This window comes from Mauremys mutica, chromosome 25 (genome assembly GCF_020497125.1).
Source record: "Mauremys mutica isolate MM-2020 ecotype Southern chromosome 25, ASM2049712v1, whole genome shotgun sequence".
Taxonomy (NCBI): domain Eukaryota; kingdom Metazoa; phylum Chordata; order Testudines; family Geoemydidae; genus Mauremys; species Mauremys mutica.
The window spans coordinates 7,486,937-7,543,166 of NC_059096.1; the positions used below are offsets into that span (position 1 = coordinate 7,486,937).

At 59.2% G+C, this 56,230-nt stretch overlaps 1 protein-coding gene across 7 annotated transcripts; it reads right to left on the reverse strand.

Annotated features, from left to right (window-relative positions):
- Positions 1-12,574: 12,574 nt before the first annotated feature.
- Positions 12,575-54,731, reverse strand: MPP2 (MAGUK p55 scaffold protein 2). Of its 7 annotated transcripts, none has more exons than XM_044999596.1 (13): positions 54,689-54,731; positions 48,230-48,337; positions 37,210-37,310; positions 34,902-35,054; positions 33,298-33,447; positions 31,705-31,932; positions 23,927-24,058; positions 23,226-23,331; positions 22,842-22,910; positions 22,530-22,691; positions 20,944-21,146; positions 20,282-20,410; positions 12,575-18,654 (listed from the first exon to the last, which is right to left on the reverse strand). In XM_044999596.1, exons 2-13 carry the CDS (start codon positions 48,258-48,260, stop codon positions 18,478-18,480), a joined length of 1,641 nt encoding a protein of 546 aa, XP_044855531.1. In that variant the 5' UTR covers positions 48,261-48,337; positions 54,689-54,731; the 3' UTR covers positions 12,575-18,477. The 7 variants fall into 7 exon arrangements, with proteins under 7 accessions (XP_044855531.1, XP_044855529.1, XP_044855530.1 ...); XM_044999594.1 differs by having other exon boundaries at positions 37,192-37,310; XM_044999595.1 differs by lacking the exon at positions 54,689-54,731 and adding an exon at positions 49,342-49,690 and having other exon boundaries at positions 37,192-37,310.
- Between the last annotated feature and the right edge of the window lie 1,499 nt (positions 54,732-56,230).

Genomic DNA, 56,230 nt, shown 5'->3' on the forward strand with positions numbered 1-56,230 from the left:
TGGGGACCACGTCAGAGCAGCCACCCCAACAAAGGGCAGCCTCCACCACCCCAGTGAGGACAAAAGACCACATAGAGGCTCCTTGGCTGCCTCAGTTTACCAGGACTGACCTGCTACCGACCTCTGACACTTGGGGCCTGGCCTGGGATGGATCAAGACTCCCAGGTAAGCCCCACGACCCGCCCCTCCAGACACAGGAGCAGCCTGGCGACAAGCAGCCCAGCTGCCGAGACCCGGTCACTCCGCCCCCTCTGCCAGGACCTGGCCCGAGGGGGCCACGGGCTGACCCGTGCAGCCGCATGGCTGTGCGGATGAAGATGCACATGCAGATGCTGCCCGGGGGGCTGCGGCGAATCCAGCAGCACGGAAGGGCCGGGGCGGAGGGCCAGTGACCAAGGTGGGCACCATGCTGGGAATGCGGGGAGGCCGGGCCCATCGCCAGGGGATGCAGGCAAAGGGCTCCCAACGGGGAGTCCTGGGGGCGCAGGACCGAGCCCCAGGAGACGAGGCCCAACAGCTGATGGGGAACCACCTAAATTCCCTGGCAAGGGCCTGCTCGCTCCTCAGCTGCGCGCGGATGGTTGCGCCGGGGGATACTGGCTCCCTGGGGACCTCGCTCCAGAAAGGACAATTCGTCCAGTGCTGGCCACCCCGTGACTTACCCTCCCCGAACCCGGCTGCAGCTAGTGGCTGGGAATGGGCCCCGCGCCCCCGCCCGGGAATGGGCCCCGCGACCCCGCCCGGGAATGGGCCCCGCGGCCCCCGCCCCGGGAATGGGCCCCGCGACCCCGCCCCGGGAATGGGCCCCGCGGCCCCGCCCCGGGAATGGGCTGTGACGGAGCTGTTCTGGCGGGACCCAACTGAGAGTGCCAAATCAGGACCAATTGCTCAAACAGGGCAGTCACAGCCCTAGGCTGGGGTTTTTCCACCTCTAAGGCAAACCAAACCAGCCAGACAAAAAGGACTTTGGTCTCACCCCACTGGCTAACCACAAGTCACACAAGCAATTTCCTTAGACACTCCAGTCTCCCAGTATCACCACCAGTGCACTCGTCCTGGGGATAAATGGTTATGAAAACCAACACCCCAATAAAAGAAAAAGGTTCCCTCGATCCCAAAGGACCAAGCCCCAGACCCAGGTCAATATACAGATCAGATCTTACCCACAAATCACGCTGTTGCCAATCCTTTAGAATCTAAAATCTAAAGGTTTATTTACAAAGGGAAAAAGGTAGAGAAGAGAGGTAGAATTGGTTAAATGGAATCAATTACATACAGTAATGGCAAAGTTCTTAGTTCAGGCTTGCAGCAGTGATGGCATAAACTGCAGGTTCAAATTGAGTCTCTGGAAAACATCCCCCACTGGGATGGGTCCTTCAGTCCTTTGTGCAGAGCTTCAGTTTGTAGCAAAGTCCCTCCAGAGGTCAGAAGCAGGATTGAAGACAAGATGGAGATGAGGCATTAGGCTTATATAGACTTTTCCAGGTGTAAGAATCCCTTTGTCTTCACTGTGGAATTTTACAGCAAAAATATGGAGTCTGGAGTCACATGGGCCAGTCCCTGCATACTTTGCTGAGTCACAAGGCGTGTCTGCCTTCTCTCCATGGGTCCATTGTGTCCTTAATGGTCCTTAATGGGCCATCAAATAGGCTAGGCAGAGCTAACACCAGCTTGTCTGGGAGGCTTCCCCCAGAAGCACAGCACAAACTTGAAATACTGACAGCATGGAGCCAACATTCATAACTTCAACTAAAAATGATACAGACATACAGACAGCATAATTATAACCAGCAACCCATAACCTGGTCTTAGACACCTTATATGACCCCCTTTATTTAGGATTTGGTGCCACTACAGGACCTTGGTTGCAACCCATGTTCTATATGGTCCCCATTTATATCAATAACGTCACACCCCCAACGCAAAATTGATGCAGGAAGACAAAACATCGCTGACTGCATCCCAAGAGCCCCCTTTCCTTGGGTCTGTCTCACTACAGCTAGTGTTGGGCTAGAGGCCGCACCAGTGTATAACCGAAATGGTTTATCAAAGTCATGTTCAATAACATGAATGGATCTCTTTACAAACTTAAGGTATAACTTGGTTAGCTTTTGCAGCATGGTTCCTGTATGTTTCATGTGATCTTGCCAAGAGCTAAAGAAAACAGCTACTTTATCCATACCAGCCTTGGCCAATGTTTTGAACCCAATTAACATTAAACCAATGTAGATATTGATGTTGTTCATAGTACAGGACTCTTGGCATTTAGCCATGAAAGCAATATGGTAGTGTGCCTCAGTTTCCCCTTTCATACAGCACATCAGGTCTGGAATGTATTTTGCCCTGTGAAAAGTTCCAACATTGTTTACATGCATTAACTGTGAAACATCAGTATAGCAAGGCCCTTTAACATAAAGTGTGTTTTCATGTATTCCTTTCAACATGTTTAAGGGATTTTCCAAAAGATTAGGCACATTGTACATTGTTACAGTCCTTGGCAATAGCAACACATTAGTTACAAAAATTAGCATCAGCAATAACAACAAATTCATTGCAAGTGTCCATTTACAATCATATTTGTCATGCCCCACCCTTGGCTCAATACCATTGGAGATTGGGCATTTTAGGGTTAACCTGTGGCTTCCCTTTGCAAAATTCAGTCTTCTCTTTCCTTCTTGTCCTGCAGGATGAAACCCTGATTTCTCTTGCTTAACAGAGATCACCGGCTGATGGGGTGGGCCCTCTGTGCTGACAGCTATTAGCAAGTCTTTCTTCTCCCTGCCAGCCAAGTAATTCGCATCAACACAGACACTAGCTTTTAACTTCTTAGCTGCTATGGGTTCCACGGCTGGACTTTGTTTTACAGAGATACCACACAAATCCAAAGAGTCTGAGGGTGAGAGCTGGCTTGCTCTCCCCTGCCTCCTCAAGCATTCAGCCATAAAACTGTTCTGCTTTGAAAAACCAGTAACTGAATCTGTCCTCAGATCCTGAAGCACAGACTGCTCACTTACCGATTCAGCATGGAGACATTCCTGCCCCAACAGCATTGTCTCCCCAACAAGCTGGCTACACACAGCCAGGTGGTTATAGGGCTGCTCAACTTCCTTAACAGCTTCTACTCCACCTGAGACCTTTTTAAAGCCGCCCACACTGGATCTTTCAAAAGGAAAGTCAGTGGATCCATTCACAACAGAAAATTTCTGGCTGTTAAGAACTGAAACTTCCCTGATTAAATCACTTTTACACCCTTCAGTTGCAGTAAACTGCTTGCACAGGCTACCATGAGGATTCCTTTCCCTAGGAGCTCCTCTAAGCAGCAATTCACCCCTCACAGAAATTCTGCCCTTCCCCTCTTCACCTAGGGCTTGCTCTAAAGGAACACTTCCCTGAGCAACCACAGATGCTACAGACTTTCTAGATAACAGGTCAGAAGCAGTCTCCTTCCCTTGGCCATGAACAAGTTCAGGAATCTTTTCCTTCTTGCTACAAGTTGTCAAACTGTCAGTCGGTAACACAATTAAATCACCTTTATGCTCTCCTTGTGCCCTGGCTGGGGTATCACCCTGATCAGACAAAGTTGCTGCACCCTTTTCCAACCACACATTAGCAACTGGCAAACCACAAGCACCAGAATTGTCTGTTCTCTGGGATTTTGCTAAGACACTAACTGGATGCAACCTAGTCACAGTGCCATTCTCCCCAGCAGACCCAAACTCAGGACCATTCCCTTCCTGGGCTTTAGCTGTATTTACAACCAACTTCGAGACAACTGAATCACCCTCAACCATTACAGGCTGACAGGCACCTTCTGTCTGCTCCACAGACACAGAAGAGCCGGAGACACATTCTCCTTTACCAGACATACAGCTTGGGATTTTACTTCCCTTGTCCCAGCACACAGGGCTGTTCACAGACAACTGCTTGGAGACTGGAGTAGCTTCCTTTATAGGCAAGTCAACACTCCTGACAGACACAGGCACATTCCCTCCACTGTCACATTTCTCCACACAGGAAACAGGTAAGGGATATGGACACTCATCTTCCACTATCCCTCCCTTCCCAAATTGCTGATTAGACAAAGCCATCAGCTCACAAGGCTGCCTAGTCTCCTGCAAACTTTCCCTACCAGGCACATTGCCTCTCCCAACAGATAAGCTGCTGCTCTTTTCACTACACTGAGCTACTTTTAGCAAATCACAGTTACCCATTTCAGGTTTACTTCTACAAGCTGCACTAGCCACCAATCCATTACCCATTACAAATTTACCCTCTCCTTCCTCAGTTAGGGATTTAACCTGACCATCTACTTTAATCTGCTCCTGAGAAACATTTTCCCCACCAATGAGATCTTTCTGCTCTTGATCTAACTCCAGATTCACTTCTGAGACATCAGACAGACATTCAGAAACTTCATTCCCAGACAAACTGCTTTCTTGTACAGACAAACAGATATTTCTCCCCAGGTTAGAACTCCCATCTCCCCAGCCATAGCAAAACTGGTTAAACACAGAAAACTGCCAAGAGTAACCCCATATATCAACCCAGTTATAAACTGGATTTTCCAGAGGATACAGTCTCTGCCGTTCTTCCACTGCTTTTTTGACTTGGAGCTGGAGTCTAGCAGTTTCTTGTTGCATCTTGTGAGTCTCCTGCTGCACCTTGCGAGTCTCCTCCTCAGCAGCCAGCAGCTCCAGACGCCCCTTACGAGCTTTTTCTTCTCTCTTAGCAGCCTCTTTCGCTCTCTCAGCTGCCTCTCTCTTTCTCTCAGCTGCCTCTTTCTCCAGCTGGGCCAAGACTTGCTTCTCTTCCATTCGAATTTTTGCCAGTTCTTGCGCATAATCAAATTGCAGGCTGTCTCTCTGTCTCATGGTCACTGATCTTTAACCAACCAAACTCTCAATCCCAAAGTTAAAATTTGGATAGCGTGGGGTTCTGACCCAAAGCTTAATTGACCTGGTTCTGTGGATCCAAGCACGACTACGCCACTGTGACGGAGCTGTTCTGGCGGGACCCAACTGAGAGTGCCAAATCAGGACCAATTGCTCAAACAGGGCAGTCACAGCCCTAGGCTGGGGTTTTTCCACCTCTAAGGCAAACCAAACCAGCCAGACAAAAAGGACTTTGGTCTCACCCCACTGGCTAACCACAAGTCACACAAGCAATTTCCTTAGACACTCCAGTCTCCCAGTATCACCACCAGTGCACTCGTCCTGGGGATAAATGGTTATGAAAACCAACACCCCAATAAAAGAAAAAGGTTCCCTCGATCCCAAAGGACCAAGCCCCAGACCCAGGTCAATATACAGATCAGATCTTACCCACAAATCACGCTGTTGCCAATCCTTTAGAATCTAAAATCTAAAGGTTTATTTACAAAGGGAAAAAGGTAGAGAAGAGAGGTAGAATTGGTTAAATGGAATCAATTACATACAGTAATGGCAAAGTTCTTAGTTCAGGCTTGCAGCAGTGATGGCATAAACTGCAGGTTCAAATTGAGTCTCTGGAAAACATCCCCCACTGGGATGGGTCCTTCAGTCCTTTGTGCAGAGCTTCAGTTTGTAGCAAAGTCCCTCCAGAGGTCAGAAGCAGGATTGAAGACAAGATGGAGATGAGGCATTAGGCTTATATAGACTTTTCCAGGTGTAAGAATCCCTTTGTCTTCACTGTGGAATTTTACAGCAAAAATATGGAGTCTGGAGTCACATGGGCCAGTCCCTGCATACTTTGCTGAGTCACAAGGCGTGTCTGCCTTCTCTCCATGGGTCCATTGTGTCCTTAATGGTCCTTAATGGGCCATCAAATAGGCTAGGCAGAGCTAACACCAGCTTGTCTGGGAGGCTTCCCCCAGAAGCACAGCACAAACTTGAAATACTGACAGCATGGAGCCAACATTCATAACTTCAACTAAAAATGATACAGACATACAGACAGCATAATTATAACCAGCAACCCATAACCTGGTCTTAGACACCTTATATGACCCCCTTTATTTAGGATTTGGTGCCACTACAGGACCTTGGTTGCAACCCATGTTCTATATGGTCCCCATTTATATCAATAACGTCACATGGGCCCCGCGCCCCCCGCCCCGGGAATGGGCCCCCCGCCCCCGCCCCGGAAATGGGCCCCGCGCCCCCCACCCCGGAAATGGGCCCCGCGCCCCCAGCCTGGGAATGCCTGCGGAGCTCCAGGACGCTTTGCCCATCATGGGGGGGAATGTTTGTCTCTGGGCTTAACCCTGAGTCTCCCCGCAAGGGAGTTGGTGCGTAGTCAGGGGGCTGGGCCGGGGCAGCCCCTTCAGTAAACCCCTCGGGGGTCCCCACCTGACACTGCTCCAGACTGAGCTACAGGGGACACTGGAGCAAGTGTGAAAGCCCTGAACCAATCCGGGATTCGAGCTGTCCCATCCCCCCACCTCACCCCGATCCTGCGCCGGGGGACAAAGGTCGGGCTGGGTTTTCCTTTAGCAACCAGCTTCAGTCCAGTCTCAGGCTTAACCCAGGGACCCTGGGCAGGGCCGGCCCTAGCCATTTGGGTGCCCTACGCAGCCCCCCCAGGCCGCCCCCCCCCAGCCAGGTCTGGGAAGCAGGAGCTGTGGGGGGGGGGCACTTTTGGGGGCCCCACAGGCCCAGAGTGGCCCGGGGGATTAGCCGGGGGCTGGGAGCAGCCTGCTCCACTTCCCTCGCCCCAGTCCCAGCTGTGTCGCTTGGGCTGCCAGTGAGTGTGGGGTCACTGGGGGCGGGGCAGGGGCGGAGCAGGGGGGGAGGGTAAGAGGCAGGGCCCGGGGTCCCACAGCCCCAGGGACTGCCCTGCCCCTTGCAGTGGGGGCCGGCCGAGGGATAGGGCTGGTCGCGGGAGCTGGTGCTGCCGCGTATGCAGCACGCAGCTGCCTAGGGCACCATGAAATGTGGGGCAATTTGATGCCCCACATTTCATGGTGCCCTACGCAGCTGCGGATGCCTGAGGATGGCCCTGGCTCTGGGGGTTATTTGCTCCCGCAGGATAGGCAGCAGCCTCGAGAGAGAGGGAGAGACAGCCAGAAAGCCCAGGGGAGGGGGAATCCCCACGCCACCAAACCGGGCTCTGCCTCAGTATCCCTAGATGGCAGGGGAATGGGCAGAGAGATGGCAGGAAACCCCACCCCAAGGTCCCAGGGCGGATCTCCGGCGTGAGGGCTGGCTGCTGCAGAGACCAGCATGCTGAGAGCCAGAGAGCAGCATCGGAGAGAGACGGAGCTGGGGTTGCACTGGTTGACTGGTACCAATCAGAGGGCTTGTTCGTGGGTGAACCCCTGCCGCCCCCAAGGCGGGAGGACGGATCTGCACCCCCAGGCAAGAGCTGATGTGGCCCCCGCCTGCTAGCCAGGGACACCCCCCCCCCGCCACGCAGGGGTGAAAGTAATTTACAGGATAAATCCTGAGGGGGCGTGGCCTCATCCGGAAGAGGCGTGGCCTCAAGATTTAAAGGCCCTGGGGCACCGGCTGTGGCTGGGAGCTCCAGGGCCTTTAAATCAACCCAGGGCTCCCAGCTGCAGAGATGGCTGAGAGCCCCAGGGCTCAGGGGCAAATTAAAGGGCCTGGAGCTCCCATGATTGTGGGGAACCCCGAGCCTTGCCGGGCTGGGGTCGGGATTTAAAGGGCCCAGAGCTCCTGCCACTGCTGGGGAGCCCCAAACCCTTTAAATCCCGGCCCCAGCCCCGCCACCGGAGCCGCGGGCGGGATTTAAAGGGCTCTGGGCTCCCCACCGGGAGCCCTTTAAATCCCCGGCGTGGAAGCCGGTACCGGATTACTTTCACCTCTGCCCCCCCGGGACACAAGCCCCAGACCGACCCAAAGAGAGAGGATTTGATTCGCACTGACCCCAAGGCCCCCTTGCATTGCTGGAAGGACCCTCGGCGTGGCCTCTCTCTCCGCGCCGGGGTCCGACTCTGAACCAGGACGGGGCCCAGAGCCAGCCAGGAGCAGGAGCCAACACACAACTCCAGCACGGGAGCGGAGGGAGATGGGAAAAGCCCAGATTAAACCTGAAAACACAGGCCCAGAAGGGCTCGTTCCATCTGCCGCGGCGGACGAGGGGGATTATCGTGCTGCTGGAGAACGACAAAATAGGTGGCCGGGCTGAGTCAAAGCCACAGCGCCGGGGGCAGAGAGGGAGCAGATGGAAACAAAGATTCAAAATTAAAGAGGGATCGGGGCAGGGAGGAGGGGAGCGAGGGCGGGGCACCCGCAGGACTGTCCGGACGGGCCGTTGGCCCAGACACTGCGAGCAGGGCCGGCTCCAGAGCCCAGCGGGGCAAGCACCCGCCTGGGGCGGCCCTTTCCCGGGGGGGCGGCAGGCTGGGCCGGTGGACCTGCCGCAGTCATGCCTGCGGGAGGTCCACCGGAGCCCCGGGAGCAGCGGACCTGCCGCAGGCATGACTGCGGAGGGGACGCTCGGCCGGCGGCTCCAGTGGACCTCCCGCAGGCATGACTGCGGACGGTTCGCTGGTCCCGCGGCTCGGCTGGACCTCCCGCAGGCACGCCTGCGGCAGCTCCTCAACCGGAGCCGCCGGACCTGCGAACCGCCCGCAGCTGCGGGAGGTCCAGCCGAGCCACGCGACCAGCGGACCCTCTGCAGTCATGACCGCGGGAGGTCCGCTGCTCCCGCGGCTCGGGGGCGCCTCCCGGGCATGACTGCTTGGGGCGGCCCAAAACCTAGAGCCGCCCCTGACTGCGAGGCACGAGGGGAGGGTCTGTCGGCCCTCAAATTAGTCAGTGCCTCGGAGAAGTGACGCGGCCCGGCTGAGGCCAGGCCGTGCCCAGGAGCGCCGGCAGCCTTTCTGGCGCCCTAGGCGGTGGAGGGTCCTGCCCCCAGACTGGCGCCCCCGACAGAGGCGGCGGAAGGTCCCGCCCTCGAAATACCGCCGACGACCGAACATCCGGCCACCGTGGTCGCCGCCCCCCAAATGTTAGTGCAGTCGCCTAATGGGTTGCGCCGGCCCTGGGCATGCCTCGTCGCTCAGCTTGGCTGCCTTGGGCCAGGCTTAGGGGACGTCGGAGGCCGTCCCCGTGCGAATCTGGTGTCCTGGGCCAGCTCCTGCTTCCGTGGCTGGGCAGGTTTCAAATGAAGCCTCTGGCTCTGGGGAGCGGGTCGGTTACCTGAGTAATACGGACTCACACAACTAGCACCTTTCAGCCCCGGGGGACTCGCCGGATTTTACCCGTGGGAGTAGTGAATCCATTCAAACACATGCTCTGGGGGAAACTGAGGCACGGCGAGGGGGAGTGATTTGCCCGAGGTCACAGAGGGGGGCAGCAGGGAATGGAACCCAGGAGTCCTGATTCCTAGTCCCCCACTTTGTGAGCGCTTTGCAGCAGGACCACCTTGTGGTTCTGGGCACTTTGTCACCCACCCACCCGTGCCGGTCCCGCACACAACAAGGGCGAGTGGGCGGCGATGGTGTTGCCCCACATACGGGGGGACAGTCCCTCCTGGGCTGAGACTGCGCCCACCAGACGCCAGCTCTGGGCAAAGACTGCGGCACCCCAGAGCGGGGGTGCGGTGCGAGAAACGATCCCTCCCCCCCCCCCCCCGGTGCGATCGGGCCAGACCAGCGCAGACGCGAGGTGTTTCAGAAGCAGGATCCTATTATCTAGATTTACTCATAACTTTGAATATTTGTTTCCTGTTATGAGGGACACAAATTTTATCCAAAGAGAAATGGGAGCGGCCCCTTTAAGAAAAGACAGGGTGGGGGCACGGTGAGTGAGCTCTTGCGGGGGTCTGAAGCAGGCAGAAGGGGGACTGCTGCCAGAAAAGGCCGGGTTAGGGATGGATCTCAGCCTGCAAGAAGCTCCTAAGGACAGGTTTCGCTTCCCCACGCGAACAACGTTCTCCTTGCAAAACTGGGTCTTGTGATGAAAGGGTGACAAATGTGGGGATTTGTTCTGGGCCCCAGGCTGCAAAACGGAGCTTGCAAATTCTCCCAGGATCTCCTCACTGTGCCTGAGTTGCTGTGCGTGGCACAGGCCGATCCAACAAATCTGAGGGGCACGGGCCAGGGAGGTTCAATCAGGGGGATCCATTTAGAAAAGGAACGTGTCAGGTGAGTGTGAAGGGGGAGGTACTGTCCCTGATGCTCCATCTCAATGATCAAAGTCAGGATCTGATTCAGAAAGGGAAGGTGGCAAGCCTGACCCAGAAAAGGCTAACCAGGAAAAAAAAGCCCGCGCAGGAACGGAAAGCAGCTTTCTTAGCTTGTCGGAAGATGGAGCAGGTAACGCGGCAGCGACAGAAGGCAAGAGAGTGATTTGGAACCATTGAACACGAGGGGAATGAGGGGGGACAGCCTGGGATCCAGCAGAACCTGCCATCCGGGCTTAGGAACGATTTCAGAACAACACACCAGACTGGTAAGTCCGTGCAACAGGCCAGGTTCAGTTCCAGACGTCTGGTAAGCAAACTGATCATGGATTAAAGAGGGGTTATCCCGGGCCGGCAATTCTAGAAGGCGGGCTCCGTGTGCTCAGCCCAGGGCGAAACCTCCGAAGTTTTACGGAGAGTCAGAGCGATCTCCCATTGCCCCTTGTGTCTACACTGCGAATGCTTTGCTGGTATAACTATGCCGGCAGGGCCCCAACTTTAGACCCAGCATATGCCACCAGAAGGAGTTTTTTCCTGCCAGCATAGCCTCACTGCTTCCCCGAACGACACATTAGCTATGCCTACAGAAGCACGCTTCCGCTGACGCAGCTGTGTCTACACTGGGGTTTTGCCGGCACAGCATGCGGTTTTATCACACCCCTCCCCAACCAACCAGTGTAGCGTACACATGCCCCAAGGCAGACACTAGGGACACATTACCGACAAAAGTGCCCCCAATCTCTATCAAACATTAACAAAGGCAGTTCAAGAACTCAGCGAGGGACACCACTGGGTTTCCCGGAGCGCAATGGATCTTGATAAAAAAAAAATGGTCTTTGCACCAGAGAAAGCAGAGTCTGCACTAACATACCCATCTGGAGTGGTTCAAAGTCAGTCGATTTGGACCCGAATATCAGAGCTGACCTAAAACGGTACATCTGGGATTTAAATGGAGCTGACTTCGGTTGGGAAAAGCCTGTAGCTTGGAAGTGAAGCACCGGCAAAAATTAAGAGCATCTGAGCGACTGAGGCTGCTACAAAGAAACACCATGAGGTCTGTTGTGGAGGATGGAGGAACTAGCAATCTCCCCGTTACAGAGCATAACTGGATGCCCCTAAATTCACAAGCTTCTCAGGTGGAGCAGGACATTAAAGCAACCAGAGAACTAGCAACTCAGAGCGTTAAGTTCAGGGAATCCCTAAAGTAATCCCCCCCCCCCTCCAGCCACCAGAAAGGACAAATGCAGCGGAATGATCAGCGACGGCGTCAAAACTGCCCCCGGGAAACCTCAGCGGACAGATGCGATCGCTGCTACACCAGGCACGGGGCTGGCAGGTGCCAGGTGCATCAGCCGTCGGGAAACAGGAGAGGGTCACAACCGGGAGGGGCAGGGAGTAAGCAACCCCCAGGGGAGGTCCGAGGAGACGGGCTCCTACTGCCAGCCAGAAGGTGCCGAGGGACAGGTGCCCGAGCTGCCCAGGTGCCACTTAGCGCTCACGCCCTCCCGGCCCTTGGCACTCTCCCTAGTTCACACTTACCCTGCTTCAGAACCTTGTCCCTGACCTTCTGATCGGTGACCAGCGGCCTGGGGGGCGGCAGGGGGCCCCCGGCAAAGGGGTTTCCCCGCCGGCCGAAGAGCCGGGCGCCCAGCACGCCCAAGGCCAGCAGGCAGAGGCAGAGGACGAGGACCAGCGCAGGCCACATTGCTGTGGGCTGCAGAGCTCAGCACAAATCCCGAGCACAGGAGGCCGGCTGGAGTCTATGTGCACTGGGAGCAGCAAGTGGGCGGGGAGCCGGCTTGGCCTCAGTCCCAGCGGATGAGCCAAGGGCTGTTAACCCTTTGCTCAGCCCTGCCTGGGGATGCCAGGCCTAGCTCCGCAACAGCCGGGCAAACTCACGGCGGATCCGGCCTGCCCAGCCAGGGCCTCCGCTGCTCTCGGATAAACTGAGGCACTGCTCCAGACAAACTTACGCACGCCGCCCTGGAGACAGGCTGACCCCCCGACACACACACACACCCCTTTGCTCCTTCAGATACAGTGACACACACACACACACACCCTCCCACCCACACACACACCTCGCCTCCATTCATTCAATTCCACCCAACGGCAAACACACTCTTCCACACGTACACACGCTCATCGGGTACTCACTAGCAAATGGCTCTGCCCAATAACAACCTGCCCCTCTCCGGTGCCTTCCCACTGTAGCTCTCCAGGCCTTTCACAGACACAAATATCCATTCGAACCCTTTCCAGTCTCACCTCCCCAGGAGATCAGCCCGTATTATTAACACCAATGGGGAAACTGAGGCACAGAATGCCCACGTCTCCTCTCACACCAATTTTACAACAGTGTAACTCACTTGGCTTCCTTGGAGGATGCCCCTGAAATGCCTGTGCCAAGGAGGACAAGATGAAAACAACACAGCCATCATGTGTGAGGGGTTTTGTTTTTTTTTAATTTAATAAAAGTAACTGAAAAGTAACAAAAGGAGTTGTTCACTGGCAGGTACATTGGATCAGCTCACACGACCGTAAAAGAAATGTGCAGCTTCAGGGCTCTGAGCATCTAGCAACACAGCTCAGAAAGTAACTAGGAATAGAAAAGTCAGTACAAAAAAGTCGCTGTCATTCATTCAATCGGACGAGAAGGGCCAGACAGGCAGGGGAGGCCGTGGGGACTTAACATTTTAAATTAGGGGCCAGCTCCTCCCCTGGAGTAAAACACCATTGCTGGCAAAGCCCATCACAGCCCACGGCTACAGGGAACGAGTGGTGCCCGGCCTTTCCACGTGGCGCAGCCTGGCAGAAAGCTCCATGGGGCCATGCCCGCCCCGGAGAGAAACGTTCCCACGAGGGCATCTATACCCAAGCCAGGGCCTCGGCCAGCCTGGGCTGGCAGCATTGGGGGCGAGGGGGGCACCTGTGTAACTTCCCCTCCTGCCCTCACCCCATAGCCCTGAAAATGGTCCTTTTGGGGCAGCAATCAGGCCTGATGTCATATGCCTCATGGACTGGTCGCCCCCCTCCCATACCAAACCAGCCACCCTGGCATGGCACCCCCACCAGAAGGGACATTTCAGACCAATGAGCCCTCCCTGTGCCAAGCCCCTCTCGCCAGCCCCCCTCAGCCCCATGGAGAGGCAGCTCCCAGGATCGGGCCCTTTGACCTGCTGGGTGGGAGCGTTTGTGGGTCCTGCTGCAAAAGGAGGCTGCCTGGCGAAGTGAGGGGTGTCTTGCCCCTGCAAACCAGCCTGGCCAAGCGCTGGTCCAGAATCATCACACGCCCCATGGGTCAGGGTCACAGAGGGGACCAGGCCGCAGGGAGGGCAGGTTCAGAGATTCCACCCTAAAGCACGGCCGCTCCAACGACGTGGTGTAAACACGGCACGAACCATCCAAATTCGCCGGCTTCTAACACGCACGCGCACACAGCAACGCCGACCCGACACGGACATCACACCGCTGAGCTCCCTAACAAACACACACGTCTAAGAAACAGACAATTCCAGGGAGGCGAAGGGGAACTACCACCACTCACCAAAAACAAAGAGAAGGGGGGAAAAAATCTTTCCACCTTGCCGTTGCTCAGTATTTACATCGAATCATTATGAACGCGCGTGTGTTTCAAGGAGTCTAACGGAGACGCTCAGAGCCGGGAGCGGACTAGGAAATCGGAGCTCGAACACGTCCATTTCTCTTGCGGGGTGGGGGCAGTGCAGGATCATTCACTATAGTGGATTTTAGTGACACATCCATATTGTACATCGTCTTTAAATCCAGTTACTCCCACTCTTCAGTAGGAAACAGAGCTTGGGACAGAAAAGGGGTTAGGGTAAAAACTTATTCGCCATCCCTGGCAGAGCAAATGTAAAATTAACACGGAGTGAGTCATCATCAGAAGTGACATTCACACACATTAGTGCCCATTTGCCTGCACATGGACTCACGCATGCGCACACACGGAAGGGGAGGAGAGGCCTCAGTGTCGCCAACCTCAACTGTTCAAAAATCATCAGTCCAGCCCCTTCCCCAAAAAATCAGGAGATTGGCTTTAAAGTCGTGAGATTTTAAAAACAATCATTTTTAGTTGCCAAAAGATGTCGGGGCCTTTCAGGGTTGTGTTTCCCCACAAACATGAGGGATAGACACTTACTTGAAAAAAAGCTAAGCGTCTCATAGAATCACCTGACTCCGGGAGCTGGGGATTTGACTAATAAACAAACAGTGTGAAACGTGATAAAATGGCGAGAATTGGCAATTGTTTGACAGACACACATGCACATACACAACCACGCCCCCGTGGGTACAGACACAGAGACACACACACACACAGGGAAACAAACTTACCCCCCTCGGTCCCATTCTCTCATATAACCCCCCCAGTCACCTACAGATGCAAAACAGTCCCTGGGGCAAAAAGTCCCACTGATTCACCCCAAACAAACCAGAACTTTCTGGACCAAAACGACCGAATTGCCCAGCGTGGCAGGTTTCTGCCGGATGCTGAGTCCTTTGGATAATCTAACTGCCAGGCAGTAAAGCCTTCAAACAAAACATTAAACACTAACCAAAAATAACCCCACCAAAACGCTCCGATTTCAGAGCCTGGCGTTTTCTCTTCTTTACATAGATGGCGGGTTTTTAAACACGGGACATAAATCCTCTCCTCCGTTATCGCTACTATCTTACAACGGAAATACACCCTGTGGACCGGGTTCTTGGCAAGAGACCTGGGGTCACTCCCCCAATGGAGGTGGGAACAGAATCAGGGGGTGCATTTTAATAGCAAGGAAGGGCGGTCCATTGAGCCGGGGTAGGGACAGTTTGGAGAGCACCCTCCCAAAGGGGGTCTGCATTGGAATTTGGGGGTTATCACCCCTTCCCAATGGGTGTCTCTCCCTGGCTCCCTCGGCCCCCCCACACCATGACGGCCAGCCGGGGAGACCCTAGCCACAGCTGCTTTTAAAGGGGAACTCCAGCCATTTGAGAAACAAGAACTTAAGGCCCAAATTTTTAGGAGGGGCCCCAAATTTGGGGTGCCTGACTTGCGATCAATACAGTAAGTCTGGGGCACCAGAGTAATGGGGGCCACGGGCAGACCGGGGGGAGGGGAGGTCAGTGAATGCGCCACAGCCGTGGAAACCAGGCCCCAGTCATCCCAAGTCGGGCACCCAAAACTGGAGGCATCCCAGCTCCACGGGCGGCCATGAGGCCTGTGCATGGACTCCCCTGGTCTGGGTTGCCAGGGGCACACGGCAGCCAGCCCGGTTAGAAACAGGAGACGGAGTTTTGCCTTAAGAGAAAACACTCAGCAAATAAAGCCCCTTCTTCATTTAGGTGCCCGAGCCAAGGCCAGGGCTCCCTTTGCCCTGCTGCAGCTGAGACATGAGGTAGTTGTGGAGACACAGAAACCTGCACTCCAGAGTCACTTCCCCACCCCTTTGTGCCTCAGTTTCCCCTCCTGCCACTTGTGTATTGAGAGCGGAAGCCCGTCAGGGCAGGAACTCTCTGTGTATATACAGCAACTCGCACAACGGGGCCCTGATCTTACTCGAGGCCTCTAACGGCTTCAGAAATAATAACGATGTCGTGAGGTTCCCAGGGCCTGCGGAGATGTACCAGCCAGCTGTTAGCTAGCGCTTTGCACCGGTCAATCTCAAAGCGCTTGATCAAGGAGGGCAACATCGTCGCCATTATCTCAAGGGGAAACTGAGGCCCAGGGCTAAAATCGCCTGTGGCAGGTAAGTCAAAGGAGGGCGGGACCAGGTAGCTTTAACATTTGATGGGGTCAGTTAAGTCTGTGTGGGGATTCGGCTAAAGAAATATGCAAGACCAAAGTCATTACCAAGAAAAGAAATAAATAACCCCCCACCCCTCGCCGGGTTACTACCAAACCCGTCTGGTGATCAGATCAGCCCTTCCCGCCTCGGCTCTCACACCCACGCAGGCAGACAAGGCTGTGCACTGTCCACGCACAACCCCTGCCCCCCTCCTGTTTTTACTGATCTTTTTTCTAAGGGTGTTTGAGCAACAAACCCGATCCTAAACCGCAGAGCCGGCTGGCCCCCCGTTTTCAGGATTACCGCCTCCCCTCCCCCTGCATTTTGCTGACGGTCTCGGCGGCACCATTTCAGAAACATCCCAGGACCAGGGCAACGTTGCGCTGGCATAGAGAATGGCAGATGTGCCCATTTCTCTCCTGCAAAGCTTGGGCAAGGGGCAAACAGTGGAGCCTATGGACCTATGAAAAGCTGGAGTGCGCAAACCGAGGTCTAGGGGTGGCAATTACTCCCCTTAGCGGCTAGCTTGTGATGCCCCTGGCTGGCTCCGCCTAGCCAGTCATTATGGTCTTTATTTAATGCCATAAGTATTTTGCTGTCACTTTATAAATCCTAAAACCTACAGCTGGGGGGGTCTATGGTCCAGAACCTGAAAAGTATTTGTGTTACTTACCTCTCTAGGTTCCACCACGTCCCCAAAGTATCTGAGGGCCTCACCTACATTAACAGCTGTATTCTCAGCCCGCTCGTGGGGGGTGGGTATTAACTTGAGCTCATTGGACAGGCGGGGAAACTGAGGCACTGAGCGATTAAGTGACTTGCCCAGGAGGCTGGAGCAGAGCCGGGAATCGAACCCAGACGTCCTGTGTCCTACGCCAGGGATGTAACAACAAGACCCTCCTCGAGGGTTCCTCCTTCAACCATTTGGACCTTAAAGCGATTGATTTTCAGAGACGGCGCAATTCCCCTTCAATAGCCCCACAATCACCTACTCTACGCTGGGGGTAGGGGGGAGAGACAGGGCGGCATTTCGGACCGTCGCTGGGACATCTGCAAACGTTCAGACTGGGAGGGGGGAATAATCCATCCGGCTCGGAGCCGGGGGCTTGGTCTGTAAAGTGAGCTGAATTGCTGGCAGTGAGATAGCTGGGCAGTTGCTTGGTGCTGATCTCCCCAGAAGATTCCTTCTGTGCTTCTGCCCCGGGGCTCTGGGTCCCACTCCGGACGAATCCATCACAGGTTTCCTGCGGGAGCAGGTGAGGCAGGGCATGTGGTGGCTTCGTCTCTTTCAGGTAGGGCATCGGAGCCCTGCTGATTTCTGTACCGGGCTCCGGCTGTCCTGGCATGGGACTGATCTCCCGCGGCACCAAACTTGTCAGTCGTTTCCTCAGAAATTCTCCCCACCCCGGCCAGCCAGCCCCGAAATAACAAATCCGTCTTTGCTGGGGAGCAGCTGTGGATTCACGGCAGGGAATTAGTGAGTTAGTCTCTAAGGTTTATCCAAGAAGCCCACTGAGCCCACCAAGCTCATTTCCCTGGTGGACACGCCTCCTGCCCCGAACCCCCGAGACGGGTTACGGGAGAATCTGACGCTCTAGCCCAGGGAGGTGATGGGCTCCGAACCCCCCCACCACCCTCATCCCCACCCCGCTGGCCCAGTGGGGAACGATGAAGAAAGATGGCCAGGAACGCCTCTGTTCCTGAGCAGGTTGGTCCATATTGAGATTTCCCCTGGCCTAGACCAGTGCAGAGAGACGCCCTGAGCTGCCTCCAGGCTGCAAAGGGGTCTTGCAGGGAGCAGCTGGAGGTGGTGGCAGGCACCTCTCAGCTCAGGCTGGACCAGGAAGGTGGATGCAGCCTGGGCACGGAGCGGGCGGCTGGGTGAGGAAGGGAGAAACGCGCAGGGATGGAGGGAGGGGCCAGCTGGCATCCCCAGATCTGTGCACCTCCTGCAGCATGCTTCACGCTGCCCTCCTCATGCCCACCTCCCTCTGCCGGCTGCCGGGATCTGGCCCCAGGCACAGCCCTGGGGCTGGCTGGAAGGGGGACCCGGTGCCCACTCTGGGCACTAAAGTGGCTCTGCTTGGTATCCTGGGCACCGCCCTGCCTTAGGCTGCTCTCTCAACCCTCCCCATGGCCACCCCAACCCTTCCTGGGAGGAAATGGGGGGGTCACTGCCCCCCAGCCCTGTGTCCGGGGCAGAGAAGGGTCCTCCACTGGGGGTGCCCCTCGGGAATGCCCACGAGAAACTCTCTAACTCTGGCAAAGTTGGTTAAAACTCTGGATGGGGGGTGGGGAGGGGATATTCAACAAGCACCCAGCTCCCTGCCTCGCCGCCCCCTACTGGCAGCTGCAGCTAGCGCCTCGGAGGGACAAGACCTGGCTCGGGCCGCCGCTCCCCCGAAGACAGGCCTGGGACGCAGGCAGGGGAGCTGGGTTCCTTGGCTTTCAGACGTCGTGGTTTGTGCAGGAGGAAGGGCCGAGGGGAGGCGGGTCGGCAGTGCCCTCCGCGTGGGGGCAGGGTGGGGAGGCCTTCGCTCCCAGCATGCCGTCCCCCGTCCTCCTAGTAAACCCAGCTGACGGGGACCCACTGGGGCTCTGCCCGCAGCCTCTCCAGGGCCTCCTGCAGCTGCTGGAATGTCCACTCCAGGTTGTCGTTGACCAGGCTGAGGTCGAAGTAGTGGCCGTAGCCACGCTGGATGCGGCAGCTCTCATCCACCGTCCGCTTCAGATCCGCCTCCTGCCCAGACACAAGCCCGGATGCCGCCCGTTAGCCTTGCCCCAGAGCTCTGGGCACAGGGGAGGCTGGGTAACGAGCACACACCTCCAGGGAGCTCAGGGTCTGAAAGAGCTTTGCAAAGGTAAGCAGAGGTGCAAACGAGGCAGGGCTTGCTTCACCCACCACTGGGATGCAGCCACCTCTGGTGAGGAGCGCAGCAAGCTGTCGCTACAGGGATCCCAGCAGTAAGAGGCATCTAGCTCTGGGGTGGAGCGTGGCAGCCTTTTATACAGAAATCCTAGAGCTGAGATGCAGCTGCCTGTGGGGAGGGGTATGGCAGCCTTTTGAACGGCCACCCAGAAATGCTACTCAGCCCTTTGGGACAGGACGTGAAGACGGATCCTGTACTCAACTGAAGACAGATGGGGGACTGAGGGAGGCCGAATATGATGAATTATAAGCCAGGAAATATTCTTGGGGCAGGGACAACACCAGGCACAATGGGGCCCGCATGCAGAAAGCATCCTTGGCAGGGGTCCCCAACGCGGTGCCCACGGGCGCCATGGTGCCCGCGGGGGCATCTAAATGTGCCCACGTCCTGATCGGCGGTCAAGCATCCACCGAAATATGGCAGCATTTTGGCGGCGACGCCTCTCAATGACGCCGCTTGCCGCTGACAAGCGGTGTCATCGAGAGGCGTCACCACCGAAATTCGGCGGCATTTTGGCGGATGCTCAGCTGCCGCCACGGCAGCCTTTTGAACGGGAAGCGCTGAGCACCCGCCTCTAAAGGGGCCATGACGGCCACCAGGAAGAACCAGCGGGGAGGAGCAAGCCCCGATCCCAGTGCATGTCGCACACGTGCTTGTGGACAGAGCCACGTGAATACCTGGGCACGATCCGTGGAACCCAAGCCTGCCCCAGCTCAGCCATCCTGGGTCATGTGGGCCAAGGACAGAGGTGAAAGTAAGCTGGTCCGGTCCGGCGTACCAGCAAAAACCAGTACACAGCCAACCATACCGGCAGGGGGCAGCTTCCCCAGGCCAGCGAGTTAAAGGGCCCGGGGCTCCCGGCAGCAGCCTTTAAATCGCCGCCAGAGCCCTGCTGCCGGAGCCCAGGGTAGCGGCGACAGCTGGGAGCCCTGGGGCTCCGGCGGTGATTTAAAGGGCAAGGGGTCAGATTTAAACCGCTGTCAGAGCCCCACTGCCAGAGCCCAGGGGTAACAGCGGCAGCCGGGAGCCCTGGGCCCTTTCAGTCGCCGCCCGAGCCCTGGGGCTCCCAGGCGCCGCTGCAATTACCACTACCATGGGGCTCCGGCGGTGATTTAAAGGGCCCAGGGCTCCCAGCCACCACTACCCCAGCCAGAGCCCCGGGCCCTTTAAATCTCGATTTAAAGGGCCCAGGATTTAAAGGCCCCGCCTCTTCTGGTTGAGGCCCCACCCCCTTCCGATTGAGGCCCCGCCCCCCTGCTCAGGACCCCAGCATACCAGGGAGTCCTTTAAGTTACTTTCACCCCTGGCCAAGGACATGGCGTGGGCCCGGTGATCGGGGAAGGCCCTGCGACCCCAATGTCTCATGGCACCGTGTGAGGGAAGGGGGGCTGGACCCCCTGCTCTCGTGGCACCGTGGGGGGGCTGGCGTGGCCTCACCGTGAGCTGCTTCGTGGCCACGCCACTCTCCAGCGCCGCCTTGTTCATGGCTCGGAGCGTCTCGTAGTCCGGGGCTTCGATGAAGACCACGTAGGGGACGAATTCGGCCGTTCTCAGCACCTTCACCGCCTGGATAACACAGAGCCAGGCTGTCAGTGCAGACCTAGGACCAGGGGACGGGCATGAACGGGGACCATGCAGCCGGGGGGGGGGGGGCTGGGAATGGGACCCAGAGCTTTTTCCCGCTGCACAGTCCTGGTGGGTAGCGACCAATAGCTGTTCCAGCTATGGCCATGGGGAGACAGTGTTTCCCGATGGTTAGGGCACTGGGCTGGGAACCAGGAGACCTGGGTTCTACTCCTGGATCTGTCACTGACCTGCTCTGTGCCTCAGTTTCCCCACCCACCGTTTGTCTTGTCAGTTGCATTTCAGGGCAGGGACCCTTTCCCTGCTGGTGGGCACCGCCCACTAGGTGTGTGACCGGGCTCAGCAGAGAGGTCGGGTACTCCGTGGGCCCCGGACCGCGCTCCCCTCCCAGTCAGGGCTGGGACAGGTGGCTGGGGTGGGTACAGGGGAAGCCTGCCTCGCCTTAGCCCGAGCCCTAACCTCCCCTCCAGGATAACGAGGGGCTTCCCAGCGGGGCCTGTCCCCGTGGCGCGAACCTGCGGGTTCACATCCAGGATGCACATCTTGCCGGACTCCACCACCTCGTGGATGGAGTCGATCTTGGTGCCGTAGAGGTTCCCCTCGTACTCCCCGTGCTCCAGGTAGCGGCCAGCCTTGATGTCCGTCTCCATCTCCCCCCGCGACACGAAGCAGTAGACCTGGCCGTTCCTCTCGTGGTCCTTGGGCTTCCGCGACGTGTCTGCCAAGGAGCACGGGAATAACATGGTGCGTCCGCGGCAAGCGCGAGTTACTGAATGACCGGAGAGGGGACCGGGCCAGAACCTCAGACCCAAACAGCCCCCAACTCCGGGAACCCAGAGAGCCAGTGCCACGCTCTGGGACCTTCCCTGTAATGGGCAGAACCAGAAGCCCAGGTCCAGACACCCCCCAACTCTGGGATCAAGCTGGGGGATCAGCTTGAATCAAAAACTTGGGAACCAGTCCCCAGCCCTCGCCGTGCGGCTGGCCCGTCTCCCTACACTGGGCTGAGCCAGAATCTCAAGCCCAAACACCCACAACCTTTGGGAAACAGCTGCCACCTGGCTGAACGGCGTGTCAGTGTCAGAAGCCACCAAGTCCTGCCTTGCGAGCTCAGGGACAGCTCGCTTGATTTCAAAGCGCTTACGGGGAGATTGGCGCGGCCCGTCCCACTGCACCCCCCCGGGGGGTTCTTTGTCGGCTGCAGCCCATCTGGCAGCAGCAGGATCCTGAAATTCCAGGGGCCACATGGGGGCTGGGAGGACAGGGTAGGGGGGTAATAAACCAACCAGCTCTCTCAACAGTTCAGTGTTCGGGATCAGATTCGGTCTGACTCTGGATCCATCCTTATTTAATCACCCACACACCCTGGCTCAATTACATCTCCCCTCACAAAGCCCCCTAGCACAGACCCCCTCCCCTCCCTCCCGCCACTGCCGCAGGGACGTGGATGGAAGGCAGACGAGGTGCAGGGTGGACTTTTCCTCACCACGGGGTGCTGCTCCATTACAAACAGGCCAACCTGAGCCCTCACCTCCCCGTCAATTACAGTCCCAGGCGATTCTCCACAGGGCCCCCATGCGCCACGAGGCCTCTGGGTCCCCCCATGCCCATCACACCCGCAAGCAGCGGCGCGGCGGCAAGCCAGCTCCGATGAGCCTGGAGGGCTGGAAAGACCTTGCTGGGCAGGACACGCTGCCCTGGCTCCTAGCCAGCTTCAGTCTGCCTGGCTGGCTCTCCAGACCCTGTGCTGAAGGACGGGGCAGGAGAGGATCTGACAGCTGCCCTGCCTGCCCGGCGCTCCAGGCGCCTTCATTCCAAACCTCCGAGTGCGTCCCCCAAGGGCCAGCCGTGCGTGGGGCAGGGATGCCCACGCCGTCCGGCCGGCCGCAGGACACGCTAGAGAGGACCCAGCGCCATCCAGAGGCGCAAGTCACCTGAGGCCAGGCCACGTGTCACAGTCAGCACCTCTGGAGCAGGGGGCAGATCAGGGAAAGAGATCAGGGTCCGCGTCGGGCTTAGCACTGGCCCCAGGAGGCAGAGCACCCCCTCCGGAGCCCCTCCCCTGCTCCCAGAAGGGCTGGGGGAGGCCGTCTTTACTCACACGGGATGGTGGTCCCGTAGCGCGCCTGGTCCGACATGATGAGCTTGTTCTTGAGGCTGCGCCGCCCGACGCCCTGGGCCCCGATCAGCACCAGGGTTTTCCTGCGGAACGGGGGCATGCGGGCCACCTCCTCGTAGATCAGCAGCTCGTGCCGGTCAAACTCTGGGCCGGACGGGGAGGAGAAACCAGTCAGCGCCGGGCGGGGGACGGGGCAGCATGCGGTGGAAGGGGGAAGGATCGTTTTGGGATTCGGGGCAAGATCCGGACTAGGAGGCAGGAGGGGGAGGGGCGTGGGCAGCCTGGGGCACTCACCTGCATTTTTCGTGGTCAGGTACATCATCCTCTTCTTCTTCTTCCCGCTGATGCTGCCGCACAGGGCACCTGCCGAGAGCAGAACGGACTCATTCAGCCGGGGGCAAGGCGAGCGGGAATCAGACGCTGCCACCGGCAACCCCAGCAGGGATCGGGGCGCTGGCCTGGCTGGAGATATTCCTCAGGGTGTGGGGTGTCAGGGCAGTGCCACTGCAAAGCCCTAGGGCACAGCCAGGGTTTGTGGGGGCCCATCACCCCCTCGCGGGCATTGGCCACCAGGCCAGGCGCTGGCCTGGCTTGCCGTAGGGGGCTCCCCCGCCGCGCTTTGGGGATGGGGAGCAGGGCCCTGCATGCACTGGGGCCGCATCCGTGGGCGCCTCCTACCGGACGTGGGGGGGACTTCGAGGTCGCGCTTCACAAACGCCTTCCGCTTCTCCTCCAGCAGCTGGCTCGGGATGAGGCCGGCGCTGCCGCCCTCCACGTGGCAGGCCTGAAACGGCACCCGGGCACGGTGAGCCAGCCAGGGTCCCCACAGCCACCGCCTGTCATACGGGGGCCCCTTACGGCCCCCACCCCCAGAGCCCCACCCCCGGGGCCCACCGGGGCCTTCACCCTCTGGAGCACCCCTGCCCTAGGGCCACCCACAGCTCCATTTTCAACCTCCTCCAAGGGCGACCCACAGCCCCATCAGCACAGCCCCCCTCCCCCACCCTGGGGACACCCACAGCCCCATCACCACAGCCCCCCTCCCCCACCCTGGGGACACCCACAGCCCCATCACCACAGCGCCCCCACCCTGAGGCCACCCACAGCTCCCTTCCAGGGAGCCCCACCCACCCACAGCCCCCATCCCCAGACCCTCACCCAGCTGCCATTGAGCTCCATGGCTGCCATCAGCGCCATCCCTCGATCCCACCAGCAGTGACCATGAGGTCCCCTCGCCAGCCCCTTCGTGCCTTGGGGGCGGGGGGGTGTTCCATGTGGCTGACCCTCCCGCCCCGGTAACCCGTCCCTCCCATCCAAGCCATCCCAGGCCCGGGTCATGCCAAGCGGTGGGGGATTCGGGACCACCCAGCCGTCCTCACCTGCCACCAGTTGGGGTCATCCTGGTTGACGATCTGCAGCAGGTCCCCGGCCGTGAATTTTAACCCTGCCTCCTTGCAGGGGATGAGGTTATCGCTGGCCGGGTCGTAGTCAAAGTGGGACTTCACAAACACCTACGGAGAGAGAGGGGGTCAGCCCCCGGCAGGGAGAGCAGAGGGGCCAAGCGATTTGGAAAATCCAGGCCCCACTGGGCAGTGCCGAGGGCCTGGAAATCCATTTCCCCGCTCCCTGGGCCGGGTTGGAGCCGGGCGCGGCTGTGCCAACCGACCCTGCTTGTGAAAAGCCAGGGAAAGCGCGTGACGGAGACCGGCGGGTCTCAGACTGTGGGTCGGCGCCCCATTGTAATGGGGTCACCAGGGCTGCTGTTAAACTTGCTGGGGGGCCGGGGCTGAAGCCAAGATCCGAGCCCCACCGCCCAAGGCCGAAGCCATAGGCGCCGACTTCCCATCTGCCGGGTGGGTGCTCGTGCTCGACACCCCCTGCCCCTGGCCCCGCCTCGTCCCGCCCTACCCCAATTCCACCCCTTCCCCAGCCTCAGAGCACCCATGGAGTTGGCGCCTATGGCTGAATCCCTCAAGCTTTGGGGGCCCCCAAGGCAGGGGGCTCAGGCTTCTGTCCCCCTTCCTGGGGTCTTGTAGTAATTTTGGTTGTCAGGAGGGGGCTTGCGGTGCAATGAAGTTTGAGAACCCCTGTCCCAGCCCAAGGAACAGAGCTGGGAGAGACACGCTGACTTAGACCGGATGAAACAGCCTCCGGCTCTCACTCAACGACGGGGTCACGGTTATGCCTGGTACACAAGAGGAGCCGAGGACCAGAAATCAATGAACCAAAATCGGGGTGTCGGATATTAGGCCTAATTGGTGGACCCAATAACGAGGGGGTGAGATAGTCCACCCACCGCTCCCTCTCTCATAAGCGATTGGCTTAGCTGGCCAAGACTGCGCTGCTGTGATCAGAAAGGCCGTGAAAAGCAACGCCCGGAAGAGCCCCACATTGCTACAAGCGCCTGGCCAGGCCTCCGAGCGCCTGGCCAGGCCTTGTGCTGGGCCCGTTCTTCTCCGGTCACGAGGTTGCAAGTGAAGTCGACCCCGCAGAGAGAACCTGTGTTTTCCAGCTTTGCTGTGCTTTCCTCTCTCCGCTTGTGTTGGTCTCGGCTTGTCCTCTGAGAAAGGGCAGCGGATTGTATCCAGCCCATCCCCACCAACTTCTCCCGTTGGCCCCGGACGGGACAGTCATCACCATCCTGAACACCATCCAGGAGACTGTCCGACCCGGGGCCTTGGCCTCTGGAAACTTCCCCCAGCTCAAGGCAACGCGGGAGGTTGTAACAACGAAAGCCTGACTTCAAACCTTACTCTTCAAATGCTTCTTTTCTGTACCTTTACCAAAGGGGGCCCAGGGTTTCCAGTGGGGGGTGGCCCCAGCTGACGTCTGGGGACACCAAACCCTGACCCGAGTCGGACGCTGTTTAATGTTGGGCAGGGACTGGGTTACAGAAACACCTTGGGCCCACAGAGTCCATCTAGATAACTAGGACAGACCTCAGGGCAAAGCCTCCGTCAACTCCCCACGTGCGGGCCATGGGGCGCTGGGTGGGGGGCACAGCCAGGCCCCTCCATCGCTCCCCAGACTCTCAGCTATTGATAACAAAGAGTCTGAGTCCAACTGTTAGGGCTGTAAAGAAAACCTTGGACGGGAGAGAGCCGAGCGTAACTGATGCCTGAGCTTGCCCCGCCGGAAGCAGGGGTCAAGGGGTGGCCGGGGGAGCCCCACCAGATCAGGGGTGAAAGGGGGCCCCCACAGGGAGATGTGGAGGGGGGTCGGGGGAGTCCCATTGGGAGTAGGGGTGGAGGGGCGGGCATGGGTGAGCCCCACATGGAGATGGGGTGGAGGGAGTGGCTGGGGGGGGCCCGCTGGAGCGGGGGAGGCCTGGGGAAGATGCGGGGGGACTCTGCCCTGCTCCCCGCTCTGAGGTAACAAGCCAAGACAAGCTCCAAATAGCACATGGAGACACGGGGGCCAGAGCTCAGCCCATCTCCTGCTGGCCCCTCGCTGCCAGGCGCCTTTCAGTGCCCGACCCCGCGGCGCATGACGCTGAGGGAGCAGGTGCCAGGGCCAGCTGACAGGCCCCGCTTTGTCCTCAGCCGGGGGCGGAGGGGAGAAACGTGTCCAGAGAGTCAAAGGCAGGTGTCGTGTGCTCCTGTCTGCATGGAGCAGCTCTGCCCTCATGCCCTCCACCCCAGCTCCGTTCCTGCCAGGCATCGGCTGGCAGGGGCCAGGCGAACAGGCTGGAGCAGGGTGGGGCAGGCAGTGCTGGGACAATATCTTGGATACAGGCTAGAAGGGAAGATGAGCTGCCTGGAGGAACAGGCCCTGATCTCCCTAAATTTCTTCCCCCCCCACATATTGCGCCTACCCCAGCCAACCCCAAATTCAACCCCCTGCCATGCCCGCTCTGCCCACCCCTTAAATGTATTCCTCCCCCACGCCTTCCTCAGCAACCCCTTAAATTCCTCCCCCGCTGTGCCGATAACAGCTGGGCTCTATTCCCAGGCCTGCCATCGACGCCTGGTGTGACTCTGAGCACACATGCATGTGCCTCAGTTTTCCCCACTTGGAGAGCACTTCCTGCGGCCAGGCAGCCTGTGCAATGGGAGCGGGGGATGCTCAGCGCCTCTGAAGCCCTTTCAGTGACACGTTGGGTCCAGCCCTGCCCAGACATATGCCACCCGGTTCCCGGGGCAGCCCCGGGCCGGGTGCAGAGCCGGGGTCACGGAGCAGAGCTGGCTGCAGTTCCTGACACTGGGGCTGGAGCTGGCCCAGTGCAAAGCCCACAGGATCGCAGCGGGCGGGAATCAGGGCCAAGCAGGGCCACCCCTTTCCCACCCAGCCCACTGGCTTTCTCAGGGGACGTCTACTACCCTGCAGCCAGAGTGTCATTTCCAGCTTGGGCAGATATCCCCACGCTGGCATTGAGCGAGCTGGAAACAGCAGCATGGCTGCAGCCAGCCCGGCGGCGGGAAGGGCCAGCCCCCTGCGTACGTACCTAGGAGCTTGGGTGGGACTGTACTCCAGGCACCTAACCTGTCCTGCTACCTGCCCTGCCACGGCTACGCAGCTAATTCCAGCGCGCCAGCTCGAGCCAAGCGAGTGCGGGTAAGTCTGCCCGAGCTGGGGATCGCCCCTCCCAGCTGCTGGGTAGACGGACCCTCAGCAACTGCTCCGGTCTACCCCTGCCAGGGCTGCAACGCTCCCCCTGGAATCTGAGAGCCAAGCCAAGAGAACAGCAGCGATTATTACAATAGCATCTATCCATGACCAGGCTCCTAGGCACAATGGTAATACAAATCATTAATAATAATAACCCAGCTTGACTCCCAGAGCCCAGGGAGCGTTTGCAGGGCGGGGAGGATGGGGGGGCTGTTTTATCTGTAAATAGAGACGATAACATTAACCCCATTACGCCCCTTAGAAGCCCTTCGCAGAGCAGAATCACACTTCAAGTAACCCTTGACAGACACCCCTGCATTAATCATCTGCAGGGGCCCAACCTGCCACCTCTGGATCTAAAAAACATGCATCTCTGCAGCTTCAGCTAAAGCACCAGCTGTGGTATCTTGCAGCCAGGCATCGACTCCACCCTCTAAATCCAGCCCAGCTACCAGAAGGGAGGAAAAAGTCGCATTTGGCCAGCTTGACTCGTCAACCACAATGGCTAAAAAAAAATTTTTTTTTAAACAAAAGCCAAGATCCTCACATAATCCCCTGACTCCAGGAGCCGGAGCTTTGAGGGGGAAAAAACACCAAATATTGCAGCTGGCAACACTGCTGCCGATCTCAGCTGGGATCCCTAAGTGCTGCTGTCAGAGAAATAATATTTTTGAGTCGTGTGTGCAGCCCAAAAACCCAGCGGGTATGCAACGGGCACCTCAATGCCAACGAATGCTCATCCTGGTGCAGCAGAGAACTCGGGCCCAGCTCCACAGCTGGCTGCCAGCCACAAGCCCCTGCCCGGCTATGTTTCATGCACCTCCCTCCCTGTTTCTATTTACTGGACATCCCTTTTCATATTTATTGCTGAGAGATAATCCTCTTTCATTCCACAAAGGGGATGCTTATCCAGCCCTTTTCCCCCCACCTCCCAGCCAGCAACCGCCGTACCAGCCCATCAGAAGTGCCCTCTTTCTCTTCACACACCTGCCCGCCCACTAACTTCCTGTCTGTCTATTTTGTTAAGATTTTGGCTGCACTTTTCCCCTCACCTCCTTATCTACGCACTCCCCATCCGTGGCCCCACAAAGCCACGGGACCTCCTGGTCAACCTCCTCCTGGGTCCTGGCTAAAATGGCGATCTATAAAACCAGGGAGAGGAGGTTGGCCGACGGGGTCTCCTGTGACTGTGGGACCCATTTCTGATCCTCCATCCGCTCACGCATCCCGGGCAGAGTTCGTCTGGGCAGCGTCCACTGGCTCTCTTGACGCCTTTGAGGAGCGGTGGGCGCCGTCCGGGGTTCTCTGCTCGGTGTCCCCGTCAGGTTCCCTTTTTTTGACCCTTTGATCTCACTCCCGTTGCTGTATCTGGTTTCCAGGCCCTGTGGCTCCTCCCCTTAGGCTGGGGGGAGGGTCCTTTAGCAGTGGGCGGGACTTCCTGGTTTCCAATAGGCACTTCCTGTCTGTCTGTCTGAGCTTTTATCACAACGCCAGACCCTGCAGTGTCCCCAGCACCTTCCCGATCCAGCAGCCCGGCCCACACTGAGAAAACGGGGGGGTTAGCGTCTCTGGGAGCTCAACGGTGTTAACTGTTAAATCGAACCTTGGCCACTAGTGCAGAGAGGGGTTTAAAACTCATCTTGGCTGGTCATGGTTAACCCCAAGAGCTTGTCCACACTGGGAAAAGCGGGGGCTTGCTAATATGCTGCACGTTGGCTTGGGATGGTAAAACCTACAGCGCCTACCCCGAAGTCGCCCCCTAGCCTACGCTGATGGGAGGAGTTTTTCTGTTCACCTCTCTGAACGTTTGCTGTGCGGAGAGAAGCAGTCTGTGTTTTGTCCACACTAGGGCTTTCTGCCAGCACAATGGTACCGGTCAGGGATCACACCTCTTCCCGCCTCTGAGCGACACAGCTATGCCAGCAGAAGCCTGAAGTGTAGACAGGGCCCTGGTGCTGAGTGAAGGCAGCTGTAGTTTGAACAGGTGTGAGCTGGCCTAGGTCAGTGGTTCTCACTGTCGTCCGTGGGGTTTGATCCCAGCACCAGCCAACCCCCCTTCCCGTCCCCAGGCCTGTCACACGGGCAGAGCCCACAGCCCAACTTGGAAGGAGCATGGCCAGGAAAGGAGGGGTTATCGGAGCTGCTGAGACAAGGAAATTCTCCTCGGGGTGTGGGGAGAGCTGGGGGATTAGAGAGGTAAACACGCACCCCACCCTCGCCACTGATGGGATTAATTGCTAGCAAATCCAGCACAGACAGATGGGGACGGCAACAACCAGCAAGGAAACACACACGCGCTTTCATATACACTCCACAGCTACACACAAAACCACATACAGGCCTGCATATTACACACACACACACACACACACACACACACACGTGCCTTCATATATACTATATAGCTGCACACACAACCACATAAAGGCCTGCATATTACACTTACATACACACCTTCATATATACTACACAGCTACACACACAGGCCGGCGTATAACAAACACACACACACACAGAGCCCACATATATACCACACAGCTGCACACATGGCCCCCCATATATACACAGATACATACACACGCACCTGCATGTGTACTACACAACTACACACATGCACACACACAGGCCTATCTATATACCACACACACACACCTGCATATGTATCATCATCTCTCAGTTCTCCATGGTGAAACTGAGGCACAGAGTGGGGGAGGGGCTGTTCCAGGTCACATAGCCAGCGTGTACCTAGACTTGTGAGCCAACAGGCAAACACATGTGCCAGGGGGCGCAAACCCCAAACACACTAGCAATCACACCCCTGCACACCTATCCACCCCACCTCCTGGAGGCAGAGACAAGCCCACGGCACCCGAGAGGCCTGGGATGGAGGGAGCAGGTAATGGGAAGTCTTGGCTCAGACAGGCCAGAACACCGGGCCCGGAGCTGTCACTGGGGTGTCACCGAGCACCCTCATTCCCTGAAAGAGAGCCCAGCCCCCACCCCAAAGAGAATCCAGCCAGCTGTTGGCCCCTCCCCTGGGTTTATTCAGAGGCCCCTGCAGCCGGGGAAGGCAGGAGAGGTCGGCACCAGGGCCACACTTGATTCAGCTCTATTACACCGCTGAGCACATTTGAGCCGACAGCTGCTTATTAAATTTTTCCAGTTCCCTGCCCAAAGCATCCCCACACAAATTCCCTGCTGGCCTTCTGGCAGAACACTCCCCGGCTGGGGGCAGCCCGGGGTGGGGAGGAGGAGCAGAGAAGGGTAAGCACATGGAGATTTATAATGAGGTGCAGCAGCACGTTTCTCAGGCACCTGAGGAGGGGTTAGAAACAGAGGGTGCCATGCATATGCCCCATGTACCCAGGGTGGTATAAAGAGGGGGTGCAGTGTTCATATACCTGAAGGGTGGTATAAAGAGGGGGTGCAGTGTTCATATACCTGAAGGGTGGTATAAAGAGGGGGTACAATGCATAAACCCCTGTGACAGCCTGCACCCCATGTTCACCCCTTTCATAGGACTGTGCTAAATGTTGTACAAAGTATACTTTGTCCTTTGAAAACTCATAATCCGCTGAACATTATTGTGCTGGTAAAATGTGTGAATCAACATTGCAGGCAAAGTTATAAGATTCTACTGTATAACATTACTCTGACGTGCTCCAAGTTAAAGAAAAGCAGACCCAAACCAGTTTTTCAGAGACAAAGGCCCCCCGCTATTACCTACTCAAGCAGCCATTCTCCAGCGAGGGGGAGAGGTAAACAAGAAATTCACATTCAATCATCGGGACGGTTCAAACATCACGTCCACAACAGACTGCACGTCACCGTGAGTCAGCCAGGATGTTTCTAGCACATGAAACTGAATTATAGAAAAGGGAGGAAAACACCTGACTTCACTCCTCTTCTTTCCATCTCTCCGCTGATGCCATCAAGGAATATGCTGAACTAAGTGGGCAGAGTCCCGCCAGCACAAGCTGCTGTAAGCGTTGGGTGAGAAAAACCCTTTTGCTTTTAAGCTCATTTCACTTGCTAAGCTTGGACGTTAGGTGGCATTGTTCTCTCCTTATTTTGCTTTGTAACCGATTCTGACTTTTAAGCCTCATGACTTGCAATCACTTAAAATCTTCCTTTCTATAGTTAATCGATTCGTTTCACTGTTTTATCAGAACCAGCGTCTTTGGGGGATGATGACAAGATGTGTGGATATCGTTTTCCTTTGACGAAATGACGGACTTGATCTGAGCTTGTTCTGCACAGCGAGCGGACCGGGCAGTAGAGAACGCACATTTCTCGGGGCCAGGCTGGGGCTGGGAATCTGCTGGTGTCCTGCAGCGTAATGCATGCGTGGCTGGCTGATAGCACTCTGTCCTGTTTAGCAGGGAGCGGGTCACACGCTGGAGGCCGTGTGGTCACGGGCCAGGCGTGGCTACTCACCAGCCAAGCAGCGTAAAAGGCATCGCCATTCGGAGAACCACTGTTCTGCAGCCCAGATCGCCCCCTGGGGAACGTCACCCCCCCACCTACCCGAGCGAGCGGGGGGCCCTACCTGCCGGGGCGGGGGAGGCTCCTGGTAACTGGGCAGGATCTTGAGGACCACGCTGCCGGTGGCGTTCTTCAGCATCTCCTGCAGCACCTTCGGGTCGTTGCCCACCTCCTTGCCGTTCACCTCCTTGATGACGTCACCCACGTGCAGCAGGCCCTGCTGGTCGATCATGCCGCCGTGCAGGATGCGGGCGACCACCAGCTCGCCCCGCTCCACCCGGAAGGTCACGCCCTGCGGGCAGAGGGGCGGCACGCACCTCAGCGCCTGGCCCTGGGATGGCCAGGCCCCCGGGGAATCATGGGGAGCCCTGGAGCCTCAGCTGGGCCCATCGCTGCACCCCATTGCCCCATCGCCTCCCCGTAACAACCAGCCCAGCCCCCCAGCTGTGTCCGATGGGAGGGTGTGAAAGAGGGCGAGGGGAAGAGAGGAGTGAGGAAGAGGGAGAGGAGGAGGAGAAAACAAGAAGAGAGAGGGAGGGGAAGAGAGGGCTGAGCTAGACAGGGAGGGAGGGGGAGGGAGGGGTTGATGAGCAGAGGATAAGCCCATTCATCTGTTACCCCATAACCAGACAAGGCTGGGGGCTGGCCCCCCGGGCCCTGGGGTAGGCAAGGACTCTGTGTGACGGTGGAGCCTCTGGGAAGGGACCTTCCATCCCCACACACCCCTATCCTCACACCTCCTCCCCTCAGCCTCAGCCTCCCCACACATCTGCTCCCTTCACACACACACTCACACACCCCATCCCCACACCTCCTCCCCTCACACTGACAGCCCCCATCCAGCCCTCCCCCCACATCTCCTCCCCTCACACCCCCACACCTCCCCCCCTCACACTCACAGCCCCCACCCAGCCCTCCCCACACATCTCCTCCCCTCACACCCCCACACCCCTATCCTCACACTCACAGCCCCCACCCAGCCCTCCCCACACATCTCCTCCCCTCACACCCCCACACCCCTATCCTCACACTCACAGCCCCCACCCAGCCCTCCCCACACACTCACACACCCCCACACCCCATGCTCCCACATATCCCATCCCTCCACCTGCACACGCAGTCCCCCAACTCCTCCATCCCCAAACAATCCCTCCCCCAGACACACCCCCATGCTCGCACACCTCCTCCCCCACACTCCCATCTCTACACCCTCCCCGTTTCCCCTACACAGACACACACCCTCTTCCACACACACACACACACACACATCCCCGCAGCCTCCTCCCCCCCACACACACACACCCTCCCCTTCCCCTCCCTGTGGCGATGCTGAGCTCCGGCGCCTCGCCGAGCGTGGGACAGACCGATTAATAGAGCGGCACTGATGCCCTGCTGGGCGGGGGGGAGGCCTGGATGGCAGCCAGCGCTGTGGGGGAAGGGGCTGCGGCTGGACCCCGGAGGGGCCTCCCCAGCCTGCGGTGCAGACAGAGCTGGGGGAAAGGGGGCCAGGCCCGCACTGGGCAGCCCATGTTACTAGAGAGCTGGTAATGCTCAGGACCATCCTTCCCGTGGGACGTGCACACCCCTGCCAGGCTCCCCGTGGGCACCCGGCTGGCTGCTAGGAGCCCCCACCCCAGGCCCCCCTCCCCAGGCTCACCAGGTGCTCCGCGGCCGTCTTGCGGATCCCCACCATGCGCACGGCATCCGGCGGCACCGGCTGGTTGTTGAACATGGGGTCCAGGAGGGGGCTGGGTGGGGGCGTCTCGTAGCTCTTGGAGGCCACTGAGTCGTGGGTTTCCAGGAGAGACTGAGACCCCAGCACGAGGGGGGGGGGGGGGAAAGGGAGGGATGTTAGCAGGGGAGAAGGGGCTTTGTCCACTGCACACAGAGAGGAAACAGACTGGATCTCCCCCGGCTCCCTGCCCACGCGGCACGGACCAGCTCCCAGCCTGTGCGGCACAGACTAGATCCCAGCTGGATCCAAGCCTCTGTGGCACGGACCCGCTCCCAGCCTGCGTGATAAACACCAGACCCCAGCCTGTGTGGCACAGACCAGATCCCAACTGGATCCAAGCCCGCATAACACAGACCAGATCCCAGCCGGACCCAAGCCTGCATGGCACAGACCAGATCCCAGCCAGTGTGACACAGACCAGATCCCAGCCAGTGTGACACAGACCAGATCCCAGCTCGATCCAAGCCTCTGTGGCACGGACCCGCTCCCAGCCTGCGTGATAAACACTAAACCCCAGCCTGTGTGGCACAGACCAGACCCCAGCCTGTGTGGCACAGACCAGATCCCAACTGGATCCAAGCCCGCATAACACAGACCAGATCCCAGCCGGACCCAAGCCTGCATGGCACAGACCAGATCCCAGCCCACATGGCACAGACCAGATCCCAGCCTGCGTGGCACAGACCAGATCCCAGCTGGATCCCAGCCTGCGTGGCACAAGCCAGATCCCAGCCAAACTCTAGCTGATGAGGCTGGAACCAGCTCCCTGCCAGATCCCAACTCCACCCTGTGACTGCTTTGCTCCCACTGTCTGTGCTGTTCGCTCCCCACCTTCTCTGTGTATCCAGCTGCGGCCTAGTGTCTAAATCCCAGACCGGGAGCTCCCAGGGACAGGGGCGGGGGCAGGGGCGGGGGCGGGGGCTGGTTCTGGGGAGCTATTTGCCCAATTGGTCCCTGAGCCCAGGAGTGGGTCCCGTCGTGCTACCACCTTCCAGAGGATAAAGCACTGAAAGCAACATCGTCTGGACTATGGCATGACCCAGATCCCAGCTAGAGCCCTCCCCACCCCACCCTGTACACAGCCAGAGGGGCGTGACCCTGCCCAGCCCCCCCCCCCCCGCCCCACAGATCCCAGCCGGACCCCCTGCCCCACACATGCAGCCAGAGGGGAGTGACCCCGACCAGCCTCCCGCCCCCCAGATCCCAGCCGGACCCCCCGCCACACACACACAGCCAGAGGGGAGTGACCCCGACCAGCCCCCACCCCCACTCCCCAGATCCCAGCCAGACCCCCCTGCCCCACACTCACACAGCCAGAGGGGTGTAACCCTGACCAGCCTCCCGCCCCCCAGATCCCAGCCAGACCCCCTGCCACACACACACAGCCAGAGGGGTGTGACCCTGGCCACCCCCCTCACCGCCTCCCAGATCTCAGCCAGACCCCCCTGCCCCACAACACACACGCTGCCAGAGGGGTGTGACCCTGGCCAGCCCCCCACCCCCACCCCAGCGCCCCGCGGAGGCACCTGGAAGTGGGGCTCCTGCAGGATGCGTGCCAGCTCGGCGGCCGCACTGCTGCTCCCGGCGACGTGGGCGATGTCCTGCAGGATCTCCTGCACCAGCTCCACGTTATTGTCCCTCACGGCCTCCAGCTTGGTCTCCTCCAGGCGCTCGTGAGCCTGCGGAGGGGGATGAGAGAGCACAAACAAACCCCCATTAACCTCGGCCGCCTGGAGCCCCCGGCCGGCGAGACCTAGACGCCGAGCCCTGCGCGGAAAGGAGGAGACGGGGGGGCTCGTGAGGCCGAACCAGGCCCCCCGCCCCGCCCGGTGACACAGACGCCCGATCACATGGTGCTTAATACCCCAGCATCTGCTCCCAGGCAACAGCAGGATGGCGGGGGGCAAGGGGCCCGTCCGGCTGCGCGGTAGGTGCCCGTCTGCGAGGCCAGCCCCACCCAGCCCAGCAAGATGGGAGGGGCGGGTGGGAATCCGCAGAGACTCGGCCACGCCAGCTGTCACAGCAGCTGATCAGGTCTCCTGGTATCTTGCATGCACCACCCCTCCCCCCGTATTCCTTGCTCGCCCTATAGTGCTGGGTATATGCGCACACACACACACAGACACAGTGCTGATATGCATGCATGCACACACACACACACAGAGTGTTGGTATGCACGCGCGCACACACACACACACACACACAGAGTGCTGGTATGCACGCACACACACACACACAGAGTGCTGGTATGCATGCGCGCACACACACACACACACACAGAGTGCTGGTATGCACGCACACACACACACACACACACACAGAGTGCTGGTATGCACGCGCACACACACACACACACACACACACACAGAGTGCTGGTATGCATGCGCGCACACACACACACACACACAGAGTGCTGGTATGCACGCACACACACACACACAGAGTGCTGGTATGCACGTGCGCACACACACACTGCTGGTATGCGCGCGCGCGTGCGTGCACACACACACACACAGTGCTGGTATGCACACGCACACACACAGTGCTGGTATGCGCACGTGCACACACACAAGCCAGCATCCAGGCAGGCACACACACACACACACACACAGAGTGCTGGTATGCACACACACACAAGCCAGCATCCAGGCAGGCACATGCTCTCTCTCTCTCTCTCTCTCACACACACACACACACACACACACGCCAGCATCCAGGCGGGCACACACACCTCCTCCAGCCACTAGTCTTCTGGGAGAGGCAGGTGGTGGTCTGGGCAGAGGAGTGATGAGAGAAGAGTGGGGGCGGTTCTAGGGAGCAGAAATCTCCTTCTCTTGAGTGCCACCAACCCCTGGGCGTGTGCCCCTGGCACTGTATCACCTGCCCTCTGCCACGCTCGGCACCCAGCCCCCAGCGGGACCCTGGCAGCCCAAGCCTGGGAGCAGCCCAGCAATCCAGCCCATCTTTAGCCTGCTTGAATCGGTGCCTGTCCTCTCCCGCTCTGTCGGTGCCAGTGACGGGGGCTGGCAGGGTGGGAGGTTGCTGCCTGGGCACCCAGGGGAGCGATGCACAGATGGGTACTAAAAATAATATTGTCACACACAGACTCACACCCACACACTGGAGCCAGCACACGGACACGTGCACAAACACACAGGCTGGAGCCAGCATACAGGCGGGCACCCGTCTGCATACACACACACACACACACACATACAAAGGGGCCAGCGTAGAGGCAGGCGTGAGTGCACACCCACCCACCCATGCAACTAGCATGCACCAAAGTGTAACCAGTCAGTGCGCGCGCACACACACACACACACACCCCTACTCTCAGAGTCTCCCAACCACCTCCTCCCAGTTACACACACGTCACCACCCCACGCGATCAACTCGTACGCTGACACACCACATGTTCGTACACGCGTTGCACACGCATCCACGCTCATGACCCCCGGCTCCAGACCTGTGCACTTTGGAGCTGGATGAGATTGGCCAAGGGGCCTGGGGGAGCCCCGCTGCAGTCCAAGGACACAGGAGGTGGTGACCCTCTCTACCAGTGCAGGGGCCAGGCGAGACACCAGCTGCTCCCGTATTCCCAGGCACACCCAGAAGAACCTGGCCTGGTAGCAGCGACCCCAGCCCAGCCATGGAAATGGGGGTGCCAGGCAGGGAACACCAGGGAGAGCCAGGGACGACTTTGTAACACAGGCGCCTGCGGCAGGAAGGTGGGGACAGGGGATGCTGCACTTGATCCGGAAAAGCAGGTTCAAACTCAGCCGCCGCCCCTTCCCCGGCCACCCCGTGCGACTGTACCTTAGCCAAGGATCTTACTATTGGACTCTCCATGATGCCTCGGAGGAAGATGAGATCCAGGTCGGCCGCCCCGGTGGAGTTGGGCAGGTCGCTCAGGTTGTCCAGGACCTGCTGCATGGCTGGGGGAAGAAAGGGGGGTGGGGGAGAAGAGGGCAGGGTGAAAGCAAGGGAATCCCAGCACAAGGAAGAGGGGCAGAGACGGAGGGAGGAGGAGAAGAAAAAGGGGCCGTAACCAGCGCTCAAACGGACGGGTGACCTCTGTTGCCCCTGACCCGATCCCATCACATAAACCCCCCCAAGGGTCCGCTCTTCCCCCAGCCCACAGAATCCCTCCCTGCGGACGAGATTAGGGATGGATCCTCCCCTACCCCTGCCTCTGCCAGGGCACAGAGTTGACCCAGCCCCCACCAGCAGGATTCACCCACCCACAGCCTGGCACACTCCATCCCAAGCTGCGACCACCTTTAGAGAAGAATCAGCCACGTAGCTGCCCAGAATCAGCTGCTTGGGCAGGGCGCTGGCAAACAGATGGGAGATGGGGAGGTCTCAGTGGCAGCCCCCCCCCCCACGGGTCCCTGTCCTTCTGAGACACCCTCGGGCCAATGAGGAGTATGTCGTTTCAGGCCAGAAAGGATCATTAGCTCATCTCGTCTGACCTCCTGTAAGGTACAGGCCATTGTCACCCAGATAGACGCCCTGAGCCCAATGACTTGAGTTCCACCGGGGCCACCGGAGCCCGAGCCCCCCGCAACCGCAGGGAACTGACTAGGTGAGAGACGCCCAGACGAACCTAGCAAGTGACCCACTCCCCAAGCTGAAGGCAAAAAACTCCGAGGTCCCTGCCAATCTGCCCGGGGGGGAAATTCCTTCCTGACCCCAAATCTGGCAATCAGTGTGACCCCGAGATCGGTCAGAGTAAAGTCATCCTGCTTTGGGACCCCTGGGAGAAAGGCCACTTCCTAACCCCTAAAACGGGGCCACTTCATCACCACTGCCCCCTGCCCTGCCCCCTCTCTGTAGGCAAATGGCTGATCACCCAGTCAGCCATGAGATCCCCCCACTCTTCCACCACCACCCCAACTGGTAACTGGCGACGGTGCATTTCCCCCTTAAAGAAACAAACACCCGAGAATGTCCCAGCACCACCCAGGAGGGCGGGAGGCGGATGTGGCTGTAGGAATGGGTTAGGGTGGAGACTCCGGATGGGAAGGGCGAGCAAGCCGCAGGCTCTGCCATCTGCAACTCAGCTGGCCTCCTGCCCTGTCCCACGTGCCCGGCTCGCTCCCGGGTTGCTGAGAAGTGACCCTAATCGAGGAACAGATGCCGCCACCCCCCAGGATCCTGTCCCTTTAAGGGCATTGGCACTGGCTCCAGGGCTCTGAAAGGGGCAGGTGGTCTCAGATTGGAGCAGAAAGGAGGCGGGTCCAGGGGGGTTCGAGTGAGGCCCATCTCCACTGATGGCCCAATGGTTAAGGCGCTGGCTTGGGCGCTTGCTCTGACACAAACTCCCTGCGTGACCTTGGGGAGGTCAACTAGGGTGCGCCTACACTGCAATGACTCACCCGCCACTGGCCCGTGCCAGCCGAGTCGGGCTCGCAGGGCTCGTGCTAAGGGATTGCGGTGTGGGTGTTCCGGCTCAGACTGAAGCCCAAGCGATCTCCAAGTTGAACAGCCCCTTACCCGACTCCCACGAGCCCAAGTCGGCCAGCACGAGCCAGCCGCGACGTCTAATGACAGCGTAGACGTCCCCTTGGTCTCTCTGGGCCTCGGTTCTCCATCCGTAACCCGGGGATCACAGCACAGCCCTGGCTCACAGGGATGTGATGAGGGTAAATATACTGAAGACTGGGAGGAGCTTGGATGCCAGGGTAATGTAGGAAGCTGCACGGCCCCTGATGGACCAGGGCAGGACTCACCCTTGACTCCAAGCACACATCACCCACCCTCCTGGGGTGAGCTCCCCGCCCCAGGCAACAGCCCCACTGTGGAAGGAGCAGCCCCAACAATCTACCTGGACTCTGTGCAGTAACGATCTCCTTCGGGGGAGCCGGGGAGTTAAATATTAAACACACTGGAATATTTATAGCAACTTTTTTGTGAAGGGCGGGGGGGGGGGCGGAAATCAGTGGCTCAGGAGGTTGTCGGGAAAGGAAATATGACGCTTGGGCAGAACCTAGGAGGGGTACAAGTGAGCAGGTGGGGTGAGGGGCAATCCTGGATTTGGGGGGATCCCATTAGGGGTTGGGGGGGTTCTGAGGAGAAAGCCCAGATTTGGTAGCTCCCTTTATGGGGTGAGGTGGGGAATCCAGGATTCAGGCGGATCTGCCTCGGGGTTGGAATGGGGGATGTTATGGGAGAAACCCTGGATTTGGGGATCACTGGTAGGACCGCAGCCTGGACCAGCCGGCTCACTGGAAAACGCCTCGCAATCCCCCTCGACTGCTCAGGAACGAATCAGGGCCCCCCCCCAAAAAAAAGATATGTGCTCAAACCACAAACAAGCCACCGAGGCAGCAAGTGACGAGCGTCTGTCCCCGAATGCCCCATCCACCAAGCTCATTAATAAGTGAAACGACGCGGAGATTTGGCTCCGGGCCACTAAGCGCAGCAGTCGAGTGTGGTGGTGAGGGTGTGGGAGCAGCCAGGCTGGAGGCTGTTTACTGCTCCGTGCTGCCCACGTTCCGGGGGGGTGGCGCTCAGCGGATCAGACCCTTCTCCTGAGCTCCTGCGGTGGGGGGTGGCCGAGTCAGGGTGGCAGCACGAGCCAGCTCCTCTTTACAGACCCTGCAGGGCCTAGGGGAACGCAGCTGCTGCCTGAGGCAAGCCATGCCCGGGCCCAGGAGACAGGGCGTGCAGAAAAAGGAGCAAGGGCACCAGCCGCCGTACCTGCAGCCAAGGGCCGTAGTGGAGACAGGGAGCAGGGGTAAGGGGACGATTTGCATGGGGATGGAGTGGGACACTCAGAGCATCCCATGAATATTCCCTCTGTGGATATTAGTATTCATCATGGCAACCCCACTCTGGTTAGCAGAGGCTGGGGACAGACAGACGGCTGTGAACAGAGGCAGTGTTGTCCAGCGGGTAGAGCACTGGACTGCCTTCTATTCCCGGCGAGCTTGGGCGAGTCACGTTCCCTTGCCGTGCCTCAGTTTCCCCTTTACACTGTAAGCTCTTTGGGGGAGGGACATCACCCCGCTGGGCCCGCCCATCTCAGTTGCTATGGTAATGTGAATAAAAATAATGTTTTTGGAGGCAGAGGGGAAATAAACACATCTGTGTGCAAGCCAATGGGGCGGGGGAACACACGCGGCGTTAGGGACGGACGGTACAGATCTGTGAGTCGGCGCATGTGCGAACGCACACGCATGCCCCAAGTGCCTTGGAGCAGGTAGTGACTTTGTTCTGGGTTAGTATAGCACCTTGCACAACGGGGTGCTGGTGCAAGACCAGGGTCTCAAGGTGCCACTGGGCGGATGTAGGCGTGCGAGTGCACACACCCGTCGCTGCACGTGCAAATGTGTTTTTGAGTCTGGGCAGGGATGTGCCTAAGCCAGCACCAGGGTATCTGCGGGCAGGTGTCTGAACATACAGGCTGGAGTGTGAGGTCGAGACGTGCACTAGCTCTGTCTCCACGTGTGTATGTGGGCGATAAGTGTGAGTGGGTGACAACGTGTGTGCTACGGAGCCTGGGTAGAAATGTGGGCACGGGTGTGGGCAAATGTGTGCCCCTCATAGAATGCCAGGGTTGGAAGGGACCTCAGGAGGTATCTAGTCCAACCCCCTGCTCAAAGCAGGACCAATCCCCAGACAGATTTTTGCCCCAGATCCCTAAATGCCCCCCTCAAGGATTGAACTCACAACCCTGGGTTTAGCAGGCCAGTGCTCAAACCACTGAGCTATCCCTCCTGCCCCCGTGCCAAACTCTCTGACACGGCCGCAATTTGCCCCAGGCCCTGCAGGGGCCCCGCAAGCCGCTCCGGGTTTTCGGCAGCGGGCCCTTCACTCACTCCAGGTCTTTGGCAGCGGGCCCGTCCGTGCAGCAGAAGACTCGGAGCGAGTGAAGGACCCGCCGCTGAAGTGCTGCCGAAGCCTCGGAGCGCCGCCCGGTGAGTACAAGTGCTGCAAGCGGCGGGGAAAAGAGAAAAAAAAAAAGCCGCGACCGGCTGCTCTACCGCCGCCGCTTCATTCTTCTGCGGCAATTCGGTGGCGGGTCCTTCCCTCCGAGAGGGACCCGCTGCTGAACTGCGGCCAAAGACCCGGCCCTGCCCCAGGCCCCCTGAATCCTCTGGGCGGCCCTGCTCTCTGGAGCCGGATTTCCACATAAGGGAAGAGCAGAGACGTTTCAACGAACACAGGCTGAGAAGCAGGACCCTGCGGCTCAGCACAATGGCGTTTTGACAGTCCTGCCATTACACGGTTAACCCAGAGGCAGTTCGGAACCAAGCAGCAGCTCCAATCGCCAGGGGTCACCAGCCAGCTAAGGGGTCACACCCTCCCAGCAGTCAGTCCCCACTGCATCTCTGGCCTGGGAGCACAGGAGCTGCCGTCTTAGACCAGCGTGCAGCCGGCGCAGTAACGACATGGCTTGTGCGTGTCGACACGGCGCTGCTCGTGTCGGCGGCACGCCACCTCACCAGGAGCGCTTGCTTCGATTGTACTGGCCGCATGGGGCATTGTGGGACGGCTCCCGAAAGCCAGTAACAGTCCTGACGTGAGCAAGGCAGCGTCCACCCTGTGCAGCGGCAGTCCAGAAAGCCAACACAATGGGGAAAGAGAGAGATAATGAAAGGGAAAATATCATAACGCAGCGTCTACACTGACACTGCATTGACCTAGAACAGGGTTTCTCAAACAGGGGTCGCCGCTTGTGTAGGGAAAGCCCCTGGCGGGCCGGGCCAGTGTGTTTACCTGCCCCGTCCGCAGGTCTGGCCGATCGCGGCTCCCACTGGCCGCGGATCGCTGCTCCGGGCCAATGGGAGCTGCTGGAAGCAGCGGCCAGCACATCCCTCGGCCCGTGCCGCTTCCCCTTGTGTCCATCAGTGCGGTGGGTGACAAGACCACCCAGGTCCCAGGCTTTCAGCGCCAGACACCTTGATGCAGGGATCCCTGGTGGATGCCAAGCCCAGAGTCCCAGAGGTGAAAGGCCAAGGAGAGAAAACAGGCTGTTGTAGGTACCATTCTCCAGTCGGGGACGCCAGCCCCCTCTGTCACCACCTCAGGGACCCCCTGAGGCAGCTGCTCCCAGCACTGCATCTGCCCGTTCATAAACCACTGTCTAAACACAAGGGAAATCATTCGTTTCCAGCCTGCCCCCCAGAGAAACCCCTCTAGTCCTGCGCATTTCAGTGGAGATAAGAGACGTGGACCCAATCTTCCTTCCCCCAAACGCCCGTATTAATAACTACAGGCCAACTCCTGCCCACAGGGATACCCCACTAGAGCCAATGGTGGCACCCTAGTGTGCACAGAGCCACCCACAGGGCGAGCGATGCCCTGGTCAGCAAAGTAAAGGGTCCCTGCCGGCACCCAGCTCTTGCACTATATACACCGAACCCCTTCCCCAATACAGACCCCGGGGTGAGCCAAGGGCACAGGGAGACCCCAAAACCCTGGTCCCAGCCCCCCAAGGTCCCAGTTAGCAACAATGCCTTCATGTGCCAATACAGAGGTGGGGGGAGCTGAACTGATGTGTCCCACCCCCCCAGAGATCAGCTATTGTGTAGCAGGGGGAGGGAATACCTCCCCCCATTCATCTCTTTGGAAGGGATGGGAAAAGCATGACAGATGGGGACCAACCCCCTCCCTCAGAGACCCACCCCCTCCCTCCCCCCCCCCAACTTCCAGGCAGAGCTGCCATCTGGACAAAGATCCCAGCCTGCAGCAACCCACCCGCCCAGTGCCCATTCCCGGTGGGCAGAACCTAGATTTCCACCCCTAAGGGAAAGGGGCAGTGGGGGAGGGGCATTGGTTCCCCTGGGGCAGGGTTGGCTCATGCATAGCCCCTGCTCCCCACTCATCTCGGTGACCCTTTTCCTTCCTTTGCTGGGGGATTAGCTGCTCCATCGCTGGCCTCCTGTCTCCCCCCGATCCCCGCCCAGCATCTCACGTCGCAGCTCAGCTCGGACCACAGCCCCGGAGGCAGCAGGGAAGGCGGGGGGGGGAGGCAATCCCCCTCATGATGCCAGAAGCAGCCTCCCCCTGCCCCCCGCACCCCCGCCATGCATCTGCTGGGGCGGAGAATCCCTACCTTCCCTGCGGAGCTCGGACTCCTCCGAGGAATCCAGCGAGATCCCCTCTAAGGAGACGCCACTGGCGGGGCTGCTGCTCATGGCTGCGGTCAGGGATGCTCAGAGAAAGGCTTTTCCGCACTGCTGCTCTGAGACGCGGGTACCCGAGCAGGCTGCCACGGCGACCGTCTCCAGATCCCGCTGCCCTGACAGCTCGCCCGCCCAGGCGATGGATGGGGCTGAGCCCAACGCTTTCGCAGCACGGGGAAGGGCGGAGGAGGCAGAAGCCACTGGCTGGAGAGAAGACCAGGCATCTCCCCAAAATGCCAGCCAATCAGCCAGCTCGGCTGCCGGCGGCGTGATTGGCACTGGCGCTGCTGGCACCAGATGGCAAAGGTGGGCGAGAGCAGACGCCTAAGGGGAAGTTGTGACCCCACCAGCCCTGCTACCTGGAGAGGCCAGCCAGCCAATGCAAAGCCTGCCAGGGAGTGGATCGGCACCGGGAACTGGACTCCTGGTTTCTATTCTCAGCACCACGTGTTGCCTAATGGATAGAGCAGAGTACTGGGCGGGCTCCTGGACTCTATTCTGAGCCCGTGGGAGCATGGCCTAGTAGTTACAGAAGGCACCTGGGTTCTACTGCCAGTTATCTCCCCCGGGTTCCACCAGGGAGACTGGGAGCCAGGGCTCTTGGGTCCTCCTGCTAGCTCCAGGAACCTAAGAACGGCCAGACTGGGTCAGACCAAAGGTCCATCAAGCCCAATACACACACACACGATTTTCACACGGGGCACAAAACTCACACAGAGCCCGATGCAACACACACACACGATCACACTGGCCCCCACAGCGTCATATGGTGCACAAGCATATAGCTACACAAAACACACACACAGCCCCATGCAACACACACACACCTGATCACACTGGCCCTACAGCTTCACATGCCACACAAATACACACACACACAAGAGCCCCACCCAGCACACACACACACAACTGATCATACTGACAACCACAGCGCCACACGGTGCACAAACACACAGCTACACAAAACACACACAAAGAGCCCCACCCAACACACACGCCCACAGGGTCACATATCCAGCCCCCCATGGCCCCCACGCCCGGCTCAGCCCAGGACCCGGCCAGCTCAGCCTGCCCGCAGGGCTCTGCTCCCCCTGCCCTTGCCCCCTTCTCAGTGGGGCAGGGGGTAAGCCTCGTGCACCCCCTGAATTATTAACCCCTTCCTGCCAGCAGGGGTGTAAGGGTGGCAGGGGATGAGCAGGACCACAGGGGAGGGGGGAGGGGATGGTGCACCAGGCACCCAGCAGGTGGGAGAGACCCCGGTCCCGAGTCCCTCCCCAGGGGCAGGGGGCATTGGTGCCTTAACCCCTTTAAGGCGGGCACTGGCATTGGCGCTATTATACCCTCGTTGCCATGGCAGCAGGAAGGGATTACATCCAAGGACGTTAAGCCAGGACGGATACAAATTTAAAGGGACAGCGTCGACCCGCCCCACCCCTAACCTGAGCCCCTCCCGCCCCAAACCACCTGCTCCCCCTCGCAGGCCTACCCCTGTCCCGCCCCCTTCCCACCCCACCCGGACCCCACCCCACCCCCCACAGCCTGATCACCAACCCCCACCCCAGATCACACTCTCACCCCATCCCCCCCAACCCAACCCCCTTCCCACCCCATCCAGACTGACCCCATCCCACCCCCACCCAGACCCCTTCCCACCCCCCTATATCTGATCCCACTCTGACCCTATCCCCCACCCCAACCTCCTTCCCACCCCACCCAGCCTGACCCCATCCCACTCCCCCACCAGACCCTTTTCCCACCCTACCTTGCCTGCTCAGGGGTCCCAGCCCTTCTCACCCCACCTACTCCTGCCCCCAGCCTAACAACCTCACTCTCACCCACTCCTGCTCCTCCCACCCCAACCCCACCCACCCCCTCCAGTTTTCAGCCTTCCAGCCATGACTGGGAGGGGCAGGGGGGATGGAGAGAAACAGAATCTGCCTGAGACTGGGATTAACCCTTAGAAAGCCAGGTGGACTCAGAGGCAGTTAACACCCAGAGATGGGCCTTTCATGTGGCGGGGGGGAGAGGAGCCTGGGATCTGGCTTGTCTGGCCAGGGTCAGAAATGTACCTGGTCTCTATGCAAACCAGCACCCCCACCTCTGCTGTTCCTGAACCCCCTGGGCTCTGCTCATCCTATTACGGGGGGGAACAGAGGCACAGAGAGACCAAGTGACTTACACAGAGAGTCTGTGGCAGAGAAGGGCTCCCCAAAGTCTCAGGGCCGTGCCTGACCCACAGGCTGTCCTGCCTCATTTTACACAGAGGCCCTGAGACCCCACTCAACCCTCTCTGTGTTTCTCCAGCTCTTTCACCCCAAGGGACCCCACTGTGCACAATACATCCACCACTGAGCTGCAGCCAGTGCTGGGGTGGAACACAGCTACTGCTTAGCAGCTCCCTGCGGCGCCACACAGCAGCACCCTGCTGAAACCACAGGGGGGCAGAATGGAGGCACCTGCCTTAGGAAACAGCCTAGATTTTAGATGGCGCTGCCCCATGCACGGGGGTCAGCACTGGCTCTGAGGGCAGAGCGCCCCCTACTGAGCCCCCTACCACATTCCCTGCAGTGTCTGGGCTGCTCCTGAGAGGTCTCCCATTCAAATCCTGCCCTGGCTCTACCCTCCACCCACACTCTGGTGCGCTGCCGTGCGCTCGCACCCACGCTCTGGTGCGCCGCCGTGCGCTCGCACCCACGCTCTGGTGCACAGGCATGCACGTGCCCACAGGCGCACGCCCCATGCCAGACACACATACAGGCAGGCATGTGCCCAGCTGTTCCCCAAGCCACACGCTCCCAGCGCCCTCCTCCGGCCTTGGGGGTCTGGCCCAGCCCCATGGCCCGGGTGTGCCATTAACTGGCTTAGAGCACAGCCCCAGGATTCCTGCCTGGCCTACAATGTAATCACCAGCTAAAGAGAAGAGGTTTAATTAAACGTAAGAGGGTTAGAGACGGGCAGGTAGGGAGCAGAAGCTGTGTGTATGCACACACCCGTGCGCGCGCACACACACACACCTCCCTTTGCATTTACTAGCAACAAAGGCTATGCAGCCAGCAGGCCTGACAGAGAGAAGATGCAGCCCAGAGCAAGGGGTGCAGGCAGCAGAACCAATCAGGAGCAGGGGGCCCCCATCCCCACACTCCGAGGGGAGCAGCGCATGTGCCTGTCCCTGGGGTGAAGCACTGGGGTTTTTAGAGATGTGGGCCCCGTATTTGACTCCTGATGCCCCCGTGGGGCAGCCCCACATGCACATCCTCCCTCCAACTCCCCATCCACCTTGAACCCCCCTTACTCACCCAAAGCCCTTCCCCTCATCCCACGGCACCACCACTCCCCATTCTCCCTGCACTGCTCCTCTCCCATTGCCCCCTCCCAGTCTCATTCCCCCCCCTTCAGGTTCATTCTGTCCCATCCCCCCCCCAGCCTGGGGGGGTAACACACTCCAACGGGGGCAGATGTTTTCGTACTGCCCAGCCCAGAATCTCCGGGCGGCCTCTTTAATTTCTGCAGCCGCGTTTCCATAGACACCAGCGAGCAGGCGGTGCGGTCGGTCAGTACCAGCATCCCAGCAAGCGGGTGGAGGGGAAGCGACCTTTGCAGCCGCAGCTGTACTGATGGCAGAGAAGCCAGGGCACCTACCGATCTAGCCTCCATCTCGCCTCAGCCAAAACCCGCTGTGCCAGCCCCTGACCACGGCATCACCTCTTCCCCTTCCAGGGGAGGCAGAGGGGGGTCAGACGGGGAGACAGCAGGAGATCGGGCTCCCAGCCACTCGTCCCCTCCAATGAAGCTGACCCACGTCACCTCACAGGGGGCGAGCGTTCAGAACAACCTGGCGCCCTGCACGCCCCCGCCCTCCCCCCCAAGTCATAATAATCAGGGCACCTCTGTTTGAATGACCGAGCTTTGCAGCCCCAAAAACGCAACTCCCGGCACGGAAGCCAGGTTGTTCATTTCACATACGCCTATAACCCCCATTCCCGTGGCCTCCGAGTGCCTCGCCATCTTTAGTGTATTTATCCTCCTAGCCCCCTCTTACAGATGGGGGAACTGAGGCACAGACAGGCCCGGACTCTTAAAGGTACTTGGGCACCTAACTCCCATCGGTTTCAATAGGAGTTAGGCATCTCCATACCTTTAAAAATCTGTCCTTAAGTGACTTGCCCAAGGTCACACATGTGGAATGTGGCAGAGCTGGGGATTGAACCTGAGACCCAAACCAGTGCTCTAACCATTGAGCCATCCTTCCTCTTACTTGGGCACTTATCCCGTCCATTCCCCGCCAGCAACCAGCTGCTCCTGCAGCACAAGGAACGAACAGCGAGCTCTCTGGGGCACGGATGGCCCCATCCAGCGGGGTTAGAAAGCTCGTGGGGTGCTCTCCCGTAACCCCGCTAATAAACCAGCCTCCTGACAAGAGAGATGAAGCAGGCACCTCTAAAATCCAGCTAGATAATCCTAGGGACATGGCGGGACAGAGGCAGGAGCCGCAGCGTGGGGAGGGAACTGGCGTTCTGTTACGGGGCAGTCGTGGGGAGCTCTTAAATCGGAGTCCAAACTTGGCAGCTTGGGCCCATCTCCAGTGTCCACCTATGCCCAAGCCCCATGGGAATTCAGGGGTGGTGAGGGGCACAGCCTGAGGGTGCCCTGCGCCCACAACAGACGCAGGGCAGGGCCCGGGCAACGTTTCCCAATGCCAGCCCGGAGAGGGCGTGTCTTACCCAAGTCGGAGTTGGTAGCAGCCACGGGCATCTCAGCAGCTGGCGCGGTTCGGGCAGGGCTGGGGCGTCAGGTGGCGAGCGCAGCTCTGAACGGGCACACACAGGGCTCTGCGGAGAGAGGAAAAGGTGAAAGGCAGTCGCTCGAAGGGGGGAGAGGCGGGGGCTAGCGGGAGGGGGCACAGGACACAGAGGAAAGGAGCTATATGGGGGAAGCCTATAGCCCCAGGATGCCGTCAATCTAGCAACCCCACGGCAGCGCTACCCCTGCTCTGGGCATACAAGTCCCGTCCGGATTCCTGGCACATCAGGGCCCAGTGGGGAATGCCACCCGACGGCCAGGGGGGAGGGAGGGAGCGGGATAAGGAGACACAGCACGTAGTGACCGGCCGCCCGCCTTCAGAGCCACTCTCAGCCCTTTCCCACCGGGGGTCACTGGAGCATCATCTCCACGCGCAGGAGCCGAGGAGACGCCGAGTTAACCGGACACCATGTGCCAGAAGGAGGGATGTTTGCGGGGTGAGTCTGAGGCAGGAGCAGCAGGGAGCTCCCCCCACCCCCACAGCCAGCACCCCTTCTCCATCCCCCACGGCACCCCCTGCTGGGAGGGTCTGGGACTGGAGTACCTGGGAACCCCCCGCAACCACAGCCAGCACCCCTGCTCCATCCCCCACAGCACCCCCTGCTGGGAGGGTCTGGGACTGGAGTACCTGGGAACCCCCCCACACAGCCAGCACTCCTGCTCCATCCCCCACAGCACCCCCTGCTGGGAGGGTCTGGGACTGGAGTACCTGTGAACCCCCCCACACAGCCAGCACTCCTGCTCCATCCCCCACGGCACCCCCTGCTGGGAGGGTCTGGGACTGGAGTACCTGGGAACCCCTCCACACAGCCAGCACCCCTGCTCCATCCCCCACGGCACCCCCTGCTGGGAGGGTCTGGGACTGGAGTACCTGGGAACCCCCCCACACAGCCAGCACTCCTGCTCCATCCCCCACGGCACCCCCTGCTGGGAGGGTCTGGGACTGGAGTACCTGGGAACCCCCCCACACAGCCAGCACCCCTGCTCCATCCCCCACAGCACCCCCTGCTGGGAGGGTCTGGGACTGGAGTACCTGGGAACACACACACACCACGCCCGCAAAGTCTTCAGTCTCCCGGGGCCGGTGAACTCAAGGGGGTTAAAAAAAAAAATCTAGTTGGCTCAGGACCCCGGAGCAACAGCAGGCTGCCCTGGATGAGGCCTCGCCCGTCTAGCGCCCCTGGTGGCAGAGAGGAGCCAGTGCCAGTCTATGATGCCTGCAAGGGGGGGGCGCATCTGTCCAGGCTGCCGGACACAGCCAGACCCTGTGGTTCTCTCTGCCTCTCCCAGCTCCGAATCCCGGCCTGGAGCCAGCAGCCGAAGAAGGGGCGGCTGAGCACACAGCAGCCCCAGGAGCGGGGAGCGAGCCCAGGCCTGCGTCCTGAGGACGGGGCTGCCCAGAGGAAACAGGGCCACGGACGAGCTGCCAGCACACAGAGGAGATGCTCATACCCGGGTTGCCATGGCAACACTGGAGCGGGAGAACGATATGGAAGCAGCGGGAGCCGCCCCATAGCCCACCCCCCTCATGGTTACAGCCGGCTGCCACCTTTGGAGATGCTGCCAGGGAGCTGGCTAGGGATCCGAGCTGGTGAGGGAGGACGGGGGAGGGCAGGTCACGAGGGGAGGGCCCGTGGGCCCTTCTCCCAGTCCAGGACAGGGCCAGTCCCTATTATGCTAAGTGACGCTGCTCCCGAAGCCATGTGGGCTGCAGGACATCACTCAGCTGCCTCTGCACCTGCCAGGCCATCAGGGTTGCAGCTAGAGAGGCCCCTGGGGCTGCCACTGCAGATGATCCAGATCCACCGGAGCACAGTGTGAACCGGTCAGCCCGCTTCCCTTCCACCCAGGGGCAATGCAGGCCCATCTAACAGCCCTGTGCTGCTGGGGGAGATTCCAAAAAGGCTGGTTTGCCCGGCTTTGTAACCCCCGTGTGCCGGGAGCTGCCCTCCGGGGGCCGCAGGTCGCCGCACCCTCCTGCCCAAGTACTGTTTGTGAACTCCTCAGCAGAGACTCAGCATCGAATTCCTCCCTGATCCGGCGACATGCCACCTCTGGTCACAGGAGGCGACATCCAGGTCAGCTTCTCCTCCAACCCCCACCCCCCAACCCCAGCTTTGAAATGCCCCTTGGCTGAAACAACCTCTCCACAAAGCCGGGACGGGCACCACCTTCCCCAGGCTGCTCCCATGCGGGCTGTCCCCAGCCAGCCTCTTTGCTCCACTCTTGCTGTCAAGCTCCAGGCCTCTCCCCCCTACACCCACCCACTTGGGAATGCAGCCGGCTCCATGTGAAACGAACACGCCCGGTCTCAGCTTAGCAGCTGCCAGAGCATCAATTCCATTCTTTTTGGGCAAAGCAACAAACACGTCACATTTCGGGGCATGGAGGAGGAGGAGGAGGAGGAGGAGGAGGAGGAGGAATCGGGCCCTCCAGGCTAGGGCACAAGAACTGAAACAGCGACTCAGTTGCTTTCCCTGCTCTGTGCTTTAAGGGTTAACAATCTCTCCCGCCCCACCCACCAGATCACAAATCCAGGCACCTGAGCACCTGGGCAGGTGCCTTTGGAATGTTCCCTGGCGAGAAGCCACATGCACATTGGTCTGGGGGCGGGCGGAGCTCAGGAGAGTGAATGGGGCAGATACCAGTTTCAGCCTGAACGCCACGTGGTGCCGGTGGCCGATCTGGATTCTGCACCAGATCAGACTCATGCCAGTCCAGCATTGCACACCAGCCAACTCTACTGCTGGACCCAGCCGGCCCTAACAAAGAAAACCAGGAAGGAGGGACAAATAGAAACATTATCATTGGCTTCGGTGGGGTGCTCTGGACTCAGAAGGCAGCATGGGAGGAGCATGGGGGATGCTCCCATAGGAGCGTGAAGAGCATCCCGGATGGTCCGTACGAGCCATTCACTGCTGGACTGGAGGTGGTTGGTACGAGATAGCATAGCCATCAGGCAGCTGCCCAGGTTAGCACCTATCTCAGCCATAGCTGGAGTGAGCTTAGATCTGTCCCATTCTGCCCCATCCCTGGTACTGAGGGGCACAGCCTGGGAGAATCCCGAGTGACAGGCAGAGGGAATCTCCATGGGAAGGATGGAATCGGAGTTCGTTTCATGGAGGGGGTTGCACACTCCAAACCAGGGAACAGGAGGAGAGATTAAAGAGGCTAGGACTCTTCAGCTTGGAAAAGAGGAGACTAAGCGGGGATATGACAGAGGTCTATAAAATCATGAGTGATGTGGAGAAAGTGGATAAGGAAAAGTTATTTACTTGTTCCCATAATACAAGAACTAGGGGTCACCAAATGAAATTAATGGGCAGCAGTTTTAAAACAAATAAAAGGAAGTTCTTCTTCACGCAGCGCACAGTCAACTTGTGGAACTCCTTGCCTGAGGAGGTTGTGAAGGCTGGGCCTATAACAGTGTTTAAAAGAGAACTGGATAAATTCATGGTGGTTAAGTCGATTAATGGCTATTAGCCAGGGTGGGTAAGGAATGGTGTCCCTAGCCTCTGTTTGTCAGAGGATGGAGATGGATGGCAGGAGAGAGATCACTTGATCATTGCCTGTTAGGTCCACTCCCTCTGGGGCACCTGGCATTGGCCACTGTCGGTAGACAGGATACTGGGCTAGATGGACCTTTGGTCTGACCCGGTACGGCCGTTCTTATGTTCTTAGGCCTGCCTGAGGAAACAGGACAGCTATCCTGTTCCCAGCAAAGGCTCCCATTCGGCAGCTTGATTAAAGAAGGCTGAGCCCACAACCCGGACTGCAGCATCTTCATGCATGGGGCCATGAGGAGCTGCGATACACCTGGATCTGGCTGAGCCCAGAGGCTGGGAGCATGAATCTTGGTGTGGCAGCACCGGGATGGGGGTGGTTCCATGTAGCTTCCTCCTACCACCCTGGGATGTGCCGCCTGCCCCCCGGCTGTGGCTGGGAATGAGCCCTGCCACGAGCACCCCACTGCGGTTGGGAGTGGGAATCCTGGTACTAGGCCTGGTGGGCAGATCCTGGAGCAGGTTGTGAGTCCTGGCACACTTAGCTGCTGGCCCTGGGTCCCCGGATTCTGCTGCGCTTCCTTCGAGGCTCCGAGTGGGAGTCCCAGCTTAAAGCACTGGTGTGTGAATCCGGCTGCAGCCGCATCAGAAAGCCATCCGCATTCCTGGGGTGCAGACGTGCGTTCATTGCTCCGGGAGGGATGCTGACACGACCTCACCGGGCAGGATACGTCCCAACCAGGCGGCAGAATGAGAACGTGCATCCCACACGCCCACTAAGGGCAGTTCAGTGGGCGCAGAGTCAGCCACAGACTGGCGGCAGAGGAGATCTACAAGGCCACCTAATGTTTTCTGGCTCCACCCGTGAGCATGGAAATCAGGGTTCCGTCCTAGGTCCTATTCCCAGAGCGAGGAAGGAGTGTGGCCTAGTGGTTAGAACAGGGTACAGGGAGCCAGGACACACCGGTCTCTGTTTCTAATGTATGAATCGCTGATTGTTTCTATTGTCTGTCACTAATTTGCACTGGTTGCATGGCATCCACCTTCATTACAAGTTCCCTTTGATCACACAGACATACAGAGCACTTCCCTGACACAAACACACACACACACACACAAACACACACACCGCTCCCCTGACAGACTCCAACTCTGATCTAAGAGGCACTTGGTGGTGACAGGGGGATCCTGCCTCCAAGCTCAGCACTCCCTGAACCGACAACACAGTCTCGAGAGAATCTACAGGTTCCTACTGCATCCTCCTCAGCCAGTTCTCAGGGCCATGCTGCCTCTGGCAGCAGCTGGGCTCCGAGGGCCCAGTTCTTCATTGCTCTGCTTGTCGCAGCATGGGGGCAAAACACTGCCCCGTGATATTCTTTGCACAGGCAGTGGGGAATCAGGCCTGGTGGCTTTCCGCTGCCCATTGCTCATTGCGTTTCGTTTCTTTCACGCTGCCTCTCCGCCACCCCACAGCCTTGCCTCTAACCACAGGACGGGGGCAGAGGTTTCTGACTGACAGATGTCAGCGCAGCGGTCCCAGGATCCGGGACAAGCTGAGCAAAGGAATGTCTTCCTTGGCCCCACTTGGAAAGTACCCGCTTGCGAGCAACGCAGGGCTGTTCTGCGCGGCGGACATACGGCGAGGTGAACAAAGCCGCTGATTGAGCCGTGCCCAGATGGGCAGCCCTGCTGAATCCAGCCATTCTTCAGCGCCAGCGGGGCCCAGAGACGGAAGTGGTGGCGATAGGCAGCGTGGGTCTGCTGCGTATGGGGAAAGGGACTGGCAGTGAGCTCACCCCTCATAACCCCGCCCCCACCCAGTCTTTATACGGCCCAGGTAATTTGCTCTCATTCGGAATCTCTGGCCCCACACCTGGCAGCGGAGTCGTCAAGCTTCGCAATTGGTTCATGATGTGAAACCCACCGACACACACCCCAGCTTGGGGGGAAGGGGGGACTCAAACCAAGAGCCATTAAACCAGTCCCCCCCCCTTCAGAAAGCAGCTACTTATATTATTACATAACAACATGTTGCTCTTCGACGTGCCCGAAGCCACACGCAGCCGGAAGCTGAAATCAGCATCTTTAACCGGGGAGGGACGCAGCTGGGGGAGCGAAACCCACCAGCGGAGAAAATAAAATCCATTACCCCTCCCTCACTCCCCCAAAAACATCAGTGCCCACAAATCAAAGAGAGGATTCCCGCAATAGTAGGAATACGGCAGCCCGCGCAAAGCCAGAGGCTGGGCTCAATTTGTGCCAGGGCCACTCTGGGCTTGGCAGTTCAGAGCCCCGGCACCTCTGGGCCGGGCACTTCAGGGCCCCGGCACCTCTGGGCTTGGCAGTTCAGGGTCCCGCCACCTCTGGGCCGGGCACTTCAGGGCCCCGGCACCTCTGGGCCTGCTGCATCAGTTATGAATGTAAAACAAAAAATGTGCTTGAGCCCCCGGGCGGCTCTTTCATTACAAATTAAGCCCTGGCCAGAGGGGAGGAGAAGCCAAGGGGATCCGGGGAGGGGGAAAGGGAAGCCGGCTGCCCCCGGGGGAGGCGAGGAAGATGGTCAGAGCCACGGCTCGCTGGGCACCTATGGAAACCACCCCGCCTCGCCCAGCGCCCGGCTGGCAAAGCAAGGAGGCATTTCTCCTGGCAGGGCTCCGGGCGTGGAAACGGGGGGGGAAGGTTTGAAACTGACCAGCTCAGGGGGGTGCAACTGGATGATTTAGTTGGGGTTGGTCCTGCTTTGAGCAGGGGGCTGGACTAGGCGCCTCCTGGGGTCCCCTCCACCCCTGAGAGCCTCTGAGTCAATGCGCCTCAAAGGGGGGGCGGGGGAGAGGTCAGGTTAGCAGCTGCCCGCAAAGGCGGGGGAGGGGCTCTTACCTGCCCCAGCAGCGCTGCTCCAAAGGCCCCGGGCTCGCTGGGATGCGCGGCGGGGCGGGGCGGTGCTGGGCTCGCTTCGCTCCTGCCGCGGCCGCTGGGCTCTTAAAGCAGCAACGCCGCTGGAAGGGGCTGGCTGGGTCCCACCAGCGGGCCGGGGAGCGGGCTGGTGGCTGGGCCGTTTCAACCCAATGGGTTTCAACCGGGGCTCCAGGGACCCCCAGGCTATGTCTGAGATCTCCTGCCTCTGCAGCCGGGTGTGTGAATAACCCGATCTGCCCCCCGCCCCTTGCAGATCTGACTTGAGCCAGGCAGGGGCTGCGGGGGGCATCAGTTATCTCCAGCAAACTGGGGGGAAGCAGGGTGCAAGGAGAGTGGGGGTGGGGTGGGGTGTTTCCAAAAGACCATTTTGAAAGAGCACCAGGGACATTTTGTAGGGGAGGAGGCAGAAGGCGGAGCCAAGGCCGGGCTAAGGCTGTGGGATCGGGCCCGAAGGCGTGGTGGGGTCAGAGTGAAGGGGATGCGGGTGGATGAGTGAACGGGAAGCGGGGGAGTGAATGGGGGGATAGGAGAGCGGAGGGTCCATCGAGGGATGTGGGAATGGGGGAACAGGACCGCGAAGGAGTGAACGGGAGGGGATCGGCTCATTTACACCCCAGGATTGGCAGGGAAGCACTGATCATTCCTGTCCGCAAAGCGCTTTGCGATCTCAGTGAGGGTGTCTCCCCCGCAACACACACAGTTTACATGGACAGGCCCGGGCCCCAGGACTGGCTCGGATGGGGAGGCTATTCCCAGAGGTTCCCCACAATCAGCCCTACCCTCTGCCTGCCCCTGCTCTGGGACCACCAGCTCAGCAGCTCGGATGCTCCACAGGCGCCGGGGGGAGGCATAGGGCTGTGGGTCCAGACAAAGGCCAGGGAAGGGATTTCCTCATGGGGAGGCTCTAGGGCCTGGATTCCATTCCCCCCACACACACACACCCCAGGGTCCATGTGCCAGTGTAATGGGGCCAGACCTTCCAGGCACTGAGCATGGGGGGGATTCCCTCCTACCCCAGGGAAGTACAGGCACGTGTTCCCACGGAGGTCACCCTGCTGTGGGACCATTCACCAGCCCGTTCATCCCCCTCTCAGACAGCTGCCCTGGGCCTCAGTGATACCCCTCTTGCCCCCTGGCCATTCACCCCTGCCAAGCGGATGCTGGCTCCACGCTCCCTCCCCCCAGGGTAAACCGCAACCCCCATCCCTGGTGATTCGAATCTCCGCAGGCCCCCTGCGACACCCCGCTGTGAATGCACAAACACACACACGCATGCCCCAGCCATCAGGATGTCCCAGCCCCTGACACCCCCAGCTGTGCTGTCCCCCCCACCCCCACCCACACAACTGGGTGTCTGCACTCCCCTCGCTCCAGATCAAAGAGCAGCAAATCGACGGCAACTTACACCCAGATTTATTGTGCTGATCATTATTCACATTAGTCTACCCAGGAACCGAGGGACAGAGAGAGAAGGTGGCAGTTGCGGTGTTGGTTGTCTTTGAA

What these genes read in the sequence shown, in the direction of transcription:
- MPP2 (XM_044999591.1), bottom strand. Translation starts at nt 37,473, where the DNA reads ATGGGATCGGGTCAGGGGCAACAGAGGTCACCCGTCCGTTTGAGCGCT. An exon ending in AGCCTCCCCCGCCCCGGCAG is followed by an intron (nt 24,059 to 31,704) that starts GTAGGGCCCCCC and finishes CTCTCTCCGTAG; the next exon opens with GTGTTTGTGAAGTCCCACTT. An exon ending in TCCTGGATGTGAACCCGCAG is followed by an intron (nt 20,411 to 20,943) that starts GTTCGCGCCACG and finishes TGTGTTATCCAG; the next exon opens with GCGGTGAAGGTGCTGAGAAC.